Source organism: Phocoena phocoena, chromosome 4 (assembly GCF_963924675.1).
Source record: "Phocoena phocoena chromosome 4, mPhoPho1.1, whole genome shotgun sequence".
NCBI classification, from domain to species: Eukaryota; Metazoa; Chordata; class Mammalia; order Artiodactyla; family Phocoenidae; genus Phocoena; species Phocoena phocoena.
The window spans coordinates 142,511,547-142,583,240 of NC_089222.1; the positions used below are offsets into that span (position 1 = coordinate 142,511,547).

A 71,694-nucleotide genomic window follows, 5' to 3' on the forward strand; every position below is an offset into this window, starting at 1 on the left:
AATGGCCCCAAGCAGAGTGGGAAAGAGCTGTCTAGTATGCTAAGTGCAGGAAGGCTGGGCTGTGCCCTACGGAGAAGCGTCCTTCAGGAGTGAGTTTTTTAGGGCTGTTGGCCATAAGTTCAATGTTAACGAACCAAAAATATATACCCATAAGGTGTCTTTAAACAAACACATACTGAACAAGGTTATGCAGTGATGGGTTGACAAAGACCGGTGGCTGGCAGGCACCTGCCCCTATCTGTCCCTTAGGAGCCATGATTCAATATTCACTAATTCAAGGTTCGCGATGACTTTGTACAACATAATTGCCACGAGTAACAAGAATCAACTGTATTTTTTTTTTTTTTTTTTTTTTGCGGTACGCAGGCCTCTCACTGTTGTGGCCTCTCCCGCCGCGGAGCACAGGCTCCGGACGTGCAGGCTCAGCGGCCATGGCTCACGGGCCCAGCCGCTCCGCGGCATGTGGGACCTTCCCGGACCGGGGCACGAACCCGTGTCCCCTGCATCGGCAGGCGGACTCTCAACCACTGCGCCACCAGGGAAGCCCTCAACTGTATTTTTGAACGTTATCTAACAAAAACATGTGCTTTCTTTTCTTTTTCAATTACAAGTTTTTCCATAATTTTAACGCAAATTGACATGATGAAGACAACGGCCAGTTGTTTTCTCCAATCACCTGTTACCTGTTGGGATCTGCTGGATTTGGGGAATTTGAAGAATGAGAATGGATTTTTGTTCCAGGCAGGAAAACATTTACCCAAGCTCCCTCTCCCACCTGTGGCCACAACTCCAGGGACGGAGATGCTTGTTAGTTAAGGAAGCAGCTCTGTCACCATGAGCTCGTGGGATTTTAGGAAGACAGCTTTAGGGGAAGAGACGCTAGACTTATGTTTGAGAAGGCAAGTTCTGAAAACTCTTGGGACACTGGGCAGAGAGTTCTAGAAGAGAGTTGGGTCTCAGGGTCTGAATCTGGGAGAAGTGGGAGGTACAAGTGATTCCCCCCCCCACCCCGCCGGCCCGCCGCCTCAGACCTAGGCCCTCCCCCCGAGCCTCAGACCCACCCCACCACGCAGCAGCTGCTCCAACATCCCGGCCCTACAAGGTAACGCAGATTAGCTCGCGGTGGCCACACAGATCTCCAGAGCCTCAACACGTGTGGAAAAAGAATGTATAATTTATTTGTACAATTTTTCACACTTGAATTTTACAATTTAAAAAAGATACAAAACAGAAGACAAACAGTGATCACATAAATTAAGAGAAGCACTAAAGAAGGAACGCCTTCTCACCATGACAATGCTTTTTAAAATCCGCCTCGGGGAGCAGGCACGTCCGGATGGTCCCTGCGGTTGCTGCTGGCCAAGCATCCTGCGAGTGGATCGTCCAGCCTTCCGTTCCAAGGTTAAGTCCTAGCACAGAATCACTCAATTTGTTCTGGGAAACACCAGTGTGTCTGAGAGGGGGCAGAACCTCACGGCCCTGCGTTCAGGCTTCACACTTGGCAACTGAAACGTGACCTTCCCTCCAGGGAAACTTTAGGGGCTGGAAGGGGTCACAGGGAGTCCAACACACACCTCTCTCTTCTTGGTCACAAGCACGGGTGCTGTGCTTTAGCGTGTCACTTACAGAGCATTCAGTTCGGAGCCAAACACTTTGTAAAAGCAACTCAAGTCCGCTGCTGTTCGCACAGGCAAAGACAACAGTAGTTTCAGAGTCAGGTGTAGAACTACTTGGAGGATCACGGCCCAGATTCCATGAGCACTGAGGTAGTAACATGTAGAAAGTTTACAGGAAACAGTGTATCTTTAATCAGCATCCCTGATTGCCCTGGGTCACCTCAATTTCCACGTGATTAGCAGACCTTAAGAGGGTCAGCAGGCACCCCACTCGGGGTGGGACCACAGTAGGGGGTGGGGTGTAGCACAGTCTCCAGGGAGAAGACATGGAGTAAGGCTGGTCTCCCTGGACAGCGCCCCACCCAACAGGCAGGGGCCCCCTGCCCCAGCAGTGCTGAGCACTGAACACATCTGCTCCGTCTACACCCTCACCACCGCCCAAGAAGGAAAAAAGGTTTCAGTGCCCTGACAAGTGGCTATCAAGTCATCACCCATGAAGGGCTGGTCCCTTTATTTCCAGCCACCTTCCAGGGCTGCTAAAAAGGCACTAAAAAATGATCAGCAAAAATCCCTCGTGGGGAGACAGGCCCTGGGGCTGCCTCAAGTGGCCCGCACTGGCGATGGCCCCAGAGGGTGGCCCCTGCAGTTTCTACCTGGCTTCCTCCCTTCCTATCTCAAGCCATCCAGCAGCTGAGAAGTCACCAGCCCCATGTGCATCCAAGAGGGGCCCCTGGAACGGGGCTTGGAAGGGAGGTCCCCATGGGACAGACCCCATCCCTCTGCCCTGCACTGGCCCTGCATGCCCACACCCAGCTGGGCCTCTGCTGTCGGACGAGGGGCGCGGGACCGTGCGCCCGGGGTGGGGGAGGCCATGTGGCCTGCAGAGAACTGTGGAGCGTGCCAAAGACAGACAGGTTCACTATTTAATAAAAACGAAAGGACCTGGGAATCATTTCTAAAAATACATCATGCACAGGGATTAAAAATCAGCCCGTTCGGGCTTCCCTGGTGGCGCAGTGGTTGAGAGTCTGCCTGCCGATGCAGGGGACATGGGTTCGTGCCCCGGTCCGGGAGGATCCCACATGCCGCAGAGTGGCTGGGCCCGTGAGCCATGGCCGCTGAGCCTGCGCATCCGGAGCCTGTGCTCCGCAACGGGAGAGGCCACGGCAGTGAGAGGCCCGCGTACCGCAAAAAAAAAAAAAAAAAAAATCAGCCCCTTCATTTTCTTGTGGAATGGTGTCAAGGACCCAGGCTGTATGGATTAGCTGTTTGCCTGTTCAAAAAGGAAAAAGAAACGATGTTATTTTCTTGAGACAAACAAAGGTAGAAAATTATTTTTTCTCCTAAATGAACGTGAGGCCCTTATACACCAATGAGTAAGCTTAATAAGACAAAGGAATATTGTTTTTCTACAGCATGAAGGTCAAGGGGTTAGGCTGACAGTGAAGGACAGCATGTGCAAAGGCCCTGAGGCATAAGGGGGAACGGGGTGTGTAGGGAGCCAATCATTCAGCACAGCTGGGACACAGGCCTCTGTGGGCAAACCGAATGTGACCTTAGCCACTGAAAGACGTCAAGTGTCTAATTGTCCTGCTTTCTACCCGCTTTCTCTGCTGCCACCCAGCCCTCTCACTCCCCGCTCTGGCCGTGTTGAGCCACCAGCGGTACCTTAACACACCTTGCCCGTTTGCTCTCTCATCCTGGAGGGACAGTCTCCCCTTGGCCTGGCTCACCTCCCTCAAGGTGTCCGGGCTGCCTTCTCCTCCCAGCCCCACCGCAGCCCCCCAGCTTCCCTCTACCACATAGCCCCCGGTGGGTCAGAGGGAGTCATCTATTTCCAGCACTCGGCCCTTTCTGGGGCGGGGACTAGATGGGCCCCGTGGCCACTTGAAGGTGTTAGGTCCTACGGTTTCAATCTGGGGAGATGCAGGCTGGACCTCATTGGGCAATGCCCCCTGGTTCTGCACCTGGGTACCTTTGGAGACTTGAGAGGCGACAGAATAGAACTTTTTCTTCCACCAGGAGCCAACCCCTAGAAGGAGCCGAAATCTGTGGGCTCTGCCAGTCCCGAGGCCCGTGAGATGGACCCAGGATCCAGGCAGAGCACAAGGACCGGGCTCCGTTATGCACTGCAGGCCAGGCCGGGAGCCTGAGGTGGCAGGGTCACCGGGAGCCCCTGGGATCTTTCCCCACCTTACCACCTCTCCTTGTACCAGAGAACCCCAGCTGCTCCCCGGCCCCAGGGCGTACTCGATAGCCCAGAAAAGGACAGGGCAGAGTCACAGCTGGCTGACCCGCCCCTCCCTGCTCTCTGCCCATCCACCAGAAGTTTGACTCAACGACGTCTGGGTGGGTAAACAGAACCACCTGAGCCAGAACTGACCGTGGTCAGCAGAGCACAAGGAAGTCCATCACAGTCTGCTCTGGACCCTGCAAAGCTGAGCCCCAGACGTTTTCATCCAAACACCAGTGGTGGGCCCTGGACAGTGGGGGAGGGGATGCCACCTGGCACGGGGACCACACCTCCTAGGCTTTGACACAGCGAAGCCAGAGAACCCAATGAGGAGGACGGGAAAGTTACCCTCATTTGTTGATAAATCCAGTCTGTAAACACGGTCACGTTTCCGTACACTCCCGGTCGGTAAGCCTTAGCACAGCCAGACCCCCAGCTCGTGTCCCCGATGAGCCACCAGACGCTGCTCTTCAGAGTGACCAGAGGGCCTCCGCTGTCACCCTGGAGGACACAGCAGGTTACAGAGCAGAAGTGAAACCACAGGCCGTACATCACAGAGGGCAAGGAGGTGGGGGTAATGGGAGGGTCTGCAGGTCTCCTCCAACGAGGTGACAGTAATATAATCCCCCAAAGAGACTGTACCAGCGACGAATTTGAGTCTGCATCAGTTAATAGTTACCAAATAAATGGCTGTCCATATTTTTAAATAGTCAAGATACTTATTTCTGTGGCACTGACACTTCGACCACATAGCGCCTTCCGGAGGAAGCAGCGGCGTGCATTGTTGGGGGTACCAGGGCTTTCGCACCGTCCATGGCCGTCCCTTCCCACGGCCGCCCCCGGGCCCCAGGTCGGGGAGGAGGCGCTCCTCACGGGCCCCCGGGAGCCGGCCAAGGCCCAGAGGCTGAACGCAGGCTGGTCGTCACCTGGCAGGAGTCGACGGTTCCCTGCAGGTACCCCGCGCAGATCATGGCCGGCGTGATGAGGTCACTGTACACCTGCTTGCTGTCGCACTGCCAGGGCTCGATGAGCTGTACCATCGCCGCGTTCAGCCTATCCGAGGTTTTCCCTGCGACAGAGGATGGCCTGGCTTTCCCAGGAAGCCTGGACGCCCTCCCGGGGGGCGAGGAGAGACGGCCACGTCCTTCTTCCCATACTGGCTCCTGGGACACTGGGGTATCTTCCAGCTGCTGGGGCCTGTGTTTAAAGCGGCTCCAGATTTGGTTTGGGAGCAGACTGCCTGCCTCTGGGGCTGGGGAGCTCCACCTGTGTCCTAGAATCATCCTCTCCCATCACCCAGCCACTTGGTTCCCTAGGATCAGCTTTCCTCCTTCATTGCTCCCTCTTCTCTGGACCGTTCCCAGGGCCACCGGAGGAGCCCTGTGTTTCCACCTCAAACACCCGACCGTCCTCAACCCCACACGACCCTTCACTCTCTGACCATCTGCCCTCGGCTGCCAGCAGGTGGAAACTTCCTAGACGCTCGCTGGGACTTGCACTCTATGTCTCCCAGTTGCTACCTGGATGTCTTCTGGGCTCCATGGGCGTACCGTGCTGAAGCAGTGCCTCTCCTAGAGGGCTCCTCCACCCAAAGCCATACCGCACCCTGCCCCCCGTCCTCCGGACTCGGGAAATGGTCCCACCACCCACCGGGGGGCTTGCGTCACAGCTGGAAGCCGCCTTCCTGTGACTCTTTACTCTTTCCCTGCTGACACTCCATCCATCAGCAGATCTGAAGGCTCTGTCCCAAACGTGCTCCCACCCCCATCCCACCCCCACCCCCGGTCTGAGCCGTCTTCTTGTCTCGGAGGACCCAGCACTGGTCCCCTCACCGTGCTGTTCCGTCTGCCCTCACCCCCAACCCTTCCGTGACTCCCTACACAGCTCTCAGATCAAGTCACTCCAGTACCCTCATTATAGCCTACAAGGCCCTATGCGACCTGGCCCCAGCCTGCCCCCTCACCCCGGCTCATCGTGCCCTGGCCACACTGGCCCTTCTGTTCGTAAGACACTCTAGTCATGGAGATCTTAGCTCAAATGTCCTCTCTTCCGAGAAGCCTTCCCTGACCACCGCTCGCTGTCGCAAACCTCCGCTGTTTGAAAGCACCTAGTTCAGTTATTCATTTCCTGTCTGAGCACATCCTGCCCCCAGACATCCATAGGAGAATGTGAAGCTCCTGCGGGTAGAGATTTCTGTCTCATTTTGTTCACTGCTGCATTCCCAGCTCTTGGTCGGCGCTCCACAAATTGTGGCTGGCTTTCCCTTTTGTCTTGGATGCTGGGAAACCTTGCTCACAACTGGAAGGCTCAATCCAGGAGCTTTCTTTAGACCAGATGCCAGGACACCCAGGGCCACCGACATCTCCCCTACCCCTCCCAACCACCCCGCCCTTGAGCTATTCACCGTGCTTTAAAAGATCCTTGGAGGTGTGCCCTAAACACTTTTGGAAGGATGTAAACAATATATAAATGTACAACTAAGCCCATCCAATGCTCCATAAGAATGCAACAGCAAGGATCCCTTCATTTGAAAAACGTTATCTGAGATGAAAGCAAATTATAACTGAAGGCAGCTGGGCCAGCCTGTGTCAGGAGGGTCTAGTGCCTCTTCCCTCTCTGTGGTGTCAGGGCAGGAGGACAAAGCCTCTGACGCCTGCAGCTGGCATTGCCGGTCACACAAGCCCATCCTCACCGAGTCCGTTATCACACAGCCATCAAACGCAGGCAGACTTCCGGGCGGCCTGTTAGCGACCATGGGGTACAAACATGGGGGCCGTGTGCCCCTCACACGGTGGCCTTCACCCTTCAAAAACCAGTTTCCACACATTGTTCCATTTGGTCTTAATAAGGGCATGGGGAAGGTAGGGCAGCTAGGATTTTCCCATCTAGCGCGTGGGGAAACAGGCAAAAAGACTGGGCGAACTGCCCAAAGTCGTCAAATCACTTAGTGGTAGAACCAGGATCAAAACCTAGACCTCCCACTTCAGAACGCAGTGATCTGCTCCTGAGACCCGCAGATCCCCTGCTGGGAGCCTCACCTTTCTCGTAGGTGGACCCCCACCCCGAAATCCAGCAGGCCTGTGTCGGTTCCAGCATCATGCCTGGGTTGGGCAGACACACTGGTTTCACTCTGTCTGTTTCAAGAAGGGAAAACAGCGTGAGCGGGTCCGGTCTAACTGAAGGCCTCGGGCGATGGTGTCCACCTGGATCTTCCCTGGGCCTGGGACCACCAGCCTCCTGCCCAGGGAGACTTCTGGATTCCAGTGTGTCCTGGCATCCCCTTTCCTGCCCCTGCCAGGACCCTCCTTCTAACAGGCAAGACGCCCCCCTCTGAAAGTTAGGGTTTCGGAGGACTGAAGATCAGCAGTCCTGTGACGCAAAGAGTTGACACTGGACGTGGTAGGGCTGCATCGGACTAAGTTGATAAGGATGGAGGTAAGTGATTAGCAATTTATAATTAAACTCACAACAGGTGCGATTGCAAACCAGCACCGAGTGAAGTCTGACCCACCAGATGCTGACTAGGAGACAACTTTTCCAGACGTTCACGTGTGCTGATTAAGTCGTCACCGTGCCGAGGAGGAAAAGTGCCGCAGGGAACGCATCCCTCAGTGGCCAAAGGCACATTTGGGGGTGACTCGGCCTCTGCCGAGCCCTCTTCTAGCAGCCAACCCCTCCCCTGGCTCCACACGCTACAACTCAGTGCAAGTTCCTTCCTTCTGGACATCACGGCACATTTCATTTCCGGTCAACCTCTCCTTAAGAGGTGGTCAAAACCGTTCACATACCCCGGGCTGCAGGAACGCCGCTACGCACCGTTCATAGTCAGAGGCGTCTGCAGCTTCATAAGAGCGATGTCGTTGTTCTTGGTCCTGGAATCGTAATTCGGGTGGGAAATCACTTTTGCTACTCGGTATCCGTTTCCATAGAACATGAAAGATTGTCTCAAAATTCCTGCAAAGGCCGTCCAAATCTTGGGATTGTTAAGAGGTCTGGAAGACAGACACGAACACCGCTCAGCATGTCAGAACCACAAACACTCATCTGACGGCCTTCAAAAGTCATCCGCCGGAGCCAAGGTCTCCAAGGTGACGTGATTTGTCAAAAGCCGCAGGACAAGACTGGCCAGGTGGTCTCAGGCCCCTCCCCCTCCGCACCTCACACAACCCCCCCTCCCCTCCTCTACCTCGTCAGTGAATCCTATTCCTTCCGTGCTTCCCCGACAGCCTGCAAACCCTCGCAATTCCAAGAACACTTATTCTTGAGCCTAAGTGCCTTCCCGAGGTTTGAAACCCCATTTCCGGCGTGGCTGGGTCTAACTGACTTTTACATGCTAGAGCATTTCCTGGCACACAGTAGGTGCTTAATAAGTGTGTACTGCCGAATAGGCTCTGAGTCTAATAGCCGTCCAGGCATTACCTTTATCTGGGTATTTCCCTTCTAAGAAAATCCTAAATCCTACAGCCCATGGAATACGGTGGATGGAAGGAAGGGAACGCTCTTGGGTAATAAACACTGCTTTCTTCAACCATACAACCGCCCTTGGAGCAGCACACCTGTTTTACAGGTGCAGATGCTACAGTCAGCCACCTGGAGGGAACTGTCTGAAGCCACTGAGCCAGAGAATGGCCAAGCCAGGCCTGGCCTCACTCTAAAGAAAAATAACTCTGATGAGTGAGGCTTTTTCAAAATAGCCATGTGACCAAAACACACAAAAAACCCCACAAAAAAACCCTCCACGTTTAAGAAAAAAGGAGGGGGAACAGTATCTTCTACAAAAGCTAACACTGTAAAGGATGGCTACCCTTGCCCCTCTCCACGCACCTGTGGGTAATGCTGTGGCCCAGGGTGTTTAATGGACCACAGAGGACCTTCCTGCATGGCAGTATGAGGTCTGAGTGTCTTTGAGTGCACCCTCTCTGGGGATGAGCACCCAGGGGAAACCAGGCCTCCCAAGAGGGCAGGGGCCTCAGGAAAGGTGGGACAGAGCTGAGAAGACTGTGGGCTAGAAGGAGTTCTTTCTTTTTTTTTTTTTTTTTTTTATAAATTTATTTATTTTATTTTTGGCTGAGTTGGGTCTTTGTTGCTGTGCACGGGCTTTCTCTAGTTGTGGCGAGCGGGGGCTACTCTTGGTTGCAGTGCGTGGGCTTCTCATTACAGTGGCTTCTCTTGTTGTGGAGCACGGGCTCTAGGTGCACGGGCTTCAGCAGTGGTGGCGTGCGGGCTCTAGAGCGCAGGCTCAGTAGTTGTGGCGCACGGGCTTAGTTGCTCCGCGGCACGTGGGATCTTCCGGACCAGGGCTCGAACCCGTGTCCCCTGCATTGGCAGGCGGATTCTTAGCCACTGCGCCACCAGGGAAGCCCCTAGAAGGAGTTCTGATCACAGCATCACCCCAGTCCCACACCGCATCCCTGCGCCAGACCCCATGAGTAATGGACGCACGCTGAAGGGATGGGCTTGGCCACGCGCTGCACGAGTCATTTGACCCTCCCAGCGAGGCAACGACCTGGGCGCCCTTAGAATCCCCGCGTGTCCACAAGGAAACCGGAACTCGAAGGAGTCGGAGACTTCACTCCAGGCCGCAGGGCCCAGAGCCTCCACCTCCCAACCCGGGACCCACCCCCGCGGGACTTACTCCTCCACGCAGTGGGCGGCAGTCACGATCCACTCGGGGGTGATGATGGAGCCTCCGCAGACGTGGGTGCCCTGCACGTGCAGGCTGACTTGCCAGGGCCAGTCCCCCGGGGCAGCGCTCGACCCGCCCACGATCCGGCTCTGGCGGCTCGTCTTCCCCGAGACCCCGCACTCTGAGGGCGACAAGCACAGCGCGGCCTGCCAGTGAGCGAAGCAGGGCCGCCCGCTCCCAAACGCCTGACGCCCGTCACACCCGGTGCCCAGACGGCCCCCAGCCCGAGGGTCCAGCCTGGCTGGAGGGTGACCGTTGTCTGCTCTTGGTCCTGTTTGTTTGGGGTCCGACTTTCAGAGAATGTGTCCTGGTCTCTTTGCGTTGGGGGGTGGGGGGAGAGGACAGCCCCCCAGCCCCCCCTCCCCCCAGGAAGCACCACTTCTGCTGGCACTGGGTGCCCCCGTTCCTTGGCACTCGTGCGATTCCATCGGCGTCTCCTGTACACCCAGGTGGGAGGCCTGGATAACAAAGGCCCTGGCACCCCCTCGAATGCTCAGAGGCCCCAAGATTCCTGAACAGAGCTAAGGAGGCTTTACTCATGTGTGCTGCTCTCAAGCTGCCAGGAGGTGGATGGTGGAGCGTGCGCGGGAAGGCAGGGCAGGTACCTGCTTTCTCCGTACCTAAAGAAGCTTTAGCCAGCCTGGGTGGGAAGGTACCAGCGGGACCACTGGGGCATGCGTCCACCTAGGGGTGTCTGCTAGCTTCACCTGTTCAAACTGAAAAGCCAAGCTTCAGGCCTGAGACCCGTATGGGAACAGGATGGGGCTGTCCCAGAGAAGGGACCGCAGGGACAGTGTCCTCCATACCAGTAGAAGGTTTGGAAACTAAATAATCCAAACACAGGAACGGGGACACCCACAGACCTCCAGCTCCAGCGCGGGGATGCCCTAGAGTGTGGCCCCGTCAGTTTCTTGAGCTCTCCCGTCCTCATGGGACAGCTGCTTCTTGGACTTGAGGCTGAAGGCGTCTCAAGTGCATCAGAATTCAAGAAAGGAGCCCCGTGGGCAGAGTGCTGGGCATGTCCTGACCTGTTACCCCACCTTATCTCTCCACATCCCCCAGAGACACAGGGAGATACATTTCTATAAGTACCAAATGTTTCCTATTTTAGAAACACAAAAAGGAAAACCAAGAATCACTTACCTATACAGCGTAAAGAAACCACTGTTTTTGAAGAACAGACATCACTACAAAAGAAAAGGGGAAAATTCTGGTCACTCTAACAAACGAGACACTTGATTCTCAAAATGCTTAGAAATAAATATTTTCTTCTACTGTTCTCACTCTCTGCCTCCCCAGACATAGAAGAGTCCACAGTTGAAGACTTGAATAAGGAAAGTAAATCTATATACATAGGGGACGGTCGTAAAGAGCAGACACTGAGTCAAAGTGCAGGGTTCAAATCCAAGCTGTGTGACCTTGTACAAGCTTCCTAACCTCTCTGTGCCTCAATTTCCCCATCTGCAGAATGGGTTAATATAGTACCAACTCATAGGGTGGTTGTGAAGATAAGCACACATCATATCAGCTGTTATTATTTTTCCTTGGGATTTAAAATGATCCTTTAATTTTGTAAGGAAGACATTCGTAAACTTCCAGGTTCCTATAACTGCTTTACATTTACCGCACAGGAAACTATACAGTCAATCATTTGCCTGGGAACAGAAGAAAAGTTACTCATTTGGGGGGCAGACATTCCAGGTTACATATGAAAAAGAAACAACCAATGCGTTCCACTGTGTACGGAATTTCCCCCCAATATGCTGAGGAGAAGAGAAACAGCCCTGACACCCACATGTTCGAACCTGGCCACATTCTGTTGAACGTAAACAGCTCCCAGGGCATCAACGTGGGGCCAGACCACTGTTACATGATGGATCAGGACGCAGGCACGCCCACTGCACGATCCCATGAGCCTGGTCCAAGCCACACAGGGACCAACAGGCCCCTATGCTGGCTGACACGAACAGCCGCACTTCCCAGCCAATCCCAGCCATAGCCTGGCTTCATGCCACCCACCTTCTAAAAAAAAAACCATTAAGGTACCGACTACAGAATCACCCTCACTTCCGGACAGCATCCAATGCAGGGCAAAGCCCTGCTTCCTGGAACCTTCCCCAAAAGGACTCAACACAAGCCCACACCCTGCAATAAGTCCCTTCTCACCCGCTTCCATGGAGACACCCACAGTTCCAGGACAAGGCACGTCCTGGTGGTCTCTGGCTGGGGGGCATTGGATGCCAAGAGAAGACATGTTCCCATTAAGAGAAGACGCTTTGTAAGGGTCATAAGGTCATTGTCCTCTGCACACTGCAGCCACCGGCATCAGGGCGCAAAAGCAGCCAATCAGACAAACCCTGTGAGGACTCAGGTATCAAAGAGCAACTTCTGAAAGCATTGAGGAAAGCAGTTCTCCCACCTCACGCCATGCATGCCGGGGACACCACATCCCAGGCAATGACCTTCTCTTCTTTCCTCCAAGCCCAGCAGCCACCTTGTGAGTTACTGAGAGGTGGCAGCCTTTCCTCCCCTGCTCAGCCCTGATTCCATGTAACCAAAGACGATGAAGAGACAGTCGGGGGCATTTACAAAGAGCCCAGGCAGCTGTGTTTAGTTCCTCGGGAGGGCAAACCACGGCCTGCTGTTTTGATGGGCACACCTGGCCGTGTGCACCCCTTCTCCTGGGCTCACATTCCTGGGGACAGCCAGACCAGGTGCCCCAGACAGAAGTCAGCCCCCCGGGGCCACCAGGAACGCAAACCTGCTCCCAGTCTCCCACTCACATGGAAGGAGGGGAAGTGTGACCCGTCCATCCTCCCCTAAATGCAGCATCTGGCACCTGGCCAGCAGGGAGGTGACGGCCTGCCTGGCCACCTGGAGATGGGAGATAGGGACCTGGGAGCTGAGGAGGACTTAAGCAAGAAGGACACTGTGTATCTTTCACGTTAAGGAACATTCGGATAGTAATAATGATCCTAGGAAGACTGCAACCATTTTCAACATATGCAACACAAAGTGAGTAGCTCAAGCCCAGCCCTCTCCCCCACCCTCCGAAACAGTTAAACCAACAACCATGGGACCAGCTCAGGTTCATTTCCATCCACCAGACGCACTGCGACCCGCCCAGCGCTGCAAGTATCCCTCCAGGTACAGGAAACATTGGTGCCCTGGACCAGCCGCTCGCTCCCAGGCCCACCCCTTGCACAGCATCCTCTGACACGATTGCTTGGGCTGGGGGACCAACCACCCCCACTGCCTGGGGCTGAGGGGCTTCTTGGGAAGCAGGATTTCCAGTGTGAAACCGGCAGAGTCCTGGGCAAACCAGGATGAGTTGATCACCCCAGTGGGGACCCTGAGACATTCTTTTGGACTCCTAGACACACACCCTGACACACTGTAAGGTACATGTCTAATGTCCGGAGAGAGAAAAAAATCAGGAAAGAGGAATTTCAATTGTGCAATGTTACCCAATACCGTGGAGGGCAGAGGGCACAAACAAGATGGCAAATAGACCTTAGCCACTTCCCTGGAATAAACCCAGAGCTGCTCAGAGGGACGAGTCCTACGTAAAGTCCAATCTCCGCCCCACGAGAAACTCAGACAAACCCGCAGGGGCAGCAGAGAAGTCAAACTCTGGACAGTGATTCTCCCTGACGCCTCCTACTCAGTCCCATTACACAGTTCTTGAAAGAGGAAACCACCGGGGCCAACAGGCACATGACAAGATGCTCAGCATCACTAGTTAGAGAAATGCAAATCAAAACTACAATGAGGTACCACCTCACACCCGTCAGAATGGCCATCATCAAAAAGTCTACAAATAAGGGCTTCCCTGGTGGCGCAGTGGTTGAGAGTCCGCCTGCCGATGCAGGGGACGCGGGTGCGCGCCCCGGTCCGGGAAGATCCCACATGCCGCAGAGCGGCTGGGCCCGTGAGCCATGGCCGCTGAGCCTGCGCGTCCGGAGCCTGTGCTCCACAACGGGAGAGGTCACAACAGTGAGAGGCCCGCGTACCGCAAAAAAAAGTCTATAAATAACAAATGCTGGAGAGGGTGTGGAGATAAGGGAACCCTCCTACACTGTTGGTGGGAATGTAAATTGGTGCAGACACTATGGAGAACGGTATGGAGGTTCCTTAAGAAACTAAAAATAGAGCTACCATATGATCCAGCAATCTCACTCCTGGACATATTTCTGGACAAAACTACAATTCAATAACATACATGCACCCCAATGTGCATTGCAGCACTATTTATAATAGTCAAGACATGGAAGCAACCTAAATATCCACCGACAGAGGAATGGATGAAGAAGATGTGGTCCATGTATACAAGGGCATATGACTCAGCCATACTAAAGAAGGAAATAATGCCACTTACAGTAACATGGATGGACCTAGAGATTATCGTACTAAGCAAAGGAGATCGGAAAGAGAAAGACAAATACCATATATCGCTTATATGTGGAATCTAAAATATGACACAAATGACCTTATCTAAGAAACAAACTCGCAGACATAGAGAATAGACCTGTGGTTGCCAAGCGGGGAGGGAGGTGGGGGAAGGATGGATTGGGAGTTTGGGATTAGCAGATGCAAACTAGTATATATAGGATGGATAGGCAGTAAGGACCTACTGTATAGCACAGGGAACTATATTCAATATCCTGTAATAAACCATAATGGGAAAAGAATATGAAAAAGAACGTATATATAACTGAATCACTTTGCCATACAGTAGAAATTAACATAACATTGTAAATCAACTATACTTCAATGAAATACATTTTTAAAAAGAAATCACCAAATTAAATACCTGTGGTAGAGTTTTTTATAGAGATCGATATTGTTGGCACTGACATTCAGCTTCATGAAGCTTGTGGCCCCGCTGTCATCCACTATTCCTTGGCTAGAAAAAAAACTATTCCTGAAAAAGACAGAAAATCTTATTTAAAACAATGGGTTTTGTTGTGAGCATTCGTAAATCCTATGTTATAGCTACATCAGAATATGACATTCTGGTTACAAGGAACAGCATAGCATTTGGGAAAACAAAAACGCAACTTCCAGTCAAGTGACGCTGCGTTATAACCATCTTTCCACCCGATAAGCCTGAAGTGTCAGGGAAATGTCCTCCAACGGTCGTGTTTCTAATCTAATCTGGATTAGGATAAAGAAGCAGTAAGCATAAGGGCGTGTGAGTACATATAATGTAACAAAATTACACGTTACAACGCTCCCAGTGAGAAAATACAGACCCTGAACCGTGATGGGGCCTCACTTACGTCATTCACAGTGACATGCGCTGCAACTGGGGGCTGGCATTTTGAAGTATTTCACTAGCTAAGATGCCAGCTTTCTTATCAAGTGGTAATTCACTTTGAAAACTGGCATAAAGGCAACGCACTAGAATTGCACAGAATTTACACGGTGACACCCCCAAGGAAGAGACGGTGGCAATGAAATCGCACGGCCTTTCCCTGGGAGGCCAGACGGCTGCCACGCGTTGACAAGGATGGTCTGGCGTGTCCCTGGCTGGAATCCTGAGGAGGGGGCACTCCCACCCCCCTCTCCCACCTCCTCTGGTGGCTGCATGAGGAATCATTCTCTAACGGATAACAGCTCTCTTCTGTTCAAAGGCCTCCAGCGCCTTCTGCGCTCACGCAGTGAATGTTATGCAGATCTGTTCCCTCCAGACCTTCCCTGCAGCCCTCCCCTCTCGCTACCACCCAGGAGGTGAGTGGAGTCAAGGCTTCAACCCTGCCTGGGGGCTCCTTAGGCAATGAGTCACCCAAGGCCCTCGGCCAGCACCCTGGACCCTGGTGACCGCAGAACTGGACAGCCTCGAGTAACCAGGAGCTGACGGAGGCCCCAGAGGCAGGGCTGGGGGTGCCATGGAGGGGGATGGGGCAGTGTGGTGCCCACAGTCCCCTGTTGGCTTCCCGGAGTGGCTTTAGAAAGGAGACAAAGGCTCGTGGTGCCCCTGTGTTGGCACTTCCGGGGAGGGACGGAGAGAAGCGCTGATCTTATGATTCTGTGCCTGTCACCATCATCACGGAGGCCACGGGGCTCAGAACTCACGGGTAGCCCATGTCCTGGCACGCTGCTCTCCCGTAGTTGTCACTCCAGTCATCCTGGCACACGGGGTGCCAGGACTTCCTCTGAGCTGAGTATACCTGAAGGATGAAGTTGGGTCCGTAGAGACGAACTGCAGGAAGGGAGATTCTGGTGAGTCTCAAACCATCGTCCTGTCCGCCACATGAGACCCACCTTCCCTGGGACCCAGAGGCCCTGGGACCCAGAGGCAGGGCTGGGCTCCCTCTTCCCAAGGCACCAGCTACACATGAGAGATGCCGAGAATCCAGCCCTGCCCCGCAAAATATGCCCTTCACCCACAAGAACTGAAAACAGGTATTCAGACAAAAATGAACATTGTACACAAATGTTCGTGAAAGCTTCATCCACGAGAGCCAAAAGGTGGAAACGACCCAAATGTCCATCTACCGATGAATGCACAAAATGTGGTCCATCCGCATAATGCAGTATTATTCGTTCATGAAAGGGGATGAAACACTGACACAATACGGCACCCACGACATTCTGCTGAGTGAAAGAGGCCGGACGCAAAGGCTCACACACTGTGTGATCCCATTTCTGTGAAACGTCTAGAGAAGGAAATCTATAGACACTGAAAGTAGGTTAGTGGTTGCTCAGGGCCTGGCATCTGGGGCTCATTCTGCTGTGGAAGGACCAGCCTTGGTCTGATCATTTCCTACTGCTTCTGTGATGAGTGACTCCACACACCAGGTGAGTGGATAAGCCAACTGGAGGACATCTAGACAATGGATTACGATTCAACACTGGAAAGAACTGAGCTATCAGGCCATGAAGAGACGTGGAGGAACCTTAAACGCACATCATTCGGTGAAAGAAGCATCTGAAAGGGCTCCAATTCTAAGATACTTGGGGAAAGGCAAAACCACGGAGACGGTAGGCAGATCAGTGGTTACTCGGGGCTGGGGAGTAAGGGATGAACAAGTAGGGCACAGAGGATTTCTAGGGCAGTGAAACTACTCTGTATGACACCGTCATGGTGGATACATGTTAGACACCTGTCCAAACCTACTGTCCAGATGTATACATTGTACATTTATCTGCAATACCGAGTAAACCTTGATGTAAACTAAGGACTTCAGTCAATAACAATGTATCAGTATCGACTTATCACTTCCAATGCGTGGACCACCCCAATGCAAGATGTTACAAACAGGGGCGACTGTACGTGAGGGCACGGGTGGAGGGGGGGATGGGAACTCTGGAGTGCAACAGAGGGAAAGGGGAGGCTCACGTCCCAGCAGAAAAGTGACTTCCAGGATGTGTCATCAAGTCCTGTGGAGTCAGCTGGATGGCAACCACAGGGAGATGGACACATTAACAATGCAAACACATATTTACATTTTCGTGCAAAAACTCTGTGCACGGAGAAACAAGATACTCTTATTCGTTGCCCCTAAGGAAAAAACATGATTGGCTGATGAACAGGCTTGTGTGTGTGTGTGTCTGTGTGCGTGTGTCTGTGTGTGTGTGTGTTAGAAAAACTACCCTGTTCTTTCCTCTTCCTCACATCCTTGTTTCACGTGTGTCTTCTTTACTGCCCACACAGAACCTGTCACTCCTGACAGGGCTGGTCACCAAACGTGTAGGGGGTTTTCTCCACACCAAGCAATTCTCCACGACACCAGCTGGGCGTTCTACAATTTAATTCTAACACTCTTTACCTGGAGATAGTGTGAGCTCCCACAGGTTGAGGGCTCAGTCCCACAAGACTGCCCTCCTCCCCCTTCCCCCATCCCCCCCAGTTCAGATGCCAGCCCCGAGTCCAGGTTGTCACCTGTGCTTCTGACCGACCAGCTAGAACTCAGAGGTTCCCGCGATCCCCTCCTCAGCTTCGATTCATTTGCTAGGGCAGCTCACAGAACTCAGGAAAACCATTTACTTACTGTTTACCAGTTCATTATAAAGGATGGGATAAAGGACACAGGTGCACATCCAGAGGAAGAGAAGCACAGGGCAAGGTATGTGGGGAGGGGCGGGAGATTCCGTGCCCTCTGGGCACACCGGTCTCCCCAGATCTTCATGGGGTCACCAACCCGGAAGCTCCCCAACCCTGTACTTTTGGGATTTTATGGAGGCTCCATCACGTAGGCATGTTCGATGATTAACTCCATTTTCAGCCTCTCCCCCTCTCAAGACAGTGGGGTGCGGAGCTACAGTCTAAGCTTGTTCTCTGCCATGACCAGCCCCCATCCAGGAGCCGTTCAGGAGCCCACCAAGAGTCGCGTTCTTAGGACAAAAGACACTCCTATCACCCGGGAAATGACAAGGGTTTTAGGAGCTCTGTGTCAGGAACTGGGGTCAAGGATGAAATACTAGAACCAAAGATGCTGCTGGTGGTCTTTTCACTTCGGAATCATCAGAGTTTCAGGAGCCCTGTGCCGGGAACTGGGGGCAGAGACCAATACATACACTCTGTTATCTCACAGTGTGTGAGTATATACTATGTGTGAGTATGTGAGTGTGTGTGTGTTATGTGTGTATGTGAAATGGGGGAGATGAGATTTTTCACTGCATACCCTTAGGGACTTCCTGAATTATGATCTATTTGAGTACATTAACTCTTAAAGTATTTAAATAAATACAACTTCAGTATTAAGAAGAGAGAGAGAAAGTCTCTCCAGGTAACATGAGTTTGTCTTGCTAGAATTTATCAACACACGCACGTGCACAGGTAGGGAAACATCAAATGTCATTCCGCCTGAGAGCTTAACCACGTCTTCTCAACCTCAAAAACTCCCTGCTTTACTTAAGAAAATGGTGACAAATATATTATCACCAAAATAAAGGCAAGTCACTATGTCAACAATTTACAGAGTGAGTGAGTCACTGCCAAGGGCAAACCCTCTCTGGGAAGGAACTGCAGGAGGTCGGAACTTAGAGGCCAAGGCACCAGCGTGGACGCAGGTCCATGCAGATGGTGCAGAGGCTGAGCTCTGGCCTAACCCCCACCCCTGAGGATTCCACGGCCAAGTCCGCACTGCCTCTCACACAGGTGCCCTGACCTGGAAACGGGATGTACGGGAGATCCATCCTCCCCCGGGATGGCTGCAGAAGGAAGACAGCGGTGGGGTAGAGCCCGGCCTTTGTCCGGTATCACCTGCATTCAGAGTTAACACAGCTCCCAGAGGACGCAGCAGGCTTTAGGCTCTGGGTACGGCCCTCAGTGGGTATTAACACAAGCCTCGTCCTCAACGCCAGGGTCATCATTTTCCCTGGCGTGACCACTTTACCACCCATGAAATAATTCATCGAAAATAATAAAAGCAGAAGAGGTGCCCACCCCGTGACAACATAGATCACTTGAAAGGAAGCTTGTTTAGAAAACGCAGAGCCCACTCCCAACTTTATGTCTTAAAGAGTTTGCCTGTTTCAGTGACGTCGTGGCAGCTGGGGCAGGCAGGTTGGCCTGGCCCTGGGCTGTGGTCTCCCTTCCCCCATGCTGTGCGATGCTGGTGGAGGGTTGGCGCTCGCCCACTCTGGGCCTGTCCCGTCATCTGAAACCCGGGCTTAGACGCGAGGCTCAGCCTTCAGGAAGGGATTCAGTTGTGGAACGCTCGGCGTTCGGGACACGGGCCTGACACCGTCACGCCTGCCCTGCTGTGGCCTCTGTGGTGGGGCAGAGCGGTCCCCCTCCGAGGCAGCCGGCACGGCCCCGCCACTCACCGCACCGGCTCTCGTCCTCGCCGCTGGGGCAGTGCAGGATGCCGTCGCACCAGTGAGAGGGGCTGACGCAGGTCCCCGAGGAGCTGCATTCCATCCCCAAGCACTCGTCCTCCACTGGCAGAGAAATGGAAGGGAGATGTCCGTCGGGCTGAGAAACCGAGAAAACCTCCCAGCACCCAGGTGACAAGAGGGAGTGAGCTTTTCCTCCTTTACCGTAAAAGGAGGGGATGAGTCCTTGCCGACAACGTACGTCACAGGGAGCGGCCGCAGGGATCCCGACCCCCTCGGGTCTGTCACTTTGCTCAGGGGAGGACCCCTAGCCTCGGATCTGGACAGCACCCGCCCTCTCTGCCACACAGGTGAGTCCTGTGATCCACAAACCCTGCCCCGGGCTGATGGAGGAGACCTGGCTGTGGGTACAGGAGGGGCCTGTGGCAGCCACCGCTGTACGCTGAGACACAGGGACCAGGTGTGGCCCCGAGGTGCTGCACCCACTGTGCTCACGAGTGCCGGGTGCCACCTAGTACCCTGAAGCACGGGGTAGACTCAACGTGCTTCTCCCACGCGTATCAACATCACACACAAAGGGCGCGGGACCTTGACAACCCACGGATCGGGAGGACGCATGCGAACGAGATCGGCCGCTTCCGAGAAAGGTTATTCACGCATCACATAACCAAACAGGAGGAAAGGGATGAGAAATTTCACGAGGGGCTGTGGGTGAGCCCCCAGCCCGGAAAGTAGGGCCACTAAAGGGCCGGCACACCACGACTTGGCCCCGTCCTGCACTTACTGAGCTTCCACAGCAGCATGGCGGCCAGGACTGCTCCAGCCAGGAGGGCCCCCAGGGAGAAGGTGACACACAGGACTTTCTTAGTCCCTGGAAGAAAAGAGTCGAGTCAACAACTTAGTCGCCAAGTTTCTTAGAAGTTAGACTCTCAAATATATATGGTATATCCCACCAAGGAATAATCATTTCTTATACATTTAAAAATGTGAGTTTTCTCTTTACGAACGTATCCTGGGAGGTCTTACTTCTTCCATAGCCCTGAACTTTAGGCTTTTCTGGAGAACCGAAGCAGGAAGCCGTGATATGAAGCAACATACATTAAAATTAAGGTCTTCCACAAGTAGGGCCTGAAGGTAGTCAAATAAATGATGAATAAAAAAATGGCTGAAAAAAGGAAACATACCTTGTTCCGGTGATTATAAAGCACAAACAAAATAATAATAATGTCCTCAGACCGTCATCTCCATGTCAGTGGTACCCAAGGCAGCGGGAAAAAAGCCTCTTCCTCAAGGTGGTTTAGGGAGGGATGGGACAGAGTCACACTGACTCATTTAAACAGTCACTGGCCACATGTGGCTCTTTGCGCTTCAATTAATTACCGTTAAACGATATTAAATCGTTCGGTAAATTCAACTACTCGGTAATCCCATGTGACCAGTGGCTACTGCGCTGGACTGTGAAGAGGCAGGACATTCCATCACTGCAGGAAGTTCTACTGGGCAGCGCTGGCATCGCTCCCGGGTCTGGGGGCAGGAACTCTGGGCTCACGTTTCAGCTAAGAATGCAAGTCTTTGGAGAAAGTCACCAGCGCTCTCTAGTCAAAACAAACCAACACGCCATTGTCGGTCAGAGTGTAGGCCAAACGTCATGCCAAGGTTCAGAGGAAGGCCCCCACCACCACCACCCTCAGCAGTTCCTGTGCAGAGAGCAGCTCCAGGCCCAGTGATCCCTTGGGATAGGTGGAGAGGCAGAGGGAAGTATCGGGGCGAAGGTGCTCACACAGACACTCCAACCCCTTAGTTCATACAGGAGGGCACCCAGGCTGCAGAGGTGCAGTGCGGGGGGGCCTTGCACCCCACCTGTGCACATTCTTGCCTTGAGAAGTCCACCAGAACAAGACGTTCAGCTTCTGGGGTTGAGAGACCAGAGCTGACCCATCTGATGGGGGCTCAAAGCCTCGCCTCTCATTTCGTTACCATGCTCTGCCAATCCCACAGTCTGTGCTCAAACCGGCTTAGAAATCACCGGGGAGCCTGTTACCCAGAGATTCTGACTCAGCTCGGGGAGAGGAGGCGTGAGTCTGCAGTGCCACAGGCTCACGGGTGAGGTCACAGCCGCCGGCCTGAGGAGCTCCATGTGCCGCCAGCCACATTATCAGGACTTGGCACTTACCGAAAGCAGGGCAGGGTCACCAAGGAAGCTCAGGGGAAATTCCAAGTGGCCAATTTGACCCATTAGTCAAGGACGATGTCTTCCTTTAGGAGACTTCCCTATGTGTTATCTTATCCAAGATAAAATAACGTGCCTGGTGAGTTGAGGGCTATTAAACTAGGTATCTTGAACCTCTCGTTGAGAAGGTGACAACCTGCCCAGCCCTCACTAGGAGCTTGGGCAGCGGGAGCCCCGGATCTCACCTCTGGGGGACAGGCATTTCGGAATCATTGCCTGGTCGATCAGACATGACTGGGTTCTGGTTTGCAATGGTAGAGATTGTGAGTGTAATTATAACTGACTAGTCATTTACCTTCATTGTTGTCAATTGTCGGTGCAAAAGCCCTATCGTGTCCAGTGTCAACTATTAGTAGCACAAGACTGTTGACCGTCAGTCCTCCAAAACCCCAAACATTCACATGTGTATGCCTTTCGGTTCAATGTGAAACACCTACGACTCTTGATAACACCACGAGAGCCATTAAGATAAAAATTTCCCTTGTATTCCTGCTGGGGTTCTCTTGAGTTTGTGCTGTTTAAGTAGCTTGCAAAATACTGTCAAGGCTCTGCCAGGCTACATGCTGATTATTCCAACTCTACATTCTGAAAAGGCAAAACTGTGGAGACCGACCAGTGTTTGCCAAGTGTCGGGGAAGAGAGGGAAGAGCTGAGACCATGATAGGCTCAGACTAGGGGTCCTCAGCCTGGGTACCACGGACATCTTGGCTGGGTCATTCTTGGTGGGGGAGTGGTCATCCTACACACTGGAGGATGTTTAGCAGGGTCGCTGGCACCTACCCAGGAGATGCCAGTAGCACCCCCAGCCCAGTTATAACAACCAAAACTGTCTCCAGACATTGCCAGATGTCCCTGGGGGTCAAAATCACCCCGAGTAGCAGCCACTGGCCTCATTCTACCAACCACCACCAGAAAGACATCAGCGCAGAGACAAGTGTTTCCTTGATCCAAGACAAATTAATGGAGGGAAAGAGAACCACACAGGAAAGAAGCAGGGGCAGAAAACACAGGAATGGAAGAGAGTAGCGGTGCGGAGAAGGAAGGATGGACGAGCCACCTATGAAGCGCGAAGGAGGCAGAGGCAAGGACTGAGGCAGAAATCCAAGGGCGACGGCACTTGTGAAGAGCTGGAGTGGTCTGCGGAGGGGCGTCTTCAAAGGGTACGGGTCTTATTCACTATTCCTTACTGCCATTATTTATGGCAGGGTGGTGGCACGTGGAAATTCACTCTGTCACTAATCTTTAACGGTGCAAGTTGTGTACGTAGGTAGGCGTATCTCACGAATTAAAATGAAAACATTATCAGTGAAAATGTTCCTTGGTCCAGCCACTGTACTGGCTCTGCGCTCATACTAGTAATGGCAGTACTTGTCCTGCCTGGGCAGTTCTCACCGCATCAACTAGCCTGCATTAAAACCTGGGGAGCGGTGTGACGGGAAGGGGTCTGGAGGGAGAAGAGATAAAATGCAATGCAAAGAAAGGAGATGAATGAGAGGATAAGAAAGATATGGGATTAAGGTGATGGGCAGAGGACACACCACCTTCAGTCCCTCAACCCTCCTCCGTGGCCCAGTCAGGTCTGGCTACAAGACCCTTCAAGGCAAGAGAAATGTTGAAGATGCTTCTGTACAACAATTCCACCGGCCACTTCATTCACCAAACACAAGATACACAAGCTACTCTTTGAGCACCTTGAACGTGACTTGCAGTGCCCAGGGGATGGTACACAGAGAAAGGTTAGATCGTTTCTCCCTGCATTGGGGGTTTACCATCTACTCAGGAAGATTCAGCGACAAACCACGCAGACAAGAAGCAGTTCAGAGAAGCCCAGCTAGAAAGACCACCCTGGGTGGTACAGGCCAAGCCAGTACCAGAGCATTAGTGGGAGATGAAGGTCTTAGCAGCCGGGAGGCCCCCAAAGGCCCACAGGAGGCGAGACCCAGGCCCACAGCTTTGACCCAGAGTGGGGGAGGGGAGAGGTATGCAGAGCCAGACCAGCCCGGCAGACAGAGGAGAGCTGGCACCAGAGCGGGTGGGGCAGACGGGCCACCGGAGAAGGCAGACCCAAAACTCGGGCTCCATTAGAGGAAATAAATGCAAAAAGGGTCCTACTTGAGGTGCATGCTGGCCCTGACGGGGGTTTGGGCTGCATGAGGATGACGGGTGTCGAGGTGTGCGTCTGAACCCTCGGGGCGTACTGGGGCACTGCGGGCGGGTAGTACTGAGCCGGGTACCCCGCGTAGGCACGGTGCGCCATGGGCGGCTGCGGAGGGTAGAGGCTTTCGGGTTGGAATCCATGGTTCTCATAGTAAGGCCCGACACCTGGTGGTGACCCCTGAATGATTAAAAAGAAGATGAATGACACAGCATTGTAAAGCAGCTATACCCCACTAAACATTTTTTTAAAAAATTAAAAAAGAAGATGAATGATACAAAACCCTAATTATCCTAAAGGTTAAATGTACACCCCATCACACTCAGACAAGACACTGGGACAGCGCTGCCGATTCTTTTTTTTTTAACATCTTTATTGGAGTATAATTGCTTTACAATGGCGTGTTAGTTTCTGCTCTATAACAGAGTGAATCAGCTATACATATACATATATCCCCATATCCCCTCCCTCTTGCGTCTCCCTCCCACCCTCCCTATCCCACCCCTCTAGGTGGTCACAAAGCACTTAGATGGTCTCCCCGTGCCATGTGGCTGCTTCCCACTATCTATCTTAAACTTGGTAGTGTATATATGTCCATGCCACTCTCACTTCGTCCCAGCTTACCCTTCCCCCTCTCCATGGCCTCAAGTCCACTCTCTATGTCTGCGTCTTTATTCCTGTCCTGCCCCTAGGTTCTTCAGAACCTTTTTTTTCTTAGATTCCATATATATGTGTTAGCATACGGTATTTATTTTTCTCTTTCTGACTTACTTCACTCTGTATGACAGACTCTAGGTCCATCCACCTGACTACAGATAACTCAATTTTGTTCCTTTTTATGGCTGAGTAATATTCCACTGTATATACGTGCCACATCTTCTTTGTCCATTCATCTGTCGATGGACACTTAGGTTGCTTCCATGACCTGCCTATTGTAAATAGAGCTGCAATGAACATGGTGGTACATGACTCTTGCAATTATGGTTTTCTCAGGGTCTATGCCCAGGAGTGGGATTGCTGGGTCAGCGCTGCAGATCCTTTTAGGGCATCTTTAATTATGCCAATCACTGAACTCACATAGAATGAAAACTCACCAGCGTTTCCAATTAATTGGCAATAGTTTTGGGGTTTGTTTGTTTGTTTACTATTCATCTTTTGAAATAAAGAAAAAAAACAAATGGCTGACATTGAGACTGAGGAGTAAAAAAATGTGTAGAAGTCTGGGAATGAGACAATACCCTATCTCCTGAGAGTGGGCTACAAAGTTATGGACTAGCAATGCCAGAATTATAATGAGAATAATAAGAGCTGACATTCGAGAACTCACCTGCTTCGGGCATCTGTATTCATGCCCTCCTTGAAGCGTGACCATAACCCCCTAAGATGGTACAGCTGTGATGGATATACCCATTTTGCAGACAGGAACGTGAGTGACAGGGATTTAAAAATCTACCTAAAAGATTTACAACTGGGGCGGTGGCTAGCAGATCTGCTCCCACGGGCATCTTTCTAGGGCACGTGCGTTTATGTTGAGAGTGTGTGGAGTTCAGCAGCTCCGTCCTTGTCAGTGGAACTTCTGGGACACGGTGTGTACACGCACAAACGTGGAAGGGGGGGGCCCAGCTACTCCATTTCCCTCTCAGCTCCATCTTTTGGCTGGTTTCCATCTTCTGAGAATGCCCTCCCCTCCCCCTCTGCCTACTTAAAAATTGCCCTCTCCGGGCCCTGCCCCCCATCGGACACTCCGGACCCCAGCAGCCTGCCACCTTGTCCTGCGTCAGCCGCCCTGAACCGCCCACTGGCTGGGCCACTCTGGGAGCCACGCTTGCCCTCTTATCTGAGTGTCCACATGCAACACTCCTGCCCACTCAGTGATTTGTCGCCTTGCTCCTTGTTGACTGAGAGTTCAGAGAAGACCAGCCTTCTGAGCAGAGGCAACTAGATGCTGAGAATTTTAAACAGGGCCTCCAGGGCAGCGCGACTAGAAAGCAAGGGGCCGAATGCGAGTTTAATAACTCACCAACGCGCCCCTTCCAGAGTCCAAAGATTACCTTTGAAACCAGAGCAGTAACAGAAAGGGAATACGAAATGTAATCTCTCATCTAAATGGGGGAGCCAGAGGCCAAAAAGCGGCACGGGCGTTTGGCCTCTATCTGAAGCATCTAAGAACGTGCCGTCCTTCCCAGGAAAGGTGGGAGCAGTCACGGCAGTTCGGCCCAGTGAATTCCTGTGCTGTGGATTTAAAATTTAAAAAGGCTCTAATATAAATAAATACATAATACTAAATAAAGGGGCAGGGGAAGCAAACGTCCGTTTTCCAGATAGAAGAGAGAGAAGAATTTTGTCATTAACCAGTAGAATAACTACTAAACGCGCTTATTCCCAGGTATAAGACGATGAGTGCGATGCGATGGGGAATAAAGATAGTGCATTTGTCTCCAAAGTGTGTGTGTTGTTGGGGGAGAGGGTCTCAGGGAGAGGGGCAGCCAGCCCAGTGTCCCACACCGCCATAGCCTGTCCCAGGCTACCAGGAAGCAAGGCGACTCTGTGCTCTGCTGGCTGGCGGTATCCCAAGCGCGCTTTTCTCCCCAGGACTCACTCCCTCTCACCACTGTCCTGCCTCTATCTGTCCCCACACCCTCACCCCTGTCCCCTCGCCCCACCCCAATCTGAGCAGGAAGAGAAGAGGCCCAGGGGAGAATCACACATCCACACCCCCTCCGAGAGCTCTGAGACTTCCCGCTATGCAGCTGTCACATGGCTCCCCCCGCCCAGCCCCTGCTCACCCCTCACCCCAAGAACGCCTTCACAGCATCCAGGGAGCAAAGGCAGTCTTGCAAGCAGGACTTAAAATGCCGACTCGCACACATAGCTGGAAATAACAGAAGGAACCGGGAACGGAGGAAAGGCCAGGAAGGTAATGATTAACCACTTACTGAGTTTAAAGCCATCCTGATTTTATCAGCAGCATCAGGTAAAGGGAGGTATTTGGAACGTCCAAGCTGACCTAGAAGAAACAACGACAAGACTGTGCTATTTCCGTACTGGTGAGTTTGCACACGATGAATGGAGAATGCAGTAGAAGGATCCCCTCTCGCCAGAGCCACGGCAGTTCTGCCCGCTCACCTTCGCCTTCACCTCACCACCTCCTCCTGCAGCTGCTCATCCCGAAGAAGACGGGGACCCACTTGCTTGTTAAGTTCAGGGCCTGCGGCACTCACCCAGCTCCCACCCGGAAGCCCAGACTTCCCCGACGTCACCTCCACCGAAAGGAGAATCCAGGAAGAGAGAAATGTGCACAGGGACTTATAGACTGTTGAGTCGGGTGGCGGGGAAGGAAGGCAAAAATCCGGGTCAACTCCTGACAGTGCCACACCCTGAGGTGTCCTTGGGCGACTGACCTCTCTGAATCTCGGACGGAAGCGGACGCAACCATCATGCTGGATTGCTCAAGTGAGGATTTAACGCGAGGGCACAGGCAGACACCCCATGTGCCCAGGCCATGGCAGGGGTGATAAGACTCTGCAGGGCATCCACTGGGACAATGGAGCAACCACCGTCCCCAGCGTGGAGCAGGTGGTCTAGAGCTTAGACCCACATGGAGGCCACACCTGACTTTTCAAATAATCCGTATAGAACTGCCCCAACCTTAATGAACAAATATATTTAGAAATTCCATAAACACATCCATACTGGGCTTCCCTGGTGGTGCAGTGGTTGGGAGTCTGCCTGCCGATACAGGGGACACGGGTTCGTGCCCCGGTCCGGGAAGATCCCACATGCCGCGGAGCGGCTGGGCCCGTGAGCCATGGCCACTGAGCCTGCGTATCCGGAGGCTGTGCTCCGCAACGGGAGAGGCCACAACAGTGAGAGGCCCGCATACTGCAAAAACAAACAAACAAACAAACAAACAAAAAACACATCCATACCTGCCTGCTACTCCACTCACTATCCCAAATCCAGAAAAGAAAGAAGTTTAGAACTAACCATTTGGGTGGTTTCTAAGGATATCGGTCATGAAAAGAAAGCCCTGGGTCACCTTGTTTTCTGACATTTGTGAACAGTAGTTATCTAGAAAGACCATCAACATAAAAAGTTTTATAGTAAAGGCTTATCTGACTTCACTCTTCCCATCATAAGCAAAGAATGGCCTTTGTCCACCACCCCTGGCTGCCCTGAATTGACCAAACAATACTCCAAGAAACGGCCTTCACAATCACGCCTCCACAGGACCCCATCCACAGTGAGAAAGCTCTGGGTTTCAGAGCTGGCCAGATCAGGTCTGATCATTTTTCATCTATAAAGTGCCCGGCACACAGCAGATGCAGACAGCACGATGACTAGACTCTGGATCCAAACCCCAGCTCAGTCACTCACTACCTGGGGTGAGTGACCTGGGGCCACTCAGTTAATGTTTCTGGGCCTTGGTTTCCTTGTCTGCAAAAGGGGTTAACAGTAGCACCCACTACAGGGCTGTTAGGGGTGTAAAGTGAGTTGATAAAGAAGCTCTTAGTGCCTGGAACACAGGAAGTGCTACATACGCTTCCCTAGGGGCGCAGGGGTTAAAAATCCGCCTGCCAGTGCAGGGGGCACGGGTTCAAGCCTTGGTCCGGGAAGATCCCACATGCCACAGAGCAACTAAGCCCGTGAGCCACAACTCAAGTCCTGAGCCCGTGCTCTAGAGCCCGCGAGCCACAACTCCTGAGCCCGTGCTCCGCAACAAGAAAAGCCACCGCAATGAGCAGCCCGTGCACCGCAATGAAGTAGCCCCCGCTCGCTGCAACTAGAGAAAGCCCATGTGCAGCAACAAAGACCCAACACAGCCAAAAAAAAAAAGTGATCATAAAGCTGATAAACGTTGAACAGGCCACAGAGGCAGGATGGGCCTGATCGGTCGCAGTTGCAGATTTACATCTGGAAAGGGTGCTCAAGATACCAACTCCACCGGCTCTGAAAATCCAATGGAGCCAAAGGCAACAGAGCCAGCTCCTGCCGGGCACTGCGTGACTCCAGAGCGAAATTATTCTCTGACTCATTACATTAGAAAAAGAAAACCCTGGGGACATATGTAAATGTATAGCTGATTCACTTTGTTATACAGCAGAAGCTAACACACCATTGTAAAGCAATTACACTCTAATAAAGACGTTAAAAAAAACCCAACATTAACTTGCTATAAATAAAAATATAAGTATGGCTGTTTAACCTCAGGAAACCTCGTTGAACAAGTCACAAGAAAGATGCAGCAGATCATTTATTTACTCTTCACGCAAAGATAAAATAAAAGAACCAGTTTGTACTGATAGCTTTAAGATTTTTTTAAGATTTAAAAAAAGAGTCAACAATTTTCCGAGCACGAGGAAATAAATCTGAGCGATATACAGGAGGAAGAGATCACCATTCAGAATATATATGACGTTTAAGCCTTTAAGTGGGTGTGATTATCACATATTAATAACCTTTCCTACATCGTCTGCTCTGTAAAGAGAGAGGGTTCTGAGACTTGACGGCAACACATAGTCTAAGCAGGAAAAGCTCTCACCTTCCTCGCATTAGTTTCAGGCGAGTCCTGCCCCAGAGAACATTCTCACCCCTGGTTTCTCTGCCCTCGGTGGCTGTCACTCCCTGTGCCTCTGAGCTATCTCGCCAGTTATAGGGTTGGTTGAAGTTTCAGGAAATGAAAATTTGATCCCACTGGCGGCTTTCCCAGTTTAAGAGCCCTCTGAAAGGAGTGATGAATCAATGCCCGAAATCCACGCTCCCTATTCATTCAATATCCCTAACAGCGGGAGACTAGGAAGCCAGGAGCTCCAGGGGCACCGGGAGCCGCGGCCGGGAATTGTCCCGTAAAAGCCCAGGACCCAGAAGTAACCACAGCACAATTCTATCTCACCCAGCGATCCCACGGCCCACAAACCCTTAGAACCCAGAACACCAAGCGTGCCCAGATCGGCTGCATGGACTTTGGAAGGAAAGACGAGAGTCGTGCCACCTCTAACTCTCTGTGGCCAAAAACAAAGGAAGGGGGAAATATCTCCCTCGGGAACTGGACCTGACGGGAGACGTACTGCTGTCTAAAAGGACCAGGAGATCACGTTCCACGTGGTTCATCTTCGAAACAGGCAATTCCACACCCACACAAGATAGTAAATCTCTTTAACTGGTTTCTGAAAGGAGCAAGACAGCCCAGATGGTGAGAGACAACACTGCTTCTCCAGTGTTCTTTCCTGTCAGCTAAAGGACAGAGCTGATTGCCCTGGATTCCAGAAAGCCAGCCTCAATGAAGCAATTTTCCTTGAAGCGACAAAGGGCATGTGTGTCAAAGCCTGGTCCCCTTCTTTGTTCCCGGTGAGGTCCCGCTCCAACTTCACCCACTTGAGTCACACAACAGCGCACGGCTGTCCCGGGCCACCCCGGGCTCTCCTTTCAGAGGGCTGACTCATGCCTCGAGTCACCTGCCCGGCCACCACTCAACAGGACGGTGCCGTGGAATCCTACCAGCTTCCCACGAAGTAATGGAGCTATTTCCAAACAAGAAGAGCCTCTCCTTATACTGTAGTGTCTTTCCTCTGGACCTCAGAACGCACTTGCTGGAGGTTTATTTTGAAAACTACCAAACCAACGCAAATGAGGTCAGCCTCATAGATACTGACCCCCATCTGGGGGTCAGGGGTTTTCCCTATAATGAAGGCTCCACTGACTTTCCCCCGACACACCGTTCACATAGGGGCTCCTGCACTGGGCCCCGCCATGTACCTTCGAGATGCTGGTGGTGTGATGAGGTGTGATGGGTGAAAGAAGCTCCACCTCCCTTGACCTCAGTTTCAGTATCCCTTCTGCAAACTCCAAAGCAAGCAACACCAACAGACACTCCCTATCCGATGATCCATGACCAGTGGAACCCCTTATGCCTCAACCACTGCACAAAATCACCTTACGTGTAAAGATGTTTTCGTGTCCTGTTGGAGGCAAAATGCACTGTTAGAGGGAAGGTAACAGACTGTGGTGGATTTAACTAACAGTTCAACATAAACAAGTATAGACCATTAGCAAAATGGCACACACTGTGATTGACACAGGAATGACAGAAAGAGGGAGAGGGAGAGAGAGACAGCAGTTCAGAAGTACTGCCTGCATCACCAAGTTTCTTTTTCTATGAATGCCTCATGGTCCAAACGAGATTACAAACTTTTTAGGGCAGGAATTGGGTCTGGTCCTTTTTTTTTTTTTTTTTTCAAATCTAGCTTTGTACCATACAAAGAAAACATTCCCGTGTATATATATATATTTGCATTCCAAAGGCCAAATGAGTAAGATGAAATTTAAGAGAGAGAGTGCCGGAAAGCCGGCACCTGGACAAAAACAGCCTCCAAATTGAGGATGTGGGTGACCTCACACGTCCAGGCGTACAGAGCTGACTGCATGCCGAGTGCGACAGACAGGCCAGAGAGGTGTCCCAATCCCTCTAGGAGGGAGGAGGCCTCAACAAAGTGCAAAAGCCCCTGTCTAAGGTTTGAAGAACTTGCCCGAGTCAATCTGTGAAATGGGCATAACACGTCAACGGGGTTTTTGCCAGGATTAAGTGCGTACGTGTCCTAGCACCGTGCCCTTCACATGATGAGCCCTCAGGAATAACATAATGAGAGCAGCTAAGGGACTGCTGTGTGGAAAGGGGACTCAATATTTTTCTGTGAAAATCCAAAGGAAGAATCCAGGATCAACATGGTCAGAAACATCAGGAAGGCAGATTTAACTCAATCCAGGGAAACCAAGTTTCCAACAATGAGAACGTTTCAATATCGACTGGGTTGCCTTGGAAGAAAACAGTTCCTCAAACCAAAAAAAGAACTTTGATCCAACACTGGAAGCTCGTTTCTCCAGCACATTCTAGAACCAAATTAGGCTTCAGTTGCGAGGCCAGACACGACAATCTTTTATTCTTTTTGATAGGAAATGCAAAAGATAACCTCCAAACGCATCCCTAGAAAACACAGGCTCCATGTGCCCCATGTACAGATCAAGTCTCCAGTGAGCCCTGCCAGGAGGGCCCCTCGGGAATCAAGGACCTTAAAGGGATTCTGACATGGGGTCACATGCAAACAAGTAATCACAAAGCCTGGGCTTAGTCTCGTCTTCCAGATCAGAGCTCACTAGAAAATATTTGTCTAACAAACGTCCACCGGAAGGCCACGGTTTCTCTTCCCAGGCCTACCTGGTTGATCTCCCAATGATTCTGGCCACTCTGCCCTTGCATGAATTTCTAGACTTCAGCTGGTGCCTTTCAAACGTTTCCTTCTTTCTTATCACACTTCTGTACCTTCACCCCTCCCGCACCCTACCCCACCCCACTGATGCCATATCACACTTCTGTACCCTCACCCTTCCCGCACCCTACCCCGCCCCACTGATGCCTGATGGTACACACGAACTAAAGGCCTGCAGTCTCCCCCCACAGCAAGTCCTTCCCTCCTTCTCCTTGACTTGCCTCTAACAGGAGCAAAAAGCCTGTCCTTGGGTCACCTTCCCTCTTCAAAATCCAGTTTACAGTCCAAGGAACTGCCCGCACCCTCACCAGAATTTCAGCACCTGCCATTCTCCCTGGATGCCTCTAAGGCTGCCCGTGACATTTTGCACGCTCCCAATTCCTCTTCTCCCGACCGCTGTCCAGTGGCCAGGGCAAACCAAGTCCTTGGTCATCTGCCCTTCCTCCTGACCTCAAGCTCTGTCTCTGGCTTGTTCCCTGGAACTGCCTGTGCGATCGGCCGAGCCCTTTGCTACTCCATGTGCTGTTGGGACCAGGATGGTCAATGGCACAGGGGGCACCCGGAGTCCCCTCCCACACACCCAGGCCTACAGCCCCTGGGGGCTTGCAAGCCAGGGTTCCCCAAGATGGCCTACATATAGGGCTCCCCTTCCCCGAGCTAGGAAGGGACTCACCAAGCCTGGCCCAATTCACATCTCAGCACTCAGGTGTGTGACACCCCTGCTCCCTATACCCAGAGGCCACTTAGCTTGTCCTGGGGCTGGCCCAGTGGCAGGGGTCCCCTGGCAGGTGCCCTGGAAACTGAAGAGGGACCAGGAAGGGCAGCAGAGGCTCAGCAATTTTGGGGAAAGCAGTGGCAGCCCAGGAGACCCAGAGCTGGGAGGGCGGCCGGGGGCAGATGAGTATGTGGGGCTTGAGTGCCCCTTCTCCGTGCCCCCTCAAGCAGGGCCAGCTTCCCCTCCTTAGGTAAGCGAGGCTGACCAGACAGTATGTTGGGCCAGTCGCCTTTCCTTTCTACTTCCCTGCCTAAGGCTCAGGCATGACCCCTGGTTCCCAAGCCTGGAACTTTCTGGGGGGCTTAGAAAGAATAGATTTCCTGTTCCTTCCGAGTCTGATGCAGCTGTTGAAACCAAGGCGATGACCTCAAATGGTTACAAAGCCCCCCAGGACTCCTGCCCCAGGCTTAGGTGGAAAAGAGTGACAGACACCAGCCCGGAGCCCTGGCTTGCACATCCTGATAGGCCCCCGTGCCCCCAGGCCAGGCCCAGAGTCGCAGCCAGTATGCTTACAGGATGACGACGATGACAACCGACATATGTCCTTCGTGTGTCTAGGCTTCATTGCCTGCAAGACATTTTCACCCTTGGCCCCATCACTCGGGTAGGTCAACCCTCCGCACTGCCCCAGGCTCTCCTGCCCAGGTCACCCCGGAAGCGGGCAGCACGGAGCCCAGGTGGGGCTCTGCTCCTGGATTATGGTGAAGCCAGCCTGGCTGGCGAGCAAGCCCCTCTCCCACGAGGGGTCCAGGCATCGCTCAGCTCCCCTGGAGCCAGGTGGCCTGCCTGCATCCCCAGTTCTCCCTACAGGACCTGGGGCCTGGAGCAAGTCATGTCACCCCTCTGCCTCAGTTTCCTCTCACCTGAGTTATCAGAAAGAGCTTGGAATGATGCCTGGCTGGAAGAAAACGCCACATCCACGTTCGCTGTTATCATAACAACACCAGTGCGGCCCAACTTTCTCCTACAATTAAGGCAACTGAGCCCAGGGTGCGAGGGGGCCAAGCTCCACGCCATCTCCCGGGCTCTGTAGGCTCCCGGCAGCTACACAAACTTGCTAGAAGACCGACTTTGGAGGCGTCAATAAGAAAGATGTTGCTGGGGACCGAACAGACTGGGAGTCATGAGAAAGCCCCCTGCTGCCCACCAGGTCATATTTTTCAAAGCAGAGAGGGAGGTGTGTCCGCGGCCGATCTCCAGGCAAAGGCCGCCACCGCAACTCCCGGACCCTGTGTTGAGTGCTTGCTGGTGCCCCCTGGCCTTTCAACCTTGACCCAGGGGTCCAGTTAGCTTGGCCGGGGTGGGGAGACGCAGGCCTGCCCCGCCTCTGGTGAAGCTGAGAAAGGGGAGCATCCCTTCAGTGATCCCCCGGGCCCCCCCAGCCCCTCTACCTCACTCAGCAGCAGCAGCGCCTGGCCCCCAGGTCCCCTGGTTGTGCAAGCCCTGTGCACACTCCCAGCCCCCATTCTCCTCCGGGTGCGGTGGGGTGTTAGCTCCATCCTCGCTTCCTGGAGAGCCTTCTCCGACCTCCCAGGCTAAGTCAACAGCCCACCCCTCACGTCAGGTTTTCTAAACACCTTGAAACTCTCCTTAGCAGCCTTTGTAATTTTCCGTCATTTGTTTGGCTCTCTGCAGCCGTGAGCGCCAGCAGTGCCTGGACGCACTGGCGCCCCGGGCGGGCCCCCTACCGTACTTGGCCCGGGGACTAGCGCGCGGGCTTCAATCCGGGTGGGCCTCGCAGGCTGGAGGCAGAGCCCTGGGACACCCCAGCCCTATAGGCAGATCTCGGGTCGCAATCTTTTCCCTCCCAAACGATCCGCTGGGATTCCACCTGACAGGCCTGCCTCCTCCTGGGCGTCTGAAACGGAATTGAAACGGATTCGGGATTCGGGATCACGGCGCTGTGCCCTTCAGCGGGGCGGGCCCTTCGCAAAAGACCGGGCTCAAGCCACTGCCGGCGGCCACCTACAACCAGGCCCTCTGGGGCCTGGAAGCACGCAACTTGGGGCCATAAGGCAATTCTTCCGCGGGGCCCACGAAGCCGCGATAAGGGCGCACACCATCTGGCTGGCGCTCTCAGCCTCCCGGCCCCGGTCCGGGGTCCTGCCGTGAACCGAAGCGCCCGGGTGCCTGGCCTTGTTCCTGCAGGGAGCGGGCGCCTAGAGACCAGGACCACTCCTCCCGGGGCAGGGGTGCCCGGTGTCCGGGCGGCCCAGCCCTGATCGTCGCCTCCGGGTCGCCGCCGTGGGGCTCGGGCTGTGGGCAGTGCCTTCCCGGGGCTACCGAGCCGTTAGCACCTCGCCCGGGGGCCCTGCGGGCCTGTCCCCGCCGCGCCGGCCGTATCGCTCCCGGCATCTCAGAGAGTTTCCAGTTTCTCCCTACTCCGGGAGGCAACCAAGAAGCAGGAGTTCAGGTAACACTACGGGGCTGCAGAGATTTTCCCAAAACAAAGAAGAGGAGGGACAAGTCTCCCTCTTCCTCGTCCCCAAAGGGAAAAGGCGCACCCCTCGTCCCCAGCTCGGGGCCCAGAGGACAGGGCAGCGGGAGCCGACTTCAGCCGATGGGACGCACCCCGAGGGACCCCGTGGCACGCCTGTCTCCTACCAATTGGCTAAGGACCCGCAGGGCGACCTGTCCCGGGCGACTGATGCCAACGGGGCAGCCGGGGGCCTCTGACCCGCGCGCCAAGGCGTCCCAGGCGCGCGCAGCCCTCCTGACCTCACGCAGGTCACTTTGCTCGGCTCAGCCCCGTGCGTCCCGCGGGCGGGAGGACGCACCTGCCGGGCAGGAGCTGCTCACACCTGGCTTCACCTCCCGCTGCTCCCACCCAGCGCGGGGGGCGCCCAGGGCCTCCCTCGCGCCCTGGACCCCCAGCCCCCGCCCCCGCCCCCTCCCAGAGAGCCCACCGCGCGCGCCGCTCACCTGCGGAGCTCGGGGCCCGGCGCTCCCCGCCCCTCTGCCTTCCTCCCGTCCTCCGCCTCCTCCGGAGTCCCCGATCCTCCCCGGCTCTCGCTTTAATCCGGGAGGCGGTGTCCGAGTGGCCAGGGTGACACCCCCAAGCGCCGGTCCCGGGTCACCTCGGGCAGGGGGAGGGGACGAACCGGAACGGCAGTCCCGGGCGAGGCCGGTCCGGGCGGAGTGGCAGGAGGAGGGGTTTCTTCCTGGGAAAGCCCGGGACGCGCTCTCGGCGGGACCCAGAGGGAGCCCGGGGACGCTTCCGTCCCCAGCCGGCCTTTTAGGGTTGGGGAGGAGCGCATCTCCCTCCCCACTTCCCCTGGACCGAGCCGGTGGCTGGCGCTTCGCGCCCGAACACTCAAGTCTGGATTCAGGAAGGAGATTCTGGGCAGTGCTGACCGAGTCTCGTACGACCCGGCCAAGCCCTGGCGCTGGGGACCCGCTTGACCTCTGTGCCCTCGGAGAGGACCCAGGAGTGTGCTCCCAAGGGCCGCTGGCCCGGACACTAGAGCCCAAGACGCAGCCCTCCTCGCCGAGCACCCTCCCCAGTCCTCTTGGGCGGCTCTTCTCTGCCTTCAGGTCCCGAGTCCCTCCCCCTCCCTCAGTACGTCCCCAAGAGTGGCTTGAGGTCTTCCCGCCCACCTAAGGCAAGAGACAGGGGGTGAGGAAAGAGGGTAAGATAAATCTTGCCTCTTTTTAAGAGGCTCTTTTCAATGCTGTTTGCAGTACGCAGATTAACGTGGATTGCTTTCGAATCAGGTAGAAGCAGAAGAAAGCCCAATTCATTCCAAGTCACATGCTGCGTTGGCTCAGCTCCTTCCTGAGCAGGTGACCTGGGACTGGACTTTCCTAGTAAGTTCTTTCCACCCTCTCCTTTGGCTCCCATCCTTACATCCACAACAGGAGACCATCCTGCATATGCCCCAGCCCTTCCCATCTCTCTCCCATCACTGGTGTCCGGGTTGTCCAAGTAGAAGACCCTTGAGTACCGTCTCCAGCAGATAGGTCAGGTCAGGTGGTCTTCTGGTGGCGACGCACACATTTCTGTTTTAAATAGCATAATTGGAGCCCTCTGGGAATGGCACCATTGTTCCTGCAAAACCCAACGTCCACCTACACACCGGGCGGTATGTGTGTCTGTACCTTCATCCCTCTTGTGGTTGTTTTCTCACTATTCATTTTCCCTTCTTTGGGCAACTTTCCCGAACTTTTGTTGGAGTTTACACATCCCCCAGGAGCAGATCGCCGGCTTGGGGAGCCAACGCCACGCCACTGCTAGAGGGGAGCACGTGGCCAGTGTCTGGCTCAGAAGCCGAGTCCCATCCCTGCCCGAATTCGTGCTTCAGGGAGAACACACGACCCACTTTTGGCCAGCGAGACTTGGAAGAGAGGGTTTCGGAGGTTTGGGGTCAGGGTGGGGAAGCTGGTACTTTTTTACTCTTCTGCTGGAGCTTCCAGAGACCCTCTTCCTTGTGCTTGGAGGAAGAAGAAGCAAGTAGTCACAGGAAATGTTGATAGCCATCTTTCCATCACCAGGGAGCTAGTACCAGGATGAAGATAGCTTCTCCCCCAAAAAGCACAGCATACACTTCACACCAGTCAGAATGGCCATCATTAAAAAGTCTACAAATAACAAATGCTGGAGAGGGTGTAGCGAAAAAGGGAACCCTCCTACACTGTTGGTGGGAATGTAAATTGATACAGCCACTATGGAGAAAAGTATGGAGGTTCCTTAAAAAACTAAAACTAGAGTTACTATATGATCCTGCAATCCTACTCCTGGGCATATCTCTGGAGAAAACTCTAATTTGAAAAGATATATGCTCCGCAATGTTCATTGCAGCACTATTTACAATAGTCAAGACATGGAAACAACCAAAATGTCCATTGACAGATGACTAGCTAAAGAAGATGTGGTACATATATACAATGGAATATTACTCAGCCATAAAAAAGAATGAAATAATGCCATTTGCAGCAACATGGATGGACCTAGAGATTATCATCTGAAGTGAAGTAAGTCAGAGAGAGAAAGACAGATATCACATGATATCACTTATATGCAGAATCTACAAAAATGGTACAAATGAACTTATTTACAAAACAGAAATAGATTCACAGACATAGAAAACAAACTAAAGGGGGTAGTGGGGTGAGGGAGATATAAATTAAGAGTTTGGGATTAACATATATAGACTACTATATACAAAATAGATAAACAGCAGGGACCTACTGTATAGCGCAATGCTCAGTATCCTATAATGGAAAACAATATATATATATAAAGTGAATCACTTTGCTGTACACTTGAAACTAACAGAACTTTGTAAATTAGCTATACTTCAATTTAAAAAAAACCCACAGGGCTTCCCTGGTGGCGCAGTGGTTGAGAATCTGCCTGCTAATGCAGGGGACACGGGTTCAAGCCCTGGTCTGGGAAGATCCCACATGCCGCGGATCAACTAGGCCCGTGAGCCACAACTACTGAGCCTGCGCGTCCGGAGCCTGTGCTCCGCAACGAGAGGCCGCGATAGCGAGAGGCCCGCGCACCGCGATGAAGAGTGGCCCCCGCTCGCCACAACGAGAGAAAGTCCTTGCACAGAAACGAAGACCCAGCACAGCCAAAAGTAAATGAATAAATTTTAAAAAATAGAAAAAAGAACAACCCACAGCGTAGAGATGACAAGAAACCCAATTCTTGATGACAGCATTGAACAACTGAATCCAACCAGCTCTGAAGCTAAGCACCCTTTACCACATCTTCCATGAACACAAGTGGAAATCAGAATCCTCGACCAAGGGGAGTAGCCGTAATACAATGAAAGCAAAACGATATTATTATAGGTTAAAAATAAGTAGCAGAATTCTGCTCATGGCAATGCGCAGGCTAGATATCCTGAAATAATGCTCATACTACAAAATAACCAAGAGGGCTTGATAGAATATATATTGTTACTCTTCTTTAAAATTACAGCTGATTTTGCAAGAAAACTTGGGAAATACTCAGACACAAAAGTGAAATGGGAGCAGATATGCAGGGAAGTCAGGGGCGTGGCAGGCATCCTGAAGTCACCTAAATACCTGTAGTCCTGCAGAGTTTTGTGGGCAGGGGGTGGCGCGAATGACAGACAAAGTCACAGGCCTCAGCAAGGTGGGAGGTTGCTAGGATACCACAACGTCAACACCCCAAAGCCCCATACCCTCAGAAAAAGTATGATTAAGAAATGACTGTATCTACCCCACGGATGGGTGGTGACTAATAACCTTGTCTATACCTTAGTCCTGGCTCTCAGTGGAGGGGGACAAATGCTCTCCTGAGAATTGATAACTACCAGCAAGCCCTCTTAACGAGAATTTACGTTTTGAACCCTAATTCCCACTATCTTTGTAGTCAGAAAAACATCAAGTCAAGAATTTAATCAAATGTGGTCCCAGATTGGCAATGTCCCAGGCACATGGCAGAAGCAAACCCATAGCCTCTCTAGTGGAATGCCACTCGTGATGGATAATTTTATGTGTTGACTTGACTAGGCTAAAGGATGCCCAGGTCGTTGGTAAAATATTATTTCTGGGTGTGTTAGTGAGGGTGTTTCTGGAAGAAATTAGCATTTGAATCCATAGACTGAGTAAAGATCTATCCTCAACAATGAGGGTGGACCTCATCCATTTCTTTGAGGGCTTACATAAAACTAAAATGCAGAGGAAGGGCCAGTTTGCTCTCTCTCTCCAACGTGGGACATCCATCTTCTGCTTTCCAACATCAGTGCTCCCGGTTCTTAGACCTTTGGACCCAAACTAAATTATGCCACTGGCTTTCCTGTTTCTCCAGCTTGCAAACAGCATGTTATGAGGCTTGTCTTCCATAATCAGGTGAGCTAATTTCTATAATAATAAACTCACACACATATACACACACACACACACATAACATATATCTCTTACTGGTTCTTTTTCCTCTGGAGAACCCTGACTAACACACTCCTCAACCCAGGAGAAATTCCCACACAATCAATTAAAATGAGCTTAATTGAATTAAAAACAATTAAAATAAGACACCATGAAAAAAATCAAGAAGCATAACAAAATGTGGAATCAGACCAGAGATATTGGCGTTATTAGATACAAATGACAGATAAATATGTTTGCTAGGTGCAAAAATAAAGCAGAGACTCTAAAAATGAATGAGAAGCAAGGATTGCTTAAAATTAACAGAATTAGGGGTAAAATACTAAATAGAACTTCTAGAAGCAAACAAACAACAATGTAAATTTTCAATAGCTGAAGAGGGAATTGGTGACTTGGAATATAGACCTGAAGAAATTATCCAAAATTCACATAGAAGGACAAAATTATTTTTAAAAACATATGACAAAGAAGCTAAGTGGTATGGAGAACAGAGGAAGAAGATCTAAGCTATGTCTGATTAGACCTCGAAAATGTGAAAATGGAGAGAACAAAGGTAAAAGCAATAATGATTAAATTTTTTTTCCAAAATTGATAAGTCATGAATCCTTCGATTATTGAAGCACAGCAGATTCTGAGAAGAAAAGAGAGGAATCCAGAGTTAAATGTAATATAGTGAAACTGCAGAACTCTTAAAATAAAGAAAAGATCTAAAAACACATCCTGAAGTGAAAGACCTAGCCCCCAGATGGAAGACGGAATATGGTGGAAAAAAATATTCAAAGTGTTAGAAAAAAAATGACTGTCAACCTAAAATGTTATATCCTGTAAAAACGTCCTTCAGGAAAGAGGGAAAAGACATTTACAGACAAACCAAGGCAGTGTTGACCACAACAAGGAAACTTGAAAAGGATGAAGTCCAGGAAGAAGAAAAATAATCCCAGAAGGCAAGTCTCACATGCAAAAGGAAATGGTGAGGCAAGAATAAGGTTAAAATGTAAATAAATCTAAACAAATATTGACACCATAAAAAAGCACCATTGATGGGCTTCCCTGGTGGCACAGTGGTTGAGAGTCCGCCTGCCGATGCAGGGGACACGGGTTCGTGCCCCGGTCCGGGAAGATCCCACACGCCACGGAGCGGATAGGCCCGTGAGCCATGGCAGCTGAGCCTGCGCGTCCGGAGCCTGTGCGCTGCAACGGGAGAGGCCACAACAGTGAGAGGCCCGCATACTGCAAAAAAAAGCATCACTGATAATGATTAATCTATAAAGGTAAAGCAGTGACAGCAACAACAAAAAGTAGAACTAAAATATTGGAAAATGCTTTAATTCTGTTCCTCTAAGTGGGGGGGATCAGAATTACAGCATTGTAATGATTGTAATCTTCTGGAGGAGAACAAACACATAGATTAACCTGAGACTTCTTTGAGTATGCTTGTTAAAAGGAAAATTGTAAAAGAATAGAAATAGAATGTATGTTGACCTAGTCCAAACCCAAAGAAGAAAAAAATGAGATAAGGAAGAAAACACTCAGTGAAATTTAACAAAATAAAGCAAAGAAAGATGAGGGAAGAGAAGTAAAATCAAACCCAGAAAAAAATAAGACAAATGGAAAGCATAAAATATAAACCTAAAAATATACACAAATACATCAGTAATCATAATACACGTAAGTACTCCCAACTGTCCAGTTAATATGAATAGATTTTTTGAAAGATATAGATAATCAGATTGTCTAATTTTTAAAGACAGAAACATGCAATTTTTGAGACCTATGTAGAATGAACATATGTAAAAGAAAACTGGCTTGACTAATTTAATAATGGACAAAACAGACTTTTGAATAAAAGGCTTTATTGAGAATAAGGAGAGTCACTTAGTAATGGTAAAAGAAACAAATCGCTGGAGAAATATAACAGTTGGGAACTTGCCTATACCTAACAACATAGTCTCTCCAAAAGATGTGCAAAGAAAAATTGATAGAACTGAAAGATCTTTTCAAATCCACCATCATCTCTCTTAGTCATGATAGGTCAACCAACCAACCAAACAAATAAAAATTCAGTAAAGATATAGAAGATTTGAACAATGCAATGAGCAAACTTTATTAATGGACATATATAGATGCCTACACCAAATAATTGGCCAGAGGATTTTCCAGTTAAGAAACACAATATTCCAGTCTTTCAAATATCTTTTCCAAGGAATAGGAATTTAGAAAATACTCTCCAGCTCATCAGTGCCTAAGCCAATCTAATTCATGAATATAAAAGTGAAAATCCTTTAAAAAATTAGGAAAATGAATCCAACGATGTATAAAAAAAGATTATGACTAAATTGGGTTTGTCCTAGGAATGTAATACTGATTTCACGTTAGAAAAGCTATTAGTATAATTCAACACAATAACACATTAAAACAGAAAAATCATAAAACTATCTTAATATATATAGAAAGAGCATTCAATAAAATTTAAAATGCATTCATGACAAAAGTCCTTTGCAAAGATAAAATAAAAGGAAGCTTTCTTACCTGATAAAGGAGATTTGGGGAGAAATGAAGCAGGAATGAAAGGTTTTGCTCCCACACTTGTTGTTGGCCAGCTGGCTCACTTCCTGCCTGAGGCAATGACCAGGCCCTTACCCCGACCCTCCCACTTCTGGGACTCCTGGTCATGTGTGTTTACCTCTGTGACGATGAGCCCCACCTCAGCTTCTGCAGGACACCCCTGTCAAGGTCAGGGGCAACAGTCTAACCTTGTGGGCTACAGCTTGTCCTTGCCCTCCCCCATTTTACACCTGTTGTGGACAGAATTATGAACCCCAAATTCATATGCTGAAGCCCCAACCCAATGTGACTGTATTTGGAGATAGAACTTTCAGGTAATCAAGGTTTAATGAGGTCATAGGTAGATTGGTGATTTTGATAGGATTGATGGCCTTATAGAAAGAAGATCTCTTTCTCTCTCTCTCTCACTCTGTACACACTGAGGAAAGGCCATGTGAAGACACAGCAAGAAGGCGGCTGTCTGCAAGCCAGCAAGACGGTCCTCACCAGGAACCAAACAGGCCAGCACCCTGATCTTGGACTTCCAGCCTCCAGAACTGTGAGGAACAAATGTCTGCTGTTTAAGCCACCCAATCTGTGATATTTTTTTTTATGGTGGCCTGAGCAGAGTGATACGAAATCACTCAATGCCCTGTGGTCTGTGAGCTTCAGCATCAGATGAGAACCCAAGAACCAGACAGAGACTGGTTAGACAACTTCCTCAAGCACAAGGTCAAATCCTCTAACCAACCCCTTTTGGGGGGTTGTTACCATCGTAGAACAGACATATCTTTGCAGATATATCATTGTAGAATGTGGAACACAAATTAAAACTTAGTGAGGGCTCCAACATGGAGGAAGCTTGAGGACCTTATGCTGAGTGAAATAAACCAGACACAAAAACACAAATACTGTGGGATTCTGCTTATATGAGGTCCCTAGAGGAGTCAAATGCATAGAAACAGAAAGTAGATGGTGGGTGGCAGGAGCTGGGGGCAGGGAATGGGGAGTTAGTGTTTCATGGGGACTGAGTTTCAGTTGAGGACGATGGAAAATTCTGGAGATGGATGGTGGTGATGGTTGCACAACACTCTGAACGGGCTTAACGCCATTGAACTGTGCACCTAAAATGGTTAAAATGGTAAATTTCGTGTAATGTATATTTTACCACAAAAGCAAACACATACCAGATTGGCAAAAATTAAAATTACTCACTACCGTGTATGGCCCAAACTGAGTCAGCTGGAGGGGAGGGGAGGATAAAGGAGGAGGGTGTAACTGGTGGGAACACTTTGAAAAACTTCCGAGTTCTGCAGTAACGTTGAAGTTGTTTAAAACTTTCACCCGGCAATTTCACGCCCAAGTTTGTGCCCTGAAGAATTCTTGCGAAGTGCCCAGAACCTTCTACAGGAATGTTTACAGAAGCACTATTTCTATTGCAAAAGCCTGGAAACAACCTAAATACTGACAGGGAACTCCTGTCAGTCCCTTCTAATGGGAAAAGAAATAAGTATGTATTGATCTATTCAGACGGTGCAATTAGAATGGGCAAACTACAACTGTACCCGTTACCATGGATAATTCTCCCAACATGTGGAGCAAGACAGCAAGTTGCAGGAGGACAATATACAGAGGATTCCATTTGTATAAAGTTCTAAACATTCAATATTAAATAACATTTTTAGAGGTATATACATATATGACAAAACTGTGGAAAAGAGAAAGAAATGGATAAACACCCAATTCAGTATTGGGGTTTTCCCCCAGTGGAAATGGATAGGGTTCAATGGGTGGGGGAGATGAAAACTGGGAGGACTGGACATAATGCCTAATGTATCAGTGATAATGTTTCTTAACCTGGATGGTGACTACCTAGTAGGTGTTCCCGTTATGTTTTCTTTATAGTTTTTCGCGTTATGCTGTTGTATGCCTGGAATATTTCATAATTTTACAAATGATGTGATATCATTAAACAAATTGGTTTTAAAATGTGTGTAACTGAACATGACTCCCTGATGGGAATGATGGAGCTAGTCGTGATCTGTCAGTGGTAACACCATCTCTGGGCCCACACTGCTTAAGGTGGAGACGATAATTCTGTGCTGCGGTGTTTGTTTGTTTGTTTTTAGCTGTGCCGCATGGCACGTGGGATCTTAGTTCCCCGACCAGGGATTGAACCCGTTTCCCCTGCAGTAGAAGTGCAGAGTCTTAACCACTGGACCACCAGGGAAGTCCTGTGCTGTGTTTTTTTTTGTTTTTGGGGTTTTTTTTTTTGCGGTACGCGGGCCTCTCACTGTTGTGGCCTCTCCCGTTGCGGAGCACAGGCTCCGGATGCGCAGGCTCAGCGGCCATGGCCCACGTGCCCCGCTGCTCCGCGGCGTGTGGGATCTTCCCGGACCGGGGCACGAACCCGTGTCCCCTGCATCGGCAGGCGGACTCTCAACCACTGCACCACCAGGGAAGCCCCTGTGCTGTGGTTTTGATGCCCACCTGCTCCAAGAGTCCCATGGGTACCCAGACTCAGAAGGAGCAAAAAAGAATCGAGTCTATTGAAATACAGGGATGCAGGACACAGAGAATTTATTCCAAGCCGAAATGATGGGGAAGACTGTTCAGAAGACACATGAAGCCACATCCCTGGGTGAGCTCAGGACCTTTGGCCCGTACTTTTGAAGTGGATGAGGCCCCTTACCCAAACGCCACTGCTGGAAAAGCGTCTCCCGTGGTTGCTTGGTACCGTCTCCGTGCTTTCAGCGAGTTCTCTGGGTGAATTCAGGTCTCACTTGTTCAAACAAGGAAAAAGTTTTCAATGTTTGTTGTTTTTCGTGGCTGGAGCCAGTTGTAAGGCTTTGCTCCAAGGCTCAGCGTGTCTCTGGCCCTGTAAAAATAGCAATTATCTTTCGTTAAACATTTACTGTGCCAGTCACCACAATGGAGTTTACACTCCCTCATTGTGAGACAGGTACATTGATTTCCCCATTTTATAGCTGAGGACCCTGGAGCTCAGGGCAGGGTGGCGGGGGGTGAGACCTGACCTGCCTTCGACACACAGGTGGGGCTGAGGCTAGAACTGGGCCTACCGGCTCAGCCATCGCTTGGGTGGCTACATCAGGCAGGGACCGGGGCTCCTGGCACAAGGATGTGGGAGGGGCCAGTGTCCCCAGTCTGCCCCAAGTCCTATTGGCCCCCTTTGCCCCAGAACCCACAGAGAGACAACTGCAAGGGCATAGGGTGTGCCAGGGGCCTGGGGAGCACCCACAGCAGCTGGCAGTGAACCAGGAACAGCCCACCCTACCTCCTGCTTCCGTCTGTAGGCCTCCTCCAGTGCCCTGGGTCCCATGCATCCGAACTTAGCCCTCTGCACCCAGCTGCTCTCACCTCCACGGGGAGACATCCAGCACCCAGGGACCTAGGACCGGGCAGCGGTGGATGTGCACTCACTCAGGTCAGCAGGCCTCCTTGAGCCTGGCTCTGGGGGCTAAGTTCCAACTTTGTCCCCAACACAGAAGATTCATCATGATGGACAGAAAACAGGACAATGGCAATAAAAAATGCCAATTGGAAAAGGGGAGGAGGAGAGAAGCATTTGGTGGTCACCTGGCCATCCCTTACCCCCGTCCAGTAGGGAGGACATGGACTCCCTGCCCTGCTGGCGTCCCGAGAGGTGCTGGTGGCCCCCAGCTCGGCCCTGGAGCGACTTCCTTTTGCAGTTCCGGGCGGAGGCTTTATGGCTTTTCCACGCTGCACGGGGCATCTCTGGAGATGCTTGTTCCAGGTCTGTGGCCAGCTTGCTGGGTTTTGGTTTCCACCAACCAGTTCTGGTCAGACGGGATCCTCACAGCTAGACCCAGGCCCGGTCCTTGGCCCTGACTGGCCGGTGGCCTGGTGCAGACGACGAAGGGTGCTGGGGAGGGACCCCACTCCCTCCCGGGGCCTCCCCTGTGCCGGCCAGGCCAGGGGCATGCGTCACACTCTGGCTTTTCCCATGATTCTGTGACTTTTTTTCTTGGTTAACATTCTCTCTTCTCAAGAATATGAACTCTTGAGCTGATAGGTTTATTCAGCCGTGACTGTCCCCTCTCACAGCGATGAAGGGACAGCCCTGTAACCCTCTACCTGCAGTGCTTCTCAGGGCACCGGCTCTTCCATGACATCCTGGGGGGCTCCCGCTGCGTCCCACCCAAATGCCCACCTCTGGCCCTGACGCACCAGATTCCCAGACCCAGGACGCCCCTCTCTCAGGAGGGCGTCTGCACAATGCCTCCTGAGTAGGAGGTCTCTGCTCCCCAAGGGGTGGCCCAGACCTCTGTGGTGACGGCACCACAGCTCAGCCCATCCCCTGTCCAACTCTGCTTCCTCCACTCCCAAAACATTGACCCCAGTAACACTCCTCAAGAAACTTCCCGCCTCCCAGGGAACCCGGCACAGGACAGAAGTCATTTAACCTCTCAGTGTCTCAGTGGAAAAGCCACAGAGAGGAAGTTTGGTTAAGCTGAGTAATGGCGTGTAAAAGGTTTAGAAAAAGTATTACTCTCACCCAGTTGTTACTACTGGTAATACTACTAGTACCTCTCAGGACACCACCTCCCCCTAAAACATGACCTGCTACCCCTCTAGCAAAACCTCTCCCCTGACTCGGACCCACATCATCATGGTGACGCGTTCCTGACTCTCAAGATGGTCCCCACGCGCCCTAGAACCATAAATTAAGGGTATCACTTCCTGCGCATGTGAATTCATCCATTTCTAATTAATCCACTCTGGAATTAACCCCCTGATGGAGGAACCATCAACCTCAGCCTGGTGAGTTTCAAGCTCTGTCTCTTGTCCAACCACATTTCTACCTCGGAGCACCAAAGACTGTTACCGTCAGACCCCCCCCCCAATACCTAACCTCTGTCAAGAGCCCAGTGGATTGTGTTTCTATGCCTTAGTGAGTGAGAGACTTTTTTTATTAGGTCAAGACTAATGTTTTCATCATAGCGTTGAATGCCAACATTTTCAGACAAGAAATGGTAGCAGAACTGCAGGTAAAGTGCAAATGCAAAGCTTATATGCAGGTGCCTGCCGTGCCCTTTAAAGCACCTTAGTAGATGCCCCACTACTCTCACAGTAACAGTCTATCGTTAAATAAACTTCCCTAAAGGGCAGGCAGCAGACTTACATTTCCAGCCCACATCCTGAGCTTTTTGAAAACCGCAGAGTTGAATGAAAGGTTATATACGGCCAGGTGCTGAGGCATAATGGACCACTTTTCGGGGGAGGTCGTGGTCACAGATCCTTTCCTTTCAAGCTTCGTGCTTTCCAGAAGACCGAGGCCAGCACGTCTGCTGGCCAGCTCGTCCCTCGGGGACTGTCCAGAGGCCGGGAGTTCCCAACCAGGACCAGAACTAAGGCCAGGCTGGCAGTCTTGGCAAGATGGGGGAGGAGCGGGCCAGTGAGTGGGGAACAGAGACAGCACAGAGGAGCTGCTTCTCCCCAGCCCTGGCAGGGAGGCCTGTCACCACTGCACATGCTTGGAGAGGACCAAGTCCTGTGGGCGCATGGAGGCCAAGGTGGGACAATCCCGGCAGGTCTGAACTCTCTCCTTTGTCCACATCTGCTTGGGTCCATTTTGCAGCGTGGACAATATTTCATTTGAAATGTGCTGCTTTGAAAACATTGGGCTGGGTCAGACCTCGGAGACCTCACAGACCCATTCCAAGAGCTTGGTTGGACCTCAGTGCAGGGGCATCCTTGAAGGGCTTAAGAGGGGAGATGAGATGGATTTGTGGCCCTGGTTTCTTCTCCCCGCCCTTCCCTCACCAGGTACACAGCAGGAAGGAGGAGGTGCTTGTGGGGGAGGGGTGCTCAGTGAGGTCAGACACCCAGGGGACTCTCGTGATAAGCTTCATTTACATAGCAAATAATATTCCACCCCTCCTACGTTTCTTAGTATTTTGTTAAAATTGTTTTCTAAATGAGCGATACAGTTTTCATTATTCTTCGCAGAACGCACATTACAGTCAAGAGAAATTAAAATGTGCTCATTACCAAATGCAATATATTTGCAGAAAGGTTGCTCTGATGAAATGGGCCCCACTGAACCCCTATGTGAGCCCTGAATCTTCATCCTGCTGACAAAGAGTGGTCCGGATAATTTTCTTCCTTGCAAAAGAGAAAACTTAGAAATGTTATTCCATTCATAGTAAGTTCTTAAAGATCTAAAACTCAGAGGTTTTGTTTTTCACAAGTATTTCTCATTATAAAACATATTTCAGGGCTTCCCTGGTGGCGCAGTTGTTGAGAGTCTGCCTGCCGATGCAGGGGACGCGGGTTCGTGCCCCGGTCCGGGAGGACCCCACATGCCGCGGAGCAGCTGGGCCCGTGAGCCATGGCCGCTGAGCCTGCGCGTCCGGAGCCTGTGCTCCGCAACGGGAGAGGCCACAACAGTGAGAGGCCCGTGTACCGCAAAAAAAAAAAAAAAAAAAACATTTGATTTTTTCATGCTTATACATGATTTCTCTTTTCTGGCTCATATGCATTCAAATAACCTTTCGGAAAAAGATGAAGCCTGGCTGGGATGCTACAGATGCTTTTTTTGGTACTCATGCTTAAATGCCCCTTCAGACGTTGAGGACACATTCGGGATCCCCAAGCTTCAATGGCCAGACCTTGGCACTGGCTGAATTTACCACCCGTAGTGCGTTCTCTCCGCCAAAAACCCTACTGCTCTGGGTCAGGAAGGCAATTTCAGGAGCTGCATCTGTTTTCTGGGTTTTTTCTCCCTGTTAATGGCAGCCCAAAGTTTCAGAATGGGAGAAAATATTTGCAAATGAAGCAACTGACAAAGGATTAATCTCCAAGATTTACAAGCAGCTCATGCAGCTCAATAACAAAAAAACAAACAACCCAATCCAAAAATGGGCAGAAGACCTAAACAGACATTTCTCCAAAGAAGATATACAGATGGCCAACGAACACATGAAAGGATGCTCAACATCACTAATCATTAGAGAAATGCAAATCAAAACTACAATGAGGTATCACCTCACACCGGTCAGAATGGCCATCATCAGAAAATCTACAAACAACAAATGCTGGAGAGGGTGTGGAGAAAAGGGAACCCTCCTGCACTGCTGGTGGGAATGTAAATTGATAGAGCCACTAAGGAGAATGGTATGGAGGTTCCTTAAAAAAATAAAAATAGAATTACCATATGATCCAGCAATCCCACTACTGGGCATATACCCAGAGAAAACCATAATTCAAAAAGAGTCATGTACCACAATGTTCATTGCAGCTCTATTTACAATGGCCAGGACATGGAAACAACCTAAGTGTCCATCATCGGATGAATGGATAAAGAAGATGTGGCACATATATACAATGGAATATTACTCAGCCATAAAAAGAAATGAAATTGAGATATTTGTAGTGAGGTGGATGGACCTAGAGTCTGTCATACAGAGTGAAGAAAGTCAGAAAGAGAAAAATAAATACCGTATGCTAACACATATATATGGAATCTAAGAAGAAGAAAAAAAAGGTCATGAAGAGCCTAGGGAATAAAGACACAGACCTACTAGAAAATGGACTTGAGGACACGGGGCGGGGGGAGGGTGAGCTGTGACAAAGTGAGAGAGTGGCATGGACATATATACACTACCAAACGTAAAATAGATAGCTAGTGGGAAGCAGCCGCATAGCACAGGGAGATCAGCTCGGTGCTTTGTGACCACCTGGAGGGGTGGGATAGGGAGGGTGGGAGGGAGGGAGACGCAAGAGGGAGGGGATATGGGGATATATGTATATGTATAACTGATTCACTTTGTTATACAGCAGAAACTAACACACTATTGTAAAGCAATTATATTCCAATAAAGATGTTAAAAAAAACAAACAAAAAACCTTCGATCTCTTTCTCCCCAGAGAGACACAGTGTCCAGCCGTGTGAGAGTGGCAGCTGCTCTGCTGGGATGGGGGCCACGTGCTGCAAAGTGAAACAGGAGCATCCCAGGGGTGGCCCGCAACCTGCAGCGACTGCCTGGTCCTCCTTCCACTTCTCCAGGCAGGAGGATGCTCTCCGTGTGGCCACCCCAACTCAGGAAACCAACTGTAGCTGATCAATGCACCGCCTAGTTCATCTGGACTCACATGCCTCTAGTTCAATTCATTTGAGATGTGTGACCCACTGAGCACAGTTTCAATATCTATGCAAATATGTGTACACATATGTATGTGTGCATAAACCCATACATGTCCATACACGTATAAATACACAGTATGTATATGTAATGTGTGTATATATATTTTTAAAGATCCAAATACACAGATATTCCTTTTCTCACTGGTTTTTAGAAATTGTAGCTGCTTCAGTGACTGTGCCCTTTAAAATACAAAAACTGAAAACACCCATGCCAACGCCCAGACCTCCCTGTCTCTGCATCAACAAAATTTTACTTCCACTGGCTTCACAGCATGACTGTTATTCCAGGAGGCCCAGGCACATGGCTTGCTCATTCATTCCAGAAACCTCCAAAAGGTCCACTGACTCTTGATTGTTTTTTGTTTTTCTGTTTATTTTATTTTATTTATTTATTTTTTAATTTTTAAATTTTTTTTATACAGCAGGTTCTTATTAGTCATCAATTTTATACACATCAGTGTACACATGTCAATCCCAATCTCCCAATTCATCCCACCACCACCACTCCCCCCCACCCCCGCTTTCCCCCCTTGGTGTCCATATGTCTGTTCTCTACATCTGTGTCCCTATTTCTGCCCTGCAAACCAGTTCATCTGTACCATTTTTCTAGGTTCCACATATATGCGTTAATATACGATATATGTTTTTCTCCTTCTGACTTACTTCACTCTGTATGACAGTCTCTAGATCCATCCACGTCTCTACAAATGACCCAATTTCGTTCCTTTTATGGCTGAGTAATATTCCATCATATGTATGTACCATATCTTCTTTATCCATTCATCTGTCGATGGGCATTTAGGTTGCTTCCATGACCTGGCTGTTGTAAATAGTGGCGCAATGAACATTGGGGTGCATGTGTCTTTTTGAATTATGGTTTTCTCAAGGTATATGCCCAGTAGTGGGATTGCTGGGTCATGTGGTAATTCTATTTTTAGTTTTTTAAGGAACCTCCATACTGTTCTCCATAGTGGCTGTATCAATTTACATTCCCACCAACAGTGCAAGAGGGTTCCCTTTTCTCCACACCCTCTCTAGCATTTACCGTTTGTAGATTTTTTGATGATGGCCATTCTGACGGGTGTGAGGTGATACCTCATTGTAGTTTTGATTTGCATTTCTCTACTGATTAGTGATGTTGAGCATCCTTTCATGTGTTTGTTGGCCATCTGTATATCTTCTTTGGAGAAATGTCTATTTAGCTCTTCTGACCATTGTTGGATTGGGTTGTTTGTTCTTTTGATATTGAGCTGCATGAGCTGCTTGTATATTTTGGAGATTAATCTCGTGTCAGTTGCTCCGTTTACAAATATTTTCTCCCATTCAGAGGGTTGTTTTTTCGTCTTGTTTATGGTTTCCTTTGCTGTGCAAAAGCTTTTAAGTTTCATTAGGTCCCATTTGCTTATTATTTTTTTTTATTTCCATTTCTCTAGGAGATGGTTCAAAAAGGATCTTGCTGTGATTTATGACATAGAGTGTTCTGCCTATGTTTTTTCCTAAGCGTTTTATAGTGTCTGGCCTTACATTTAGGTCTTTAATCCATTTTGAGTTTATTTTTGTGTATGGTGTTAGGGAGTGTTCTAATTTCATTCTTTTACATGTAACTGTCCTGTTTTCCCAGCACCACTTATTGAAGAGACTGTCTTGTCTCCATTGTATATTTTGACTCTTTTATCAAAGATAACGTGACCATATATGCATGGGTTTATCTCTGGGCTTTCTATCGTGTTCCATTGATCTATATTTCTGTTTTTGTGCCAGTACCATACTGTCTTGATTACTGTAGCTTTGTAGTATAGTCTGAAGCCAGGGAGTCTGATTCCTCCAGCTCCATTTCTTTCCCTCAAGACTGCTTTGGCTATTTGGGGTCTTTGCTTACGTGGGCATCTGCTTGGCTGGCCTTGACACAGAACACACTTGGAACAACTGTCCGATCTGTTCCAGAAGCTCTGGAGCCCAGTCGGTGCTGGGTGCCCAGCAACGTGTTCTGGGTCCCTGTCTCCCTGGAAGGTTGGGACCAGAAGCTGCGGACAAGCAACCCAAACATCTCCGCCTTCCTCTGCGCTCCTTCTCTACTCCTCACATCCTTACATAGAGGCCATGGGGAAACCAGCGGAGGGTCCCCCCCACCCACGCCTGCTTCTGCTCTTGGGGGCCCCCAAGTTTACTGAACCCCTGCCGTGAGCCAGGCCTGTGCTGGGGGTTCTGGGAGAGTGAGTCCTTATGCAGCTTCTGCTCCACCAGAAAAGGCAGAACCTCATAAACAATAAATACGGAGTGTCAGATGGGGCTAAGAGCGAAAAAGAAAAATTCAACCAGGACAAGGGGGCAGAGAGGGGGATGCTTCTCATTCGGGAGGCCCCGAAATGAGGCTGGAGGGAAACAGGTGCCCCTGTGTAGGGTAAGAGCTTTCCAGGCAGAAGCCCAGGGGTGCAGCCCCAGGCTGTGTGGGAGAAGAAACAGGAACAGTAAAAAACACGTAAGAGAGGAGAGCTGGGGGCACTGGGAACGGGGCAGGTTATGGGAGCCCTCGGGACCTCGCGAAGGATGTGAGGTTGTATTCTGAGTTGGATGGGAGCTGAGAAATCCCAGGGCCTGGTTGACTTTTGGAAGGAGCAGTCTGCTCTCTGCTGTGTTCAGAACGAATTACCGGGGAGCCACGCGGATAAGGGAGGTCCACGGAGAAGGCGCATTCAGTGAGACCAAGAATGTCCTGGCAACTGGGATGGTGATGGAGCTGCTGGGAGCGGCCTTAGCGACTGCGTGTGGGCTGAGAGGCAAGCGGGGGCTCAGAGAGCACCCCCGAGGGCTTTCATCTGAACAGCTAGGGGATTGGAGGGGCCATTTAATGAGATGGGGAAGCAGATTTGGGGATGATTAAGAACGTGGTCTTGGGCAGATTGAGTTTGAGATGCTGTTATGGGCTGAATTGTGTCGGTCCCCAATTCATACGGTGAAGCCCTAACCCCCGGCACCTCAGAACACCCTGCATTTGGAGGTAGGGCCTTTAAGAGGTGATTCAGTTAAGATGAGGCATGTAGGGTGGGCCCTAATCCTATCTGACTGGTGTCCTCACAAGAAGGAAAAGTTGGACACACAAGTAACAGGGATGTGTGCAAACAGAAAAGAGCATGTGAGGACTCAGCCACCCACAAGCCAAGGAGACTCGGGAGAAACCAAACCTGCCGACACCTTGATCTTGGGCTTCTGGCCTCCAGAACTGTGAGGAAAAAACCGTGTTGTTTCAGCCCCCCGGGGTGTGGTGTTTAGTTACAGTGACCCTAGGAAACCAGCACGGTTGCCAGATGAGCCTCTAAGTGGAGATGTTGACCTTGCGTTGGACTTGAGGGAAAGGAGACCCCAAAGTTGGAGTCATCTGCAGAGGATGCTACTGAGAGCCGGGGGTCTAGACAGGCTCCCAGGAAGGGAGTGTCCCCCACAGATGAAGCTGGTCAGGGGGAACCCAGGGAAGGAAGATGAGAGGACACAGCCCATGATCGGGGTCGGGAGGGACCAAGGGGGGAGAGGGCCTGAGAGGCTGAAAGAAGAAGGGGCTCTGAGCAGAAGGGAAAAGCTGGCCTGTGATATAAGTGGGGACCAGACTGGACCCTGGCTTGATCCCAGGCCCACCGTGAGGGCAATTCCAGTGGTGATACATCTGGTTACTGGGAGTCGAGAGAGAGTAGAAGGGGAGGAGAAGACACTTCATGCCCTTTGGAGGCACAGTCTTAAGGTCCTTCCAAGAATGGAGGATTTTCTTCTATATTATTTATAGAAGGAAAACCCAACCTAGGAGTGGGCATTGCTATCAGCTCTCCCTGTGGGCGTGGACCCCCACATCACACACGGTCCTGTCTGTGCCTGGTGAAAAGATGTCAGTGTCAGATCTGGTCCTTCTGGAAAGGACTGTCAGCTCCCAAGGAGCTGTGCTCTGCCGTGATGCCCCCCATCCCCCCATGCCCTCGGATTCCAGGCGGCTGGGAAACACATTTGCTGTGTTCACCTCTGTCATCAGTACGCTTTGCTTCCTGTTTGTCCTTTTATCCTGCTCGTTGACTCTAGTCACCTTATTGCTTTGGTCTTCTTATTCTCTTTTGCAATCTTGCATCAAATTTTTGTGACAGGTGGCATATAAATCAATTCTAGTAAATAAAACACCTGCCCAGTCCTTTCAGACCCCCCTGTAGGGATTCCCAGTCCTGGATCTTTTTTTCAAGATATATTTCATGATCACAACGGCTACATGAAATTCTCAAATTTTCAAACCACATGAATCCACTCATTTCAATATAAAAATTTAAAAGTAGATACTATGCAGCCCCGTAAAAAAAAAAGCACAAATGTAAAGAATAACAACTTCTGGTAGCTGTCTCCTTGCGCCCTGAGGTGCCCAGATAAGGCCCCAGGTGGGGAAAAGGCAAAACTGGCAAAACCACAGCACTTGTTACTCAGGAGTGTCAGATGGGGCTGTGTCACCGTCTTACCTGGAAACCCACATCCCCTGGGGAGAAGGTGACCAGCCGTCTATACAAGAGGAAGTTGAAACAATTGATCTCCACCTAGAAAAGGACACGGCATAGAGACCAAACACAAAACCCCAGCCCTCTCCTCTCCTTCTTAGCAAAGTCTCTCCTCCCTTCATTTTACAGCCTTTTAAAAGGAGGCTCTCTAAATAATTCTCCTAAGGATTTAGGCTTTTGGACTAAAAAGAACCAGAAAGACCTACTTCTCTCCATCTGTCACCTCCATCTGCAGGAAATAATGTCCACAGCCAGATCTAGCCGAATGAGGGGGAAAAGGGGAGGTGTAAGAAAAATATATGAGTTAGAATCTCAACGTGTGTAATCTTGAAAAGCTACTGAAATCCTCTAAGCCTCGGTTATCTTATCGATGATACGGGCCCAGTAGCGCCTGCCTCCATGGGGTTATTGGAAAGATTAAAGGACACAAGCTGCGTAGCAGCCTTGACACTATGTTTGCAGGATTCTGCACAAGTACAGCCTGTTATTACTGTACGTGGACAGCATCTGACAATTCTTTCACTGTGTTCTCCAGGGTCCAGTTCACCCAAGAAAATGCAGAGGCAAGGAAAGGGTCTTACTATCTTTAGGGAATAACGGTTTGATGTCGACCCGAAGGACTGCTGCAGTGGCTGAGAGCTTCTTGGCCACAACATTCTTTTTTTACTGACGTGGCAGGTGACATTCTAACCCCCAATGTGATGGTATTAGGATGTGGGGCCTTTGGGGTGATTAGGTCCTAAGGATGGAGCCCTCATGAATGGGATCAGTGTCTTTATGAAAGAGATCCCAGGGAGCTACCTCGCCCCTTTGGCCATGTGAGGATGCAGTGAGAAGCCGGCCACCTGTGGACCAGGAAGGAGGCCCTGACCACACACTGAACATGCATGTAACTTGATCTTGGTGTCCTCAGCTCCAGCCTCCAGAACTGTGAGAGATGTTTGCTGTTTGAGCCACCTGGTCTATGGTATCTATGTTATGGGAGCCTGAATAGACTAATAGGTTTAATTTTTTTTTAAGTTTGGAGGGTCTACCATGTGCTCTATACATCAGTGGTGCTTCCTGAGTGCGAATAGGAGTTAGGTGTCTCTAGCCCTGCTTGACAGATGAGGCCCAGAGTTGAGGCATCTCGCTCAGAGTCGCAAGGTGGTCGAGGCTGGGGCGGGGAAGGGGCTGCGTGTCCTTAAACGTAGCTGTGTCATCAGGTTCAGCACCCACGTGCCGGGGGGCTGTGGTCAAGGTGGCTGCCAGGCCTGCACCATACCTGCAGATGGTGGCAGCAAAGTCAGGCCCAGGCCTGAGCCCTAGAGGCCGTACACCCAGCCCCAGGAGGCCTAGCACGGCGGGCAGGCAGGTTCTGACATTTCCAAGTTTACTTCTAGGCCACAGAGCAAGTGCTGGCCAGGTTGTTAGATGAAGTGCGGTCCCCTGTCCTACCAGGGAGCTGGGTTGACAGCTGGGAGATGGGATAGGGAGCTGGGGGGCTGGTAGAAATGGGGACTAGGCAAGAGACTGAAGTGAGTCCTGACCCTTCCTCTGCCGGGCCTGCGTGGCCTGGTCCATAGCCGGGGTGCTTGCATGGGGGGCCTAGACCACCCCCAGGACCGGTTCTGTCCCTCCCCCAGCAGATCTGGTGGTTGTGCTCTTTGCTGAATGGTTCACCTTCTCTGCTTCTCCCCTTTCTCACTAGGTGCACCAGACGGGAAACATTTCCCCTCTTCCCACCGGCCCATCACCCAGAGCCCAGCCTACCTGGTTTTTCCAGTTGGACCAGAAACACCGGCAGAGGCAATTAAGCCCTGGGGCCCGTGGGCTTCTTTCTCTGGGCCCCGAGGAGAGAACGGTTCCTTGAGCACATCTCTGCTGTTGCTGGAAATTTCAGATGACTTCCCTCACTGGACATACATGCATCCAGGCCAGGGCTGGAGTTTCCAGGAAATCTGGGTTCGGGTTCCAGGCCCCCAGGGTCCAGTGGGAAGGCTGCCGGCCAGCGACCGTGTCCAACTCTGTAATGCAGGGACGTGGGGGTGTGCCCGTCCTTACTGTGTCAACGGTCCAGGAAATGATAATCTGAAGGTGGTTTGAAAAGAGAAGAAAGGGCAAAACTATTGCAGAGAACCAAACAAAACCTCAATTCAAACCGACCGGGACGGGCAACTGGGCAGGTGCGAAGCCCGGTTTTCTGTGGCACTGGCTTGTTCCAGCTCTCCTTCTTTGTCAACAAACGGCCTGTTTGCACAGACCTGGGAACCCAGCACTGCTGGAGGAGGGGGGAGGCATATTTGCCAGCGGCCCTGCTAGGACCAGACCCTCAGCTGGAGCTTATCTGATTTGGAAAGACCCTCTTGAAGGAGTAAAATACAAAATTATAAATCCAAAAGCAGGTTAAGATCAGATATCTATTTAAAATGAGAATCGACATTGCAGAGATATCTATTAAAGGAACTGAAATCAGTGATACAACAATCCAAATACAGGGGTAGAAGGAGGAGTAACTGAGGTGTTTGAATAGACAAAATTCTTGTCAATTGGAACAGGAAAATATGAACATCAGTAAATTGTGATATTTTTGTAATTTGAAGATAATCACAAAATACTGCTAACAGAAATATTTAAAAGCAATTGCATTTCCTGTAAGAATCTGTTCTGTAATTAAGGGACTGGGAGAGGCAGTTACTCTTTTCTCATTCCTTTTGTGCTGCTCCATTTTTATACTACACGTCATGAATTCATTTTTTTTAAGTGTAATAAAACATGAATAGAGCAGAAGTGTTTATGGATAGGATTAAAATGTTTAATTTCAAAAAAATAAAATAAAATGAGAAACCACCATAAATTGCAAATGCTAACAAGCTGACAGTACCACGATAGTACAAATTCAGAAAAATAGCCTAAGGGTTTTATTAATTCTAGAATGACGTTTAAACTACATTTTGGCGGGGAGCATACTCTTTGCTTACTTCTTATGACAACAATTTAAAAATAGCATTTCTGGGGCTTCCCTGGTGCAGTGATTGAGAGTCCGCCTGCCGATGCAGGGGACGCAGGTTCGTGCCCTGGTCCGGGAAGATCCCACGTGCCGCGGAGCGGCTGGGCCCGTGAGCCATGGCCGCTGAGCCTGTGCGTCCAGAGCCTGTGCTCCACAACGGGAGAGGCCACAGCAGTGAGAGGCCCGCGTACCGCAAAAAAAAAAAAAAAGTATTTCTGTGCAGAGGATGGAAGAACCCCGTGCCTTTCCTTAGCAGGGCAGCTTCTGGCTCCATAGGTCTAGAACCTTTGCTCTACTCCGCTTCCCACAAAGGTAGGCTGCTGGGCACCACAGGACGTACTGTGCTCGTATGATGGGGAGACGTCTGTCCAGCATCCTTGCGCCCCAGCTCGCCCTGTGGGCGGTAAGAGCATTCCTGGAAGCCATTCCCACACCTCGCAGTTAACAGCGAATTACCTACACACGATGGCAGACAACTTAAAAATTACTCATCTCAACTGCAGTGTGTCCCCAACTCAGCTTCCATCCCAATATGTCCATGGCAGCGGCAGCATCACCAAGAGAACTGGCTTGGAGGCAAGTGTGAGCAGAGACAGCAGTCCTCACGATGGCAGTTACGACATCTTACTTGTGCGATGTTTGCAAAAATGCTATGCTCACGTGAGCACCACCCTCCCAGGGCCCCAAGGCTTTCGCCTCATTAGCCTACAGGTAAACCCCACTGTGTGCTCCAAGGTGAAGCTCTGGCACCAAGCCCTGCCTCTCTGCAGAGCTGTGACGTGCTCAGCTTTTGCCAGAGGACAGACGCCCCGCCAGCACAGGTCTGCTGGGAAGGCCTCCTTCACCTGGACGCTCCAAGCCCTTCCAGCCTCTGTTTCTGCAGGTGATGGGGATCCAGCACGAAGCCCAGACCCGCCATCAGCCGGCAGCAAGTCTCTGGGCCTTGACTTGCCCGCAGCCTCATGTGGTTAGTTTAGGAGAAAGGCACTCAAGCGCATTGCTCTCCTCATTAGCGGGAAGGACCAGTCTTATGCTCCAGGGTTCTTGGCCTGAGCCGATGGAAGGATGGGGTTGTCAGCTACTGCGCTGAGAAGGGGCAAGTCTGTGGGGAGCTGATGGTTCAGGTCTGGACAAGTTAAATCTGCGATGCTCACTTGACACCTAAATGGAGATATCACAGAGGGAACTGAGAACTCGAGGCTGGGGCTGGGGCGAGAGAGCAGGGCGGGAGGAGAGATGTGGGAATCGTTTGTACAGAAGTGGAGACAGCGGTGTCTAGAGCCTGTGGCTGTGTGCGGTCACCAAGGGGAGGAAGCCGGAGAAAGGAGCTCTGGATGGAGGCCTGGGGGCAGCAGAGATCCTGGAAAGGGGCGGGAGAAGGACCAGTCAAGGTGGGGCTATGGGCTGGGCTGTGGCCTCCCCTAGATTCCCGTGTCGAAGCCCTACCCCCTCATTGCCGCCCTCACTCCACCATGCCACTGAGTGTGACTATATTTGGAGATAGGGTCTTTAAAGAAAAGACTCAGGTAAAATGAGGCCCTCAGGGTGGGCCCTAATCCAGTCTGACTGGTGTCCTTCCGAGAAGAGGAGAGGAAGACCCAGAAAGACCTCCGGGGTGCGTGTGCCCAAGGCAAAGGCCACGTGGTGGAAAATTTCCCCTTCTTCCCTTCTAAATTCTTTGGTCTGATAATTAAATTGATGTAAGAAAGATGAACAGGAGAAAAACACATTCAATTTGTACGTACGGGATCCACATAAAAATACGAGACCCAGAGGCCTTCCTGCAACTGGGGCTGATGCACCGCCCTGAGGGGCTAAGGAACGGGACGGAGGCCCAGGCTCCGAAGGGGAGGAGGGTCTCTCACAGGACGCTAAGAAGAGCAGAGGCTTGGTCATGAGATGCTTGCCCTGCCGTGCAGGTAAGTCTGTCAGATAAACAGTTATCTCTGCTAAGAGCCCTCTTTCTGGGCCTGGCCCTCTATCTAAATTCTCTCAGGCGGTTAAGGGAGAGGTGAAAGTTTTTCCTAAGTCAGCTGGGTCTGGATTGCCTTCAGCTCAAAATAATCCACAGGCTAAAGAGGCACATTTTGGGGTGGCATGTTCTGCTCGCCTTCAACCATGTGAGAACACAGTGAGAAGACGGCCCTCTACAAGCCAAGGAGAGAGGCTGCAGGAGAAACCAACCCTGCCCACACCTTGATCTCTGACTTCCAGCCCCCAGAACAATGAGAAAGTAAATTTCTGTTGTTTGCCGTACTATGATGTACTACTCCGGGCGGGGTCACGGAAACCCAGGAGAAATTGTGCACCAGAGGGCGTGATCCGTCACCATCACTGGATCCAGTGCCACCGACGATCAAGTCCGATGAGGGCCCACAGCATCCCTCCTTCCCAATTTGTGTTTTGAAATTTCCTTCTGATAATAAATGAGCAGATAAATGTTTGCAAAGAGTTTAAATGTTGCAGAAATATATATAAAGAGGAAAATAGAACCTCCCCCAGAGTCTGGTACCTTGAGACGTTTTTGTTGCCTCAAAACGTATAGCAGGGCTTCCCTGGTGGCACAGTGGTTGAGAGTCCGCCTGCCGCTGCAGGGGACACGGATTCGTGCCCGGGTCCGAGAAGATTACACATGCCGTGGAGCGGCTGGGCCCGTGAGCCGTGGCCGCTGAGCCTGCGCATCCGGAGCCTGCGCTCCGCAGTGGGAGGGGCCACAACAGTGAGAGGCCCGCGTACCGCAAAAAAAAAACAAAAAACAAACAAACAAACAAAAAACGTATAGCAATAACGGGTTACATAAGTAAGGAGGAAACAAAAAGGAATACACAGAGAAACCTCTTTTGCGGGGACAGGCAGGGTAAATACAAAGTACTCAGTGGCCAGTGGGTGTTTTGGCCACAGGCTGAATGACAAGAATGCTTGCCCTGAGGCCACCAGGGGCCTGGGAGACGGCCGGGGGCGAGGGGGGGGGTGGTTCTGGCATCCGGAGAGATGAAGATCCAGACTCGAACTCAGGGCTTGAAGCACAGGCTGGAATAACTCTGTACCCCTCCGCGCTGGGGGCCTGTCAGGAAACTGGTCCCGGCAGGCCTGGGCCCTCAGTGAGGACAGGACAGGGCCCTTGAGTGCCAGGGTTGGACCTGGCTCTGGATGGAGAGCAGGGGCCCAGGACGAGGGAGCCACAGGAATCCACGGCACCGGGACAGGTGAGCTCGCCTCAAAGGGGCTGGACACCCAAACCCCTTCATAAATGCCAATGCTGGGAGGCATGCAAGAAATTGATCTTTGGAACATGAATTCTCTCCTGGCAAGTTAATTTTACAGATGTGAGTCCGCTCAGAGCTGTAACTGGAGGAGGAACTTGTGTGTTTCTGTTTGGATTTCGTGGTGTCCTGGAGGACCTCTTTTGTGCATGGGAAAAACTACCCACAGCTGCCTTTTTAAAAAATTTAATATTTGATTTATCAATAGTGACAAGTTTTAAAACTTGTTTTTTTTCCTCTTAGGCTTTGAAGTTCACTTTATCTTATTCTACTTACAGATCTGGAGAATTTTGACAAGCCTTAGTGGGGGAGGCGTGCTTCAAAAACTGTTTATTCAATGTCCTTAAACATTTTGAACTGCATTTCTTATTTTTAAATATTTATATTTTTGTTTCAAATACTTTAGTTATCTCACAAACAAAACTTGTAGAAGCACCTAGTAATTTTAACAATCTAAGGTTATAAACACAGTGACTTGTCAGCCATCTTCCAATATTTAATAATGTTTTTAAAAACTTAGTAAGATTCTATCTTTCAAGTTGATATCAAAATCTGCATCAATTGCTCAAAAACACATTAGATTGGAATCACCACAAGTCCAGTTTGTTATATTCTCAAAGAGTCCAAATTCTCTTAACTGTTACAAATATTTTAAACCCCAAGATTGTCCTGGCTATCCCTTCACTTGATACACATAGGCTGGACTTTCACTGTCTCTAGTGCCCAGGGCCTCGGTCAGGGCTCTCGCTCTTGAAAGACCTGAAGCTTAAACTGGATTCATTTCATGGTAAATTCAGCTCTGACCTCTGCTTCTCTTTCATGCCTTCCTTAGGGTTAAAAATGACCTACCTAGAATCTTATTCTGCCACAAAAGGGAAGAATGAAGCAGTGACACCTGCTACAATGTGGGTGAACCCGACAACGTTATGTCAGGTGAAAGAAGCCAGTTACAAAAGTCACATATCGTATGATTCCATTTGTGCAAAATGTTCAGAACAGGCAAGACAGAGACAGCAGGCTTATTAGGAGTTGCCCAGGGTCACAGTGGGGGATGGGATGGGGATATATGACAGGGGACAGGGTTTCCTTCGGAGGTGATGAAAATGTCCAAAACTTGATTGTCATGACGGCTGCATAACCCCGTGAATATACCGAATATCTATTGAATATCTATTGAATATATACTCTTCAATATACACCATTGAATCGTACATTTTAAATGGATGACTTGTATGGTATGTGAATTCTATTTCAAACAAGCTACTAAAAAAGTCAATTACCTACCAAGTAAAACATTTGATATGCAAAGCAAGTTGAGATGACCCACCCAGGCACCGAGGTCCCTGACTGACCAGCCTGTTGGTGGGGACTCTCACCCCGGCTGTGACACCCGAGTGGCCTCCAAGCCCTGAGCACTCGAATGAAGCTAAAGGCTGATGCAGGATGTGGCAGGGACGCTTCAGAATTTTAAGGATAATGGGAAATCCTGAAGGCTGCCAGAGAGAACAAGCAGATTACCAATAAAAGGACAAAAATTAGCGGACAGCAAACTCTTCATCACCAGTGACAGACACCAGAGGAAGGACCATCTTCAAAGCATCGAGCAAGGATCACTGTCATGCTAGCATCTTGTATTCAGCAATGGTATAATCAAGAGTGAGAGTGAAAATACAGATATTTTTAGAGAAGGAAAGATTAATGGAGTTTCCCACTCACCATTTCTCATTTAAAAAAAAAAACACATTAGCATAAGAACTTGAGTGAGAAGTAAATCGAAACTCAGGGAAGGCAGGTGATTCAAGAAATAATGAAGAACACAGAAATTGACAAAAGAGCAGGAAATTAAATGTTCTATTGACAGAAAGTGCAGCAGGCGAAAGATGGCGCTCCCAAAGGTGTCCACGCCTCAATCCGCAGAACCTGGGACCCTTCAACATCGTGTGGGAGAAGGGGCGTTGCAGATGGGATTAAAATAAGGACCTTGAGGTGGGGAGTTATCCAAGTGGACCCAACCTAATCGTGAACGAACCTATCCAGTCCAGGTAAGAGAGCTGTGACTACTGAAGGAGGATCAGAGAGATAGAAGGTAGCTGGCATTGAAGATGGAGAACAGAGCCACACATGCCTCAAAGCTGGAAAACGCAAGAAAACAGATTCCCACCTAGAAACTCCAGAATGGAGCATAGCCCGCTGACACCTTGGCTTTAGCTCAGATCCACGTCTGACTTCTGATCTCCAGAGCTCTAAGATAATAAATCTGTATTATTTAACCAACCAAGTTTGTAGTCATTTGTTAGAGCCGCAATAGAGAAGAAAACTAATACAGAGAGAAGTATGTGTGGGCACACACACACACACACACACACACACACACACACACACCTTTGTTGTGTGTTTAAAAGAGGTTAACCTGTAGGTGACAATAGTGATCATTAGAGGTTGGGTGTCAGAGTGGCCATGTCTCCTGGAAATAGAAGTGTTGGTTTTCTTTATGTTTTAAAGAAAATGTGTAGTCAATTGTGAACGTTAAAAAAAAAAGACCATCACTAAAGGACTAGTGGTTACATCAGTTTGGGCTCATTCAGGGAACCACAGAGAGATCAATGCAACAGAACAGAACTCGAAGGAAGGAACCATCCCACACGTGGGTGGGGAACCGATACAGGCTGGAGGCATCCTGACAACAGCGCGGGTGGAGGGACCGTTCCTTCGTCAGCCCCGGGACCGGCCTGGGGAGGCAGTGGGTTTTGAGAGTTGGGACCACCTGACCCGAGGCAGAGGAAAGCTGATGTGCCGACTGCCTGCCCACCCTCAAGACTCCCCACCCTTAAGAACGAGTTCATTCTGGAGTGACAGGTATGGCTCTGTCAACTGAAAACAATGCACAACCTGAAAGTTGAGAATTATGTTTTATTTGGTGGACCTTCTGAGGACTTAAGCCTGGGATACAGCATCTCAGATGCTCTGAGGGATGGCTCCAAAGAGGTCAGAGAGAAGCCAGGATATTCGGGGTTTTTGCAGCAAAGACCAGGCAGTCGGAACATCAAAAGATTGCTGTTAATAAAAGAAAACCAGACGTCTCAAGTTAAGGAAGTTACTTGTATGGGAAGACACAAGAGTCCGGGCTCACTGAAATCATTCCTTTGATGTGCACCTCAGCTCTCTGGGGCCAGTACCCTGTGCTTTCTCCTCCTGCGTCTCCTCAGGGGGCACCGTCAGGGCGACAGTGTGTGATGGCTTGATGTCTGCAACATCCTTTGTTTACTGACATGACAGGCAATATTTTTACACTCACAGCTCTACAGGAATAGCTGCAGTTAGAACTGGGTCCGCTGCTGACACCTGGCCTGAAAGGTTGTTGGCTTGGAGGCCATCAGGGGCCCAGGGCCGGCAGAATGTGGCAGTGTGGTGGGGGACAGCTGTCTCCATATCTGGGGTGCCTGAAGGCCCGGGCAGCAGTGAGCAGGGATGGTACTCATCTGGACACATTTACTGCGCGGCTTCCCCTTCCAGCAGCCAGGTCCCAATCTGAGACCTAGTTAAGTGTCTGCTCCAGCCTGGGTCTTGCCTTTATGAGGTTGATGGAATCTCAGTTTTACCAAGGAAAGATGCTTGAAGGTGTTAAGTAGCTTGAGTTGCCTCACACTTTATAAGTGGCTGGGCTGGGCTTTGAACCAAGGGCTCTGTAGGTCAGAAAACGCATCCCCCAACGCATCCCCCTTTAAGTCGCTGCTGACTCTTGTGTTGGAAACAGAAGTTGTAGCCAGCAGAGACAGGATCCTTCAGATGCATCTCCCAGGTCACTGCCAAGAAGACAAAGCAGCTAAGAGGCCGGCTCAGAAAGTCGGGGAGGATTTAAGGGAGGGGAGGGCTCTGGGGAAAGGAACTGTATTTGAATGCAGACGTCCTTTGTTGCTTTCAAAGAAGAAAGGCAGCTAGCTCAGAGCAGGCTGTCCCCGTGGGGCTGGAAGAGGTCCAGGAAAAGGCTCAGGAGATGAGCTCCTGAGTCAGGGGCCGTGGAGGGTCCCTGACGGCTGCTAGGCAAGGATGGTGTCAAGGTTATGGCTATCTAGATCCTCACCCTCCAAGCTTGCCTCCGTACTCAAATTGCTCTGCTGAGAGGCAGCTGAAAACAAGCCCCCTCCCACCTCCTGACCTGGCCGTTCCCCTAAGTCGGAGGAAGTGAGGGGTGCAGTTTCCAGGTTGGCTTTAAACCCGGGCAGATGAGGGCCTTGAGTGGGTCGTCATGGAGAGATCATTGAAAGCGCGCTGAAAATTATTTCACACCCGGAGGGGGCCCCTCGCGTGTGCCGGGCACTGTTGGAGGCCCCACTGACATAGCCCACGAACACCCCCAGGGCTGGACAGCACTGGGCCCACCTGGCAGGTGGGGAGACCGGGAGAGGGGTGTCAGGTCCAATGAGCCTGGCTGCCTCGCTTACATCATGCGATTCTGACCAGGCGCTCGGAAGGACTTCAAAGATGAGCAGTGTGGCTGGACCAGGGCTTTGTTCCCAGCTTCTTACTGAGATCAGCAAGCTTCTCAGTGTAAGGTCAACTGGCCCGGGGCAGGGGAACACAATCAGATTCACAGGTTGCATCAGACAGAAGCTCTCCGGACCACCCAGTTCCAGGAACTGACCTGGGGACTTTGCACCTGGCCCAGCCTTCCCGCCTTTCGAGGGGCGGGACTAAGGGTCCCCCAGGATACCCGAAAAGACCACCAAATAAGGAACACCCTGCGCCCTCCCAGATTCACCACACCCCTTTCCCTTCTTCGAACCCTATAAAATCTTGCCCAAGCCTCGCCCGGGTGCGACTTCTCTGGCCTCTTTCTCTCGCACCGGTGAACCTCGCCCGGGAGCGCTCCCTAATAAAGCTCGCTTGAAGCTTTCCTCTGTTTCGCGGTGCCGTTTGTTAAGATCCGACCGTACACCCAGCCCTGACATTTATACATCATAGAGCAGAAATCCAGCTGATGCCCGACTTCTCACTCATCTGGAAACATAACCAAGGTGGGAAAACTGGAGCAGTCTGTTGCCTGTATTCCCATGACGAGCCAGGTTCGTTGGTCACCAGGCTGGGCAGCGTCCAGCTCCACGGAGCTGGGGAGTGTCTCGTAGGGGGAGTAAGGTCGGGACTTTTTGTGAGTTGGAAGTCTGGCTGACTGGCGGGAGAGAGGTTTGGTTAGAATTGGGCCAGATGGTAGGATAGGTGGAAACAGACAGGAGAGGATTTTGAGGTGAGGGGTTTGAAAGAACCTTGGCCTGTCTCTGGATACCTGCCATTGAAGTGTTGATGGGCCTCTGGGGAATTTCCTGGAACGAAAGATGGAGCCATCCGCCTGGGCGCAGACGCCAGGAGTGGTACAATCATCTATGAAGACAGTGGGTTGGTAACGTTTCCTTAGAAGGAGCTGTGTGTTTCCATTCTCAGGTCACACCATCTCATTAATAGTTCCAACAAATGGTTTATTAAACATAGAAGTTACAATCGCATCAAAATTTATACTATATACTCACATTGCCATCATCAGCTATGCGTTAAGCATTGTGACAAAAACTCACAATTCAAGAGCTTTTTTGACACTCAGTGCCCTATGCCCCAGGTAATTTAAAAATTACATTTTCTTCCAAGGAAGCCCGACAGGTTAATCCAAAAAGCCACAAATACGTATTGTCAAATCAAAAACAAATTGAGTCCAGGCTTAGTAAGGAGAGACAGTATCTGAAAGGCTATTGCAAGAGAGGAAAAGGGCCTCTTGCAAAAGGAGAACCACTCTGAGGAAAGCCTTACAAGCATCTCATGATGCGAAAGGGGGTTTCTTCCCTAGAGTAAAGCGAACAAAACTAGAAAAGAACGGGGCCCGGGAAGTGAGATGAAAGGAAGACAGGGGTTCTGGCGGAGGAGAGGCTGCCTGGGGCACAGGCCAGAATTCAGGAGGCTGGAAGGAGAGAAGCTTCGCTCTGGGTAACCAGCGTTTGGTTCCGTGATCAGTGGGAACGATCACTTGAGCTAATCATTTATGAGGCGAAGAGTGCGAACACGGAGGGTCTGCACACAGCCTCGTCACAGGTAAACAAGGGGGCCTCTGGGAGCCTTCTTAAGTCTTATGAAGAAGGGGGGGGTGGCCCTTGCTGTGAACCATTTACCAGAACACAGAAGGGTCAGGGGATGTCTAAACCTTCAGGTAAAATTCAGCATTATCAATATCGAACTGATTATTTTGGGTTTAAATCAGGAGGGCGTGAGGGTGGAAATGCAAGTTCAGGGAGGGAAAAATCCACGTGAAATTCCTGATTGTAAAAGAAGGACTTGTTACTGTACTCTCTAAGTGGCCAGTGGTGGGGGTCAGATCTGTAAGTTATTTAGATTCTATTGGATACCTTTTAAAGATGATAAAAAATTGTACTTAAAATGTCAATATTCACAATATTCTGGATTCCATACTTCACTAATTAGATGTGTGATAGAAGTGTTTAGATAGCAGCTTAGGAAGTGCAAGGAGGCACCTGGTCTTTCAAAAATATTCTAGAAGTCAGAGAAGTAAAAATTTGAAGACCACCCCCAAGAATGGGTGGGAGTTGGGTCTTAAAGGTGACTCTCAAAGGCCGCCTGTTGGCGGGGGTGGGGTTGGCTCCCCACCGTCAAGGGGGGCCCCTCAGTCTAGGAGAGGGGCTGGAGGAGGACCGGAGGGGTCTGTCGGTCTGGGGATCAGCCCTCTGGCCTGCAGGCTGCTGGCGACTCTTCTGAAAATACTGGCCTCGCATCCACCTTCCTTCCCCATCTCTGAAGGGAAGCACGTCCCTAACTCTTTGGAGGTGGTACTCAGCTCTGGCCGCCCCTTGCGCTCACCTGTGAGGATCCAGGAAAACCAGGGATGCTCAGGCCACTCAGGTCCGAATCGATGCGGGCAAGACCTGGGGCTCTGGAGGATTTTCTGCTGCCAGGAGATTCCCAGGTGAGCCCAGGTAGAATGCCTCTGCTTAAAGGGATCCGCTGTACCAGGAGCAAAGTGTTTGAGAAAAAGGCAATGTGAGTTTTTGTTATTAAAGGGACCCCAGGCCTGAAGCCCCGGGTCTCCTCTCTCCTTTCAGATGCAGCCCCTTTGCTCGTCCTAAGGGGATTCCTGTACCTCGCTCTGCCCTCTCTCTGCTTCCTACCTGTTGGCCCATCTGTCCTCCACATTCTCAAAGTTTGTCCTTCCTTGGGGACTGAAGTGGGCAGAAAGAAATAGCCTTTTTTTGGTTCTTACCTGGAAAAGAGGTCTAATTGTGTTGACTTTGTTTTTGCGTAAAATAACGGGCTCTTTACTTGCAGCCGATGAAATGAATTATTAAAGATGACTGTCTTAAAGCCCCTGGATAAAATTAGCATTTGTGAGACTTCCCTGGTGATCCAGTGGTTAGGACTCCACTCTTTCACTGCCGAGGGCGTGGGTTCAATCCCTGGTCGGGGAACTAAGATCCCGCAAACCGCGCGGCCAAAAATTTTTTTTAAAAATTAGCATGTTGCTAATTAACTAAAATTGCAAAACCAGTATTGATGCTATAGCCCTGAGTGTCTCCTGCTTCAGCCTAAACTCAGAAAGCTCCCTCATATCCTCGAAGATAGGAGACCCTGACCATTAAAGACATTTTCTTATGAGAAAATCCATAAAAGATTTAATGACCCAGATTAAACAGTCAAATCTTTCCCTAAAATATAAAATGTATTAATTTCATTACATACATCAAAATATCAGGTATTATCTATATCAATTCCAAACGACCGTCTCGCTGATTTTCCATGCTCCCATTCGATGAAGCCATACTTACTTGCCCCTATGTCATCCAGTTTCTTTGCCACTTTTGAGTTAATAGTTTTCCAGGGTACATTATATGGTTTTCAGTTTTGTCTCATTTCTTTGAGCTACAGCAAGCTGACTCAAGCAGGGTGCTGTCACTAGAAACTGTATCCCAAGCTGTAACTTTTTACATAACATGAGAACACTGTTGTTTCTGTTTCATCCTTTGTAGGCGAATTTACATAACATATTGCTTTTAATGTGGTCCTTAAAAGGCTTACTTTATACCCTAGGTGCCTGAGCGTGAGGTCATCCCTTCTGGAATAATTCAATCCCTGTTAAATGTCTTTTTTTCTTTATCTTTTGTGAGTGATTCAACAAGGTGGCTGCTCTAAACATCCCAACCAAACCCTGATCGAGGTCATTTCAGGCTATTGTGCTTTCAGGGAAAAGAAGCTTGTTTTTCGTATTAAAAAAAAAAAAAGCTGGTGTTATATTTCACAATAAAAACATTAATTTAAAAAACAAGTATGAGTGCCTTATAATATGATAAACTTTATTAGAACTTAAATAGAAGGCAACCTAAGTTTTACTGGGGGGTGAGTTTTTTAGGGAAAACGCTTTATTTAGGGATCTGTGCAGTGATTGTGATCTCTGAAGATTTTTCTTTCTCGGCATCGTTAGTGTTGTTTTGAGTTGGCTGTGGTTTTCAGTTGCTGCTATCATGCTGCCTGCTTATAAATGACTGTTTTGTTAGTTTGTTTCATTATCAATTTAACTTGATTTGGGTTGTTTGGTTATTTAAAGAGAAAGGAATCGATAGGATTTTTGGTCTAGAATTTTCTAATACTAAACCCTGTGCCTTGGAGTTCACACGTGTTACCCAAACCCTTCCTGATGAGCAGGTGTGGGTTGAGACCTTGTGCCCAAGGAGCCTGTTGGAGCCGTAACGAGTCTGCCTGTGAGTCTGCACAGAAGAGTCTGTAAAATTCTGCCTAGTTCCGTGTACTAGCACCATTGGATTATGGGAAACTTCACAGAGCACAGAGCATTGGTTATGATATCAAGCAACGTATAGAAATTGACATTCTTTTCTAATTGAGGTATAAATAGGGGGTTCCTATACAGTTCTAGGGCAAGTTGAATATTTATCTCTCTCCATTTTTGTTGTCGTTTCCAACAAGTTTTTCAACTGCAGAATGAAAATGGGCAGATGTTGGTAGACCTCTGGGTCTTTTGCTCTAATTAAGTTCAGATTGGGATCAAAAGAGATTGTGAGTTAGTTGATCTTTAAATTCTATTCTACTTTTGATTTCTAGGAGCCCAGGAGATCCATGCGTGGTAGAGAGTACAGCTGTGTGTACATACACCCATGCACATGTGTTCACACACATACACACATGCCCACGTGCACATGCGCGTACATGCTCATGACCTCACATGGTCACACCCACATGTATATACATATGCAGGGACTTGGCTTCACACATGTACATATGCTCAAACATGATCACACACACACACACACACACACCTGTCATCCTTTGTTTTCTTTTCAACAGTTTTATTCTCTAGGTCAGGTTTTCCCCGGGGAGAGTGGGTAAGCTTCGATTGTTTAAATTTAGCTTAAGCTTTATTAAGGTTCACATGCCCCATATATAAGCCCCCTTTTATCCTTGTATGGAATGATCTGAAATGATTCACGTCATTTCTCATCTCTCTTCTCATGAAGAAAAGTCCTTCGCTGATCCATCTTGAAATAAAAACGGTCTCAAGATCAAGTTCCACAGAAAGGGACAGAGGATGTGGTACCTGACACTTGGCACTCAGTCTGCCTTCGGCCCATCAAGCAATCCCTCAAACCTCTGGCAATGGTCCTCGGATTGTTGACATGTTCACGCTGAGTTGTGGACATTGCAGGTTCAGAGGAGCCAGGCCCAGAGCAGTGCCTACTCCAGGCCACCACCTCCCCACCCAGCAACGATGTCCTCACGGGACACCAGATCTCATTCAAGCTTCAAGGCAACACTGTGATATTCATTCTGCTTCAGGTAAGGAGACTGAGGGCATTTTGCATTTTGGCTGTAATCTTGGATTTGGGGACTTATGAAGGGTTTAGGAACCATTGCTTTCAAATAGCAAGTATCTTCTGAACTGCGAAATTCTATAGACTTCCAGGCAACATGGCATAGGGAGTTGTCATAGAAACACACCCTGAGATTCACCATGTCTCTGTCCTCTCCCAACTTAGCAGAGGTGATGGTTGTCTCCTTGTCACTCATTCCATCCCTGCCCCAACATATAGCAGCAGCCCTACGACTGGAGGATGGATCTCAGAGCTAGAAAATCTAAGCCAGTCACAGAAATTCCAACTTCCTCAGTAACCATTGGTCAGAACACCCCTGTCTAAGCCAATCAACACATGGCATTTCCCCAGTGGAAAGGAATTGGCTCAAGAATGGACATGTGACTGATTATGGCCAATGAAATATCAAGGGAAGTTGGCTGGTGGCTTCTCGAAAAAAGTCTTTGTTTTCTAAAGGGATGGCCTCATTCTCTCTCCCTGGATGCTAACACATATCAATAATTACTGCCCGTAGCCATCTAATAACAAACCACCGTTAGGAGGAATGTCATACTGTGGATGGCAGATTGGAGACACAAAAATACACTGATCTCTGGTGACGTTTTTGTTTTTTTTTTTTAATTTTTATTTATGTATTTTTGGGTGTGTTGGGTCTTCGTTTCTGTGCCAGGGCTTTCTCTAGTTGTGGCAAGCGGGGGCCACTCTTCATCGC

General features: G+C 50.3%; 1 protein-coding gene across 1 annotated transcript; it reads right to left on the reverse strand.

Annotated features, from left to right (window-relative positions):
* Window positions 1-2,837: 2,837 nt before the first annotated feature.
* Window positions 2,838-35,747, reverse strand: TMPRSS2 (transmembrane serine protease 2). Its single transcript, XM_065876229.1, has 14 exons — window positions 35,668-35,747; window positions 26,643-26,713; window positions 23,664-23,886; window positions 20,106-20,192; window positions 19,313-19,426; window positions 15,614-15,740; window positions 14,349-14,459; window positions 10,679-10,722; window positions 9,485-9,656; window positions 7,666-7,841; window positions 6,888-6,983; window positions 4,776-4,918; window positions 4,198-4,350; window positions 2,838-2,889 (listed from the first exon to the last, which is right to left on the reverse strand). Exons 2-14 carry the CDS (start codon window positions 26,655-26,657, stop codon window positions 2,878-2,880), a joined length of 1,473 nt encoding a protein of 490 aa, XP_065732301.1. The 5' UTR covers window positions 26,658-26,713; window positions 35,668-35,747; the 3' UTR covers window positions 2,838-2,877.
* Window positions 35,748-71,694: the final 35,947 nt, after the last annotated feature.

Bases quoted from the DNA above. Each gene is read 5' to 3' on its own strand.
- TMPRSS2 (XM_065876229.1), bottom strand. The intron at 14,460-15,613 runs GTGAGTTCTGAG...TGTCTTTTTCAG, and splicing joins TGCCAGGACATGGGCTACCC to GAATAGTTTTTTTTCTAGCC. The intron at 4,919-6,887 runs GTGAGGCTCCCA...CCTCTGTCGCAG, and splicing joins GGGGTCCACCTACGAGAAAG to GGAAAACCTCGGATAGGCTG.